Source organism: Lactuca virosa, chromosome 6, assembly GCF_052849685.1.
Source record: "Lactuca virosa cultivar CGN04683 chromosome 6, Lactuca_virosa_CGN04683_v6, whole genome shotgun sequence".
In the NCBI taxonomy this organism is placed as follows: domain Eukaryota; kingdom Viridiplantae; phylum Streptophyta; class Magnoliopsida; order Asterales; family Asteraceae; genus Lactuca; species Lactuca virosa.
The window spans coordinates 192,890,975-192,963,063 of record NC_136431.1 but is presented as its reverse complement, the minus strand read 5'-3'; the positions used below and the strand labels follow the sequence as shown (position 1 = coordinate 192,963,063).

The following is a 72,089-nucleotide window of genomic DNA, read 5'->3' as shown; positions in this document are numbered from 1 at the left end:
CTCATGGTGGATTTTCAGTGCTTCGAAAGCATGCAAATGAATGCCTACCTCCCTTGGTAATTCCACACACACACACACACACCACAAAATCCATATATTTATCTTTTGATTTTGATGTTTAAATCCATTGAATTTGTTTAGGACATGACTCAACCAACACCAACACAAGAGTTAGTAGCCAAGGATCTTCATGGCACAGAGTGGCGATTTAAACATATCTTTAGAGGTCACTATAAACCCTAAAACCACAAAATGATTTTATATAATGTGAATATGACATATGTTCTTGAGAAAAAAAAAAATTCTTTGATTTGACAGGTCAACCACGAAGGCATTTGCTAACAACAGGATGGAGTACTTTTGTAACTTGTAAAAGATTAGTGGCTGGGGATTCCTTTGTTTTCCTTAGGTAAAAACTTTGTCCTATTGTTGTTGTTTTCATACTTTCATGCACATATCTTATTATAAGTCCAAATTACAGAAAAAACCAAAATGTAATGGCTTTTCCTAATTTACCCTTTTCATAGGGGCGAAAATGGTGAATTACGGGTAGGTGTGAGACGATTTACACGCCAACAAAGTTCAATGCCCTCTTCAGTAATTTCAAGCCAAAGCATGCACCTTGGAGTACTTGCAACTGCATCACATGCTGTTTCAACACAAACCCGTTTTGTTGTTTACTATAAACCAAGGTATAAATATAAAATATCATTTTTGCATTTTAAAAATCGGATCTTGATCGAGTTTTCTTTAACATTTTCAAAAAAATTCAGTACAAGTCAGTTCATCATAGGCTTGAACAAGTATATGGAAGCTATAAACAACAAGTTTAATGTTGGGATGCGATTTAAGATGCCATTTGAGGGTGAGGATTCTCCTGAAAGAAGGTAAATTATAATATTTAGAGTTTGTGTTGTTTTGTTTTGAGATATGATTTTAATGGGTGGAATTTGTTTAAAAAATTTAGGTTTACAGGGACAATAGTTGGAGTTGAAGATATATCTCCCCAGTGGGAGCTTTCTAAATGGCGTTCATTGAAGGTTAATATTTTTGAGGTTAAATAATGAATTAATGGAAAAATATTTGTTTCTAAATGAAAAAATATATATCACAATTGACAGGTTGAATGGGATGAAGCTGCATCTATTACTAGACCTGAAAGGGTTTCTCCATGGGAGATCGAACCAATTTCAACTCCTCCTCCTCCTTCTATCCCCCCCACAACTTCACTCCAACCACCAAAAAGTAAAAGGCCTAGGCCTCCTGAAGGGCAGATGAGTAATTTCACGCCTCCTCAAATGGACACAGGGTGGCTATCATCTGTCCAATCGCATCAAGAAACCATGAAAAACACTAATAATAATGATTCAGTTGAGTTGAAGAAACCAGAAAGTATCTCGAGTTGTAGAATATTTGGTTTCGATTTAATGATCCCTATTATACCCGAGACACAACCACAACCACCACCAGCGTCAAATGTCTATTATACCCTTGCCCCAAGTCCATTGTCTGTTGGAACTTCTGATCTCACAAAGGAGTTGCAAGTATCACCAAAAGAAGTCCAAAGCAAACAAACCACGTGTACTCGTTCGCGAACTAAGGTAATAATAATAATAATAATATGATATTAGTTTTAGGGCAGGTAAAAAACGGGCAGGTTGGGTAACAGGTAAATTTTAGGCCAGGGTATGGTAAAATGGGCAGGTTGGGTAACATGCCAAAACATGTAAAGATGGGCAGGTTAGGGTATGACAAAATTGGTGGGGTAGGGTTGTTTTGGGTGTGGGCCATCAACACTTAACTCACATTTATAGTTAATAGAGTAAATTACAGAAATGGTCCCTCTGCTTTCTCTGATATTTTACTGTGTTTAGTCCAGAAGGTTATATTGGTCCCTGGAACATTAAAATAAGGACTGGAATCGATTTTTGTAGTTTACTCTTATTAGAATAAATTACAAAGTGGTCCCTCTGTTTTTTTTTTTTTTTTTTTTTTTTTTTTTTTTTTTTGTTTTGTTTTTACTGGTTTTAGTCCAAAATTGAAACTTTTTTCAGGTTTTGTCGTTATTTGAAGGTTTTATACCGATTTTGGTCACTGGAACCTTGGAATAAGGACCAAATTACAAAAATGGTCCTTGTGCTTTCTGTATTTAACCATGTTTGGTCCAAATTTTAGACTAACATGTTTTTTTTTTTTTTTTTTTTTTTTAAATTTAATTATATGTAATGATTGAAGGTTCAAATGCAAGGCATGGCAGTGGGTCGGGCAGTGGACTTAACTGTATTAAATGGGTATGATGAGCTTATAAATGAACTGGAAGAGATGTTTGAGATTAAAGGACAATTATACCCTCGTAACCAATGGGAGATTGTCTTCACTGATGATGAAGGAGACATGATGCTCATGGGCGACGATCCATGGCAGTATGTTTGTTACTTACTACACTACACTCTCCTCTTTTTTCTGTCTGGTCAAATGACCATTTTACCCTTTCTGCTATAAACTCATGCACATACAAATGTTAACCTACTTAATAATGACATCTGTCTGAACTCTGAATGAGAATAAATAATAAATGATGATTTTACCCTTTTTGTGATACTGACAGGGAATTCTGTGGCATGGTGAAACGGATATTAGTATGTTCAAGTCAAGATGTGAAGAAAATGAGAGTGGGGAGTAAGCTTCCGATTTCTTATACAGACAATGAAGTTTCAGGAGTTAGTTTGGAAGCTGCAGAAAACTGAAAAAAGGTTCAAAGTTGGTTCCCCTTTTAGCTACTTCCACTCTTTTTATCGCCTTTTTTTTTTGGTTGTGTCTGAGATTTATAATTAGGGTGTGGCTAATTTGGTGTTAGTTTCTAAGATCTTGTCTGCTTGAATCTGTGTATATAATTAGAGTGTGATTTAATTTATTGTGATTGTAAATATGCTGAATTGTTTTTCTATGGACAATGTAGTTTAATGGTATTATTGATTTTAGGTTTGCTTGTTCAAGCAAATTTTATAAATATCAGCATACTGGGTTATTTTATTCATATATATTTTGTTTGGAACAGCTTAATTTTCAAATATCATACTACCAAGAAGCTAGAAAAAAAAAACAATTATGAAAGCAGAGAATTAATTGGGTGCCCTTTCTCTACTTCACTTCTCAAAAAAATTGAGAATTTTGCAACTGCCAAAGAACCCATTACATAGTAAAAACTAGGTGTGAGACCCGTGTAGTATACGAGTTTATTAAAAATAAAAATTTAATATAAATAATTAAACATTAAATATTTTATAAAAATAATATTTTTACATAACATAATGTAATCTTTTGGAACATTTATAAAAGAAATCAAATATTCTTTAGAACATTTATGAGACTTTATTATCAAATTAATAGAATGATTCTCTTTTCTTATAAAACTTATTAGAATTTTGTGGAATTTTATTTTAAAAAAACGGAAATTCCAAAAAAATGACAAGTGAAAAATAATAGTTCTAAAACTCCCATAAAATTACATGTGTTTCCCTCATCCCCATCCAAAAATCAAAATGTCAGCCGGTCTGAGGGATGACCTTCCTTCTGTTGGGTCAGTCAAGAAATTAACAGGTGCTTCTTTCTTAGCGGAAACCCCGGCACGCTTAAATATGTCAAACAAAACATCCCTAACCATATCGTGCCAATATTTAAACCCCGGGAGTTCTTTACAGTGAACTGCATGCTCTCCAAAAGAGTCCAAACATGCCTTATGAAAAGAGATCCCAAACACCCATATGTCTTTTTAGATAGGGTTGAATAGGTTTTATGCCAACACTAAATATGACCAAGTTGCTTAAATTGTTGTGTAACGTCCAATTTTCACAAACAAAATTTTCATTTTTAGTTAAGGCAAACATACCACTTTCACAAAACCCCGATTAAGAAAACTCATTTGTTCCAAATTACAATTGTTTGAAAATCAGAGTAATGTAATAAATGCGGAATCTCCAATGCTACTGATGAGTGTGTACAATCACGTTTTCGCATTCCCACAATCACCACTGGTACTTGAAAAACATTTAATCCACAACTCTAAGCCAAAGCTTAGTGAGTTCCCCTAAAATACCATACACCACAATACACATACAATGCATGCACACACAAAAACCTCAAGTCTGATTGGACCGCCTTGCGAGGCCTACATTCTTGGTTTAAAAAAGTGAGCATCAGGCGCGATGCGCACCGAAGCGCAGCGATGCGCAGCCAAAACCGCTTCAATACTCTGTTGCGATGCGAAGTCCATGTTGCGAGGTGATGCGTGCGCATCCAAGCGCATCACGCTTCTGTGCATCCTAGTGCATCCTGGACAGGCCCATTTTATTTGATATATATATATATATATATATATATATATATATATATATATATATATATATATATAAACAATGCATGGGCTTTTTTAGTTGGATTATATATATATATATATATATATATATATATATATATATATAATCCAACTAAAAAAGCCCATGCATTGTTTAATTAAACTAATCGGCCCTACTTCTATACCCTAGATTATGAGATAATGTGTAGCCGTGTACAATACTCATAACCCATACCCATGCGTACGTGATGTGATTGGGCGACTGAATCTTCTTCTTCTCTCTTTCTTTATCACGTCTTACTTGTTTCTTGATCGACATCTTCTTCCCCACCACTTTCGTTTTTCTCTTAGATCATTAGTCATCACTCGTCAGTTCATCACTCACCCTTGTTTTATTCTACACTTCTACTCTTCTATAATGGATACTCGATCTAACATTGATCCGACAAGAAGATATGGTACCCAAGACCCTAAGATTAGAAACAAATTTACATGCACTTTCTGCACAAAAGTTGTTAAGGGAGGTGCATACCGGTTAAAACAGCACCTTGTTGGAGGTTATAGAAACGTCACTGATTGCCCAAGATGTCCGGAACATATCCGGAAAGAAGTAACAGATTTTATGAAAGAAAAACAACCATCAAAAGAAAGTATTCAAATGCTATCAAGGATGCAAGAAGTTGATGAGTATGACGAAGACGAAGAAGAAGATTGTGTTGAAATAAGATCAAAAAGGGGAAGTGAAGGAACTAGCAAACTACCTCCCAAAAAGAAGCCAAAACAAAGAGGACTTATAGATATGTATTACACTCCAAATCCTGAAGGTGCACTTAAAGGTAGAAAAGAAGGTAAAGGAGGGAAACAACAAACGATTAATGAGGTGTGTCGGAAAGAACTAAGGGGAAAAGCATGCAGTGAAATAGCAAAATGGTTTTATGATGCAGGTATTTTCTATTCCTTTCATATGCTTTTTTTTGAATAAAAATGTTGTTTTTTTTGAAGTTATATAGGCTGTTTTTTATGTTTAAACATGCTGTTTTTTGGTTTTTATGCAGTTTTTATGTTAAAACTTTGCTGGTTTTGTGTAGGTATTCCTTTTAATGCTGCTACATATGATAGTTTTAATATCATGGTAGAAGCAATTGGACAATTTGGTCCCGTAATGAAACCACCTAGCATGTATGAGCTAAGGGTGCCTTTGCTAAAGAAAGAAGTAGAAGCCATTAAAGGAAAAATGAAGGAACACGAGGAAGAATGGGCCCAAAAAGGGTGTTCGATCATGTCAGCCGGTTGGCGTGATTCGGTGGTGCAAAAAGATATTATAAACTTTTTAGTGAATTCTCCGCGGGGATCTGTTTTCAAGAAATCTATGGATGTCTCAGAAGTTTCAAAGGATGCAAACTTGTTGTTTGGTGTTCTTGATGACATAGTTAAAGAGGTTGGAGAGGTCAATGTTATCCAAGTTATCACGGATAATGCGTCCGCTTATGTTAAAGCGGGTAAGGAATAGATATTAAGTAAATTAGTTTTTTTTAATTTACATTATTTTGATTATTAATTTTACTTTGGTGTCAACTTTGTAGGGAAATTACTGGAAGCCAAAAGACCACACCTCTTTTGGACACCATGTGCGACACATTGTGTTGATCTTATGTTAGATGACATTGGCAAGCAAATTCCTAAAGTGAGAAGTGCTTTGAAGAAATGTATGCTGTCGAATGTGTTTATATATACCCATGTTGGTCTTGTGAGCATGATGCGCAAGTTTACTAATCAAAGAAACTTGCATAGACCTGCTATTAGCCGGTTTGTCTCTTAACAGTTAACACTTTATTAACCATTCATATTAATTATGGTCTTGCATTTTTATTGTATCTAATATAAAATTCACAATTTAAGAAAGATGAAACTTGCATAGACCTGCTATTATAGGTTTGCAACATCATTTATCACTTTATCACAAATTCACAAGCAAAAAGACAATTTAAGAAAGATGATCTTGTCCAAAGAGTGGGCAGAAAGCAAGTGAGGCAAGGATGATATTGGGAAAAAGATGAGATCATATTTTATGCAAGACTCGTTTTGGAGAAATATTGTCTATGCTCTAAAGTTGACGGGACCACTTGTTAAAGTCCTTAGAATGGTCGATGGGGAAACAAAGCCAGCGATGGGCTATATTGATGAGGTGATGGATAGAGCCAAGGAGGCTATTGCAAAAAGTTTTTGCAACAAAAAGGAGGAGTACAAGAAAGCTTTTGAGATCATTGATCAAAGGAGGGAATGCCAACTTCATCGGCCTTTGCATGCGGCTGGACATTACTTAAATCCAGAAACCTTTTATGATAACCAAGAAAGCGCATCTTGTGAAGAAGTTATGAAAGGATTATATGCATGCATCGAGCAATTAGTTCCAGATTCTAGCATCCAAGACAAGATTTCTGCAGAATTATCCGTGTATCAAAATGTTGAAGGTTTATTTGGTATACCAATGGCAATTAGGCAAAGAAAGACAAAACCACCAGGTTTCCTTTTATTAATAACTAAACTTCATATATGATTAATTATATATTATAATTATAAAGTTTATGTAATAGTGTAAGTGTCTAACTTTTTTTCAAATCTGGTTTTTGGCAGCTGAGTGGTGGATATCTTATGGATCTTCGACTCCCAACTTGAAAAACTTTGTTGTACGAGTCCTTAGTCTCACATGTAGTGCTACAAGTTGTGAGAGAAATTCGGGAGTCTTTCAACATGTAAGTTGTCATATTATATATATTGTATGACATATATTTTTATTGAATATCGACACATTCTGATATATGATATGTCTAATGTTATTGAAAGTTTTTTGGTAGCTTCACACACAAAAAAAGGAATAGATTGGCGCAAAGTAGACTAAATGATATGGTCTATGTGAAATTCAACCGTGCATTAGATCGTAGATACAAAAAAAGGGTACGGGTATCCTATCCTCCTACATGAAATAAATGAGAGCAATGAATGGTTGATGGGTCGAATGGAGGAAGATAAAGAAGATGATTTTGTGTTTGAAGGTGAAGATTTGACTTGGGATGTTGTAGAAGAAGCCTCCGGGGTAAATGAGCCTTATTATTCAACTAGAGCATCAAGAGATAGTAGAGGAAAAGAAACAATGGGATCCAGTAGGGCCCCTCCTAGAGATGTGTTGGTTGATGAAAATGAGATGGAAGAGGATATTGGCTTGTCTAGTGATGAGTATGGAGATATGGTGCTTGAGGTTGATGGTTATGATGATGATGAGTGATGGAAATGATATTAGGGTCAATTAGTTTCATTTTGCACTATTATTAGATTATTAGTTATTTAGTTATTAATATTTGCTATTATGTAGTATGCACTACTATTAGGGTATGTTAGTTTCATTTTGCATTACTATTAGACTACTAGTTATTTAGCTATTAATATTTGCTTACTATGCACTACTATTTATATATATTTATGGTGTTTTAGTATACTGGTAATCATGCATAACACATTTTGGTTCACTAATGACTACTTGTGCGCCTCGTCTACGTGATGCACGCGCATTCGCATCGCGCTTCGGGACCCTTATCGCATCGGAGTGCATCTCGCTTTTTAAAACCAAGCCTACAATACACCTGGACTGCTCACCTGGGCCTCCTGTGCCTACATCATACAGTTGGTCCGCACCTGGCCTACAACACACCATTGGCCCGCTCGGGTATCTTGTCCTACCGCACAAAGTAGGACCGCCTCAGCCTACCACCCGATATGTCGACATATAAACCAAACAAGCTGTGACATCCCCATTTTCAAGGCCAGAAAAGACCGATTTTGTTTATGCTTTGTTTGAAAATCAGAGTAACATTTTAAATAAAAGTGTTGCGGAATTTGTCCCCAGAAAACATGATAAATACGTTATCAAAGCATTTCCGAAGAAATGTATTTTTATCCATTTTAAAACATTTGGGATTTCATCGTCAATACATAAACATAAGCATAAACATAACTTACATTCATAATCACTAGTGATTTATATCTCCTTAATCTCTCAGTGTAATGTAACTTCATATCGACACCTGTGATTCAAATAAACTGAGTGGGTCAGGTTGGGAAACCTGGTGAGCACATAGGATTTTCAACCCACAATAAATAAGGTTATTATTTTCATCAACCAAACAAACACGATTACCCGTTCCCGTTATCCTCACTTTACGTCCCTAAAACATCTAACATAAGGGACCTAGCCTAAGGATTTTCTGATGGGTTTTATACAAACAATCCTATGTGTGCATGCAACCCTAGATACGGATCTATGTTTTCACTATTAGTTATACAACATTATGAACACAAAAGAAACCTAACATGCTCCTAGGTAATTTCGAAAATCATAAAGGAGAATGGAATACATACCTCTTGTTGTTATGTCGTAATAACAACTTGTATCTTGAATCTTCTTGTCTTTGAAAGCAAGTACCACAAGTGTAGTACCTCTAATGGCTCACAAACACCAAGAGCAAATGGAGAGGCAAGAGAGAGAGAGGGGGAGGTATGAAATTCGGCTCTAGGAACCCTAGGTATCAAGTGGCCGAATTTCTTATGCCAATGGGTCTTTATATATGTGTAGGAATTAGGGTTTCAGTCCTTATCCTTATCTGGTTGCTTAGCCACCAAGCAGCCTAAAGGATAACCCTAGAAACCTTATCATGGACGAATTCTAAGGCCTTATCCCCTTGAATTCGTCCACCCTATCATATAGGGCATCCTTTGCCCTACTTTGCAACTATCACATAATTACAGTTCAGTCCCCCTAGTTCAATTAACTTCTTTTGATCACAAAATTAATTCTTAATTAATTCTTGACCAGTGTTAACTAAATAAATATGATTTCTCTTTTAATATATTATTCATATAATATATTAATAAACCATAATAACCTCTTTCTCTATTATTTCTCCAGTCAAGTTGCTTTGGCGAAGGCAACCCAAAAGGACCATGCACAACCGGGTCAAGTACTTACCAAATATGGTTACGGGCTTAGACACTAATCCAACAGTCTCCCACTTGGATAAGTCTAGTAACTATAAATGCAAGTACAATCTTATTAGCAATCGTAGCTCTCAAAGACACTGTCGAACTCTAATCTTATTAGTAACCTGTCCTTTAGATAAGGGATCATATATTCATCCATTCTAGATATCGTATGAACTAAGACATGGATTTTAATCATACTCTCTGTTCACGTGTTGTTTCCCGATTTCCGATTTATGACGACTGACAACAGACTACAGTTGAACACATCAACTTAGTCCCGGCTTGGCCAAGCGCTTAGGGTGTCATCACTAAATCATCGAGGGGCCCACATATATCGATTTTATTCCACTTTGGGTAAAATGAACAGATAAAATTCGAATCAATGGTCGCTTGTACTCACTCACCGAATCACACACAACAATACGTTTTATAACACCAAGTTACTGGTGCGTTTACATATTGTCAATGTGTAACCGACTCGCAAGATACAACTCACACATCTCGGTTTCAAGAATATAAGATATTACCATCTCACCAATCACTCGTGATAAAATCCATGAAGCGATCCAAGTGAGCATGGGTTTAATCCAATACTCTAATCTTATAGCAGCACTCATGAACTCTGCAGCAAACTTGTGCTATGTCTAAACGCTTTAGTCAATCTACAGACGGATTCATGACAGTCTTCTTTCATACTTACTTCCAAAGTATGAGCGACTGTGGAGGGTTTGAATAATCTTATTATTCGGGAAGTCAAAACATGCAAAGTGAAACACAAGAATAATACTAATCCCATATGGCCCCAAACTTTTGAGTATAAATAAAACACCTTTTATTTAATCACCATATTGATTACTCATTATTTGTTGTTTCGATTAATCAACTTCTTACTTGAATCACAACAACAGTTGTCCCATGCTCTTAGCATGCACACTATGTTTTCCTATGGTCCTAACTTCGTAAAATAGATCAAATGAACACATTTCCAATGATGCTCATTTCACAGTTCCTAATCCTAATTAATTAGTGTAAGAATACAAATTCTCGCCACTACTAGAATATGTTAGATTCTAACATTTTATGCAACGATCCTTTCGTAATATCACAACGCTAAAGTCACCAAGACTTTGCCAATAAAATTACAAAGTGCTCTATTGGAGATTGTTACAAGACAATTCCATAGTCATGAAGTCTCACATTCAAAGTACATTCCTTTGATCATCCTTCTTGCATAAAAGTTTCTAATCTACATAGAGATTCTTAAAGTCCAACTCCCAATATGGAAACAATTCCATATTTACCAAATGACAACTCATTCTAAATAGAATCTTATCTATTCATAATAATGCCAATATGGTCGATCTATGACTATACTTCCAATGGATAAATGCTTTTTCCCTTTAATTGCCCTAGGCATTTGGAAAAAAAAAATTTAGAACGGTCGAATATTACAGCATATGCAATTGATCCTATACCCAAAGCGTATGGGATACGATTAATAATGAAAAACGTGATACTTTATCAGCTTCTTGCTATAATATTGTCATAATGTTCCTATTTGTCGTGTTCTCAAAATTCGAACAATGAAGAGGGATGTTGTAATCATAATTGAACTTTGAGAATGCAATAAATATATCCTTGATTAAATTCAATTAAAATTTCTCGATCTAAGTTTTTAGATTGGAAACGAAGTATAACATTCTCTCCCTTAATTATAGCAAAAACAACTTTTCAACCCCTGCAACTTTGCAAAGTGAAACTTTTGTTTTTCTATAATTAATATTGCCAACTTGCAATACTTAAAATATAATCATGCTCCCACTAACATGATGATTTTATCCATTCCAACATAACATTTATGCTCCCACTAGCTTTGACACGTATTAGAAAACAGTCGGACTTCTGGAAGACAATACTTATTAACTTCTAAAGTTCATATTCCTAAGCTTCTCAAACTCATACACCTTTCATTAGACAGCTCACATGTATGTCTAAACTAATTCAAAACTTATATTACTAATCGCCAAATCTCACAATTCGAACTATGAAGAGGGATGTCGTAATCATAATCGAATTCGAGAATGCAATTTACATAATCGCTATCTCCTTAAAATCTCTCTTAGTGAAAGCGTTTCCTCACAATCATTTTCATGAAGGAGAGAAACCTTATGATACTTATATTTTATGGTGCATGTGTTCCTATCCATGCGAATTTGTCATAACCATAATCATAAGATAATGTTTGTGACAAATCCAAACTCTTATGGACAGAACTTGTTCATACTTGATTTCTTGCCATCAAGGGTCCCACAATTGCTACAAATTTATTTAGCAGCTCACCTATGTCAGTCAATGTACTTTCATCGAACAAGGTGCTTGCCTTATGCAGTCTATTGAGAACTCGTAGAACTCATATGCATAGTTGACCAAACTGGAATGGCACAGAAACAAGAATATGTCAACACGATAGGTTACAATCCTCAAGTCGTGTGCTAGTGTTTAATAGGTTTACTCTCGATTAGTTCTTGAAACTTTTCAAGATCTTTATACTCCCACTGACCTCTTGACATATTAGATTCTCTTATCAAGAAACATTTATTGACAAAACAAATATTCAAGAGTTAGTGTGTGTCTATATCAAAACAAAACCTACACGCAATTTGGTACTAGTTGGCCTTTGTCTTATTCAAGACATCACAACTTACCAAAATGTGCAAGTGTAAGAACATTCCTACTTAAGATTATGTCACTCAAGTCACAATCTTGGAGTATAACTCTAAGACTTGATTTTGGAACGAAGTACAATACATCTTACTGACTTAACCACTACAACAATTCTCGATTCCTCTTCTTAGCCAAACTAGTGCACTAAGGTGTCCTTAGAGGATGAATTGTAATATGGTTCCTATGATTACCAAGACGATCATAAAACACGATAAAAAAAGTACTCTCCCTTCTTCTTAGATTGGAGAAACCTTTTATCTTTCTGCCTTCATTGATTCTACTTATTCGTTCTGCCATTCATTGAAACTTTTCAATGATTCAGAATTACACTTAATCTTGTAAGTATAATCACCTTTACTAGACTTTTAGTAAATCATGACGAATAATGTTATTGTTCTTTGTGGTGGATTTGACTAGTTCACAAAATTATGTACTAGTTCTCCTAGTCCTTCACTTGACTCTTTGTCAAGGAATTATTCTTAATTTTCCAAATATGAAGGTTCTCATTCATCATACAATACAGGTTGTACGATTCCAAGTTTCTGTCCAATTGAAACTCGGGTGACAAGAATCTTTCCTTATTTGGTAAATTCTCGACATTACCACAAATAATATAACTAAGAATCATATCCATTTCAACATTGCTAAAACTAGAAATATACAAACGTCAATTTTTCATACATGCCATTGTAAGGAAATATATAAATAAGACAAAACCAAAATTTATTTTATTTATAAAAGGTGCGGAAAAACTTGTCCTTACAATTCAATTCAAATGAAAAACTACACTATTACATATTCCTAAGCAATCTATCATAACTCTAAAAGTAGCAGCTTAAAAATCCGATCTTCGAATCCATGCGATCGAAATCCATTTCTTCGCGATCAGACTCAGCTCACTTCTTCCTTTAAGCTTCCTTTCTTTTCTTAGATTCTACAAAACATCAAAAATGTAATCTTATCACATAATGTATCAAGAATCAAAAATAGGAACTTATAGAGTTAGTTAATGGATTTTACCTGAAGTAGAGCCATACGTCTTGACTCTCCCATCTCTTAGATCTCTCAGGTAGACAGGGCAGCTTCGTCTCCAATGCCCCTTCTCTTGGCAATAAAAGAAAATTGACTCTTTTGGAACAGCACACGAAACTACCTCAGACTTTGCCTTTCTCTTATGATCAAACTTTTCGACCATGGCATGCCTTTTGTTGCCATTGCCTATGTCCATGGAGGTTTGGAAGGCAGATTCACCAATCAACTTTGCTTCTCTAGTGCGCCAAATCATTGCTGATTCAGCAGCAACAAGCAAATAGGTGAGATCGATGAGGGTCACGTCGTGGTCCATCATATAGTACTCTCTTACGAAATCACTATATGATTCAGGAAGCGATTGAAGAACCCAGTCAACAGCTAGCTTCTCACAGACAACGACTCCCAACATTCTTAACCTATCAATGTGTGACTTCATCTCTAAGACGTGTGCACACACTGACTTTCCTTCTTCATGTTTACTTCCTAAAAGGGCTTGAGTGAGCTTGAACTTTTCAAGCCTTTCAACTTGTGGGTTAGGGAGAACAATAGGAGGAGGTGGAGGAAGTGAAGCATGATCTCTTGTTCCTCGATAGAATCGTGGAATATCATATTCATGTGGAAAGCTTGTTCCAAGGGATTTGGGAAGACCATAGTTAGAATCAGACATCTACAAAACGGGAGAAAATTCAAGTCAGTTGATTGAGTCCTTAATAAAACATCCAAACGAGATATTAAGGCTAGGACCCAACACAATACTCTACAACTTGGAGAGGGATGCCGTAACCCAAATTGCAGAACACTTGAAGGTAAGTGAATGACGATTCACTAATTTTCCACCATGAAAAACGAAAAAGAGATTAAGTTTTAAATGTATTGAAAACTCCTAGATCCTTTGAGATTCATTGAACTTTTCAATGACATGTTTAAATCTCGATATGCCCCTCGATTTGTGACTGGGATGCCGAGGATCACAAAACAGGGTGTGAATAACCATGCAAATATACATGGTGTCCCCAATGTTACAGTCACCTATTCGATGTGCCGGTTAACCACACACGCTCCACCGAACTATGACAAACATCGAGTCACCCTTCGCTACCTTTGCTTAGAACCCATTTAGTGTGCCGGTTAACCACACACGCTCCAGTAACGTCTTAGCAAGGGTACAAAGTGTAATTTCATGGAATTGCATCAAATTCACTTTTGCCTAAAGTAACTAAGATTTGAGAATTTTATAAAACATTTAGTTACTTTATAATTCATTATACTTTTAATGGAAAGGGTTTGCCCTATCCTACCCGTTCGGCTAACGACCCTCCACTAGCCAAGAGTGCGGTGGGTAAGAGTGGATACCCAATGACGGTCATTTTACAGGCCGCTTCCTTAAACACCCCTTATAGACCAGCTTCGTGAATGAGGCCTACTAACGGTAAGACTGACATTTAAGTTATACATATATAATATTAGACTTTTAATTTTATATATAGTATAAGGGTGTATTTTACACTTTTAAAATACTATGTAGTCTAATTTTACACTTTTAATTTAATTAAATGTAAACCATATCATTATGGATTGATTAACTCTCTTTTAGTTATACACTTAATTAATTTAATAAAACCATAATGGTACAATTTGAACTTTTTCAAAAATTAGGGTTTTAGAATTTAACATTTTAAAATTAAACTTTTAATCAAAATTTAAATTCCAAAACTTGAGGCCAAGTTTTGAAACATTTCAAATCATTAAGGTTTTAATCAAATTTAAAATTTCTGAAAATTAAAATCTTTTAATTTGAAATTTTAAATATTAAAAAATTGATTTAATAATAATCCCAATTTAAATAATTAATTTGAATTATCAAATCTTGAAGGATTATCTATTAAATTAACAATTAATTTAACCTAATCCCTTAAATCCCCTAAAATTCGAAAATCGGGATGGGATAATTCAAAATCTTTAATTACCATATTAAACAATTAAAGGGATAATTACAAGATATGGCATTATCCAAATCCCTAAAATTTAGGAATCTTATCTTGGGGAGGAGGCAATTTCGAAAACCCTAGGTTGGATAACCCTAAAATTCGAAATCTTGGAGGCTAAGGAAAGGGTATGGGAAACCCTATCAAAATTTCGAAATCTAGGGTTTAGGAACCCTAATTTCGAAAATCATGCCCTAAGGGTTTATTTGCTATAAACCCTAATATGTCAAAATCATACTTTTGTATAAAATCTAATTGAAAACAAAACCAAAAAGCTCTGATACCACTGATGGGTTTTATACAAACAATCCTATGTGTGCATGCAACCCTAGATACGGATCTATGTTTTCACTATTAGTTATACAACATTATGAACACAAAAGAAACCTAACATGCTCCTAGGTAATTTCGAAAATCATAAAGGAGAATGGAATACATACCTCTTGTTGTTATGTCGTAATAACAACTTGTATCTTGAATCTTCTTGTCTTTGAAAGCAAGTACCACAAGTGTAGTACCTCTAATGGCTCACAAACACCAAGAGAAAATGGAGAGGCAAGAGAGAGAGAGAGAGAGAGAGAGAGAGAGGAGGAGGTATGAAATTCGGCTCTAGGAACCCTAGGTATCAAGTGGCCGAATTTCTTATGCCAATGCCCAATGGGTCTTTATATAGGTGTAGGAATTAGGGTTTCAGTCCTTATCATTATCTGGTTGCTTAGCCACCAAGCAGCCCAAAGGATAACCCTAGAAACCTTATCATGGATGAATTCTAAGGCCTTATCCCCTTTAATTCGTCCACCCTATCATATAGGGCATCCTTTGCCCTACTTTGCAACTATCACATAATTACAGTTCAGTCCCCCTAGTTCAATTAACTTCTTTTGATCACAAAATTAATTCTTGACCAATGTTAACTAAATAAATATGATTTCTCTATTAATATATTATTCATATAATATATTAATAAACCATAATAACCTCTTTCTCTATTATTTCTCCAGTCAGGTTGCTTTGGCGAAGGCAACCCAAAAGGACCATGCACAACCGGGTCAAGTACTTACCAAATATGGTTACGGGTTTAGACACTAATCCAACATTTTCATCAGGGCGACAACACATGCTTCGGGGGTTCCTCATCAATTCATGTCAAATAAGGCAACCATGTGGGGGATGGAGTACTGCTGGTGAGCACACAGTTCAAATAAACACCTACATGTTGCGAGCCTGCTAGCGTTCCACTGGACTGTCTAGAATAGTCCGTGGTCGTCATCTATACTCCGCTAGATGACTGGATCATCAATAACATCTATAATGAGGCCTCTCATTATTTTATTTTGTCACACAGCAACTATTACATCTACCCATGTTTTACCCGACACATTTTGTAGATATAAAATACATATACAGTTTAAATTATTTAAAACATGTATAAAAATCTTTCATCCAGCATAGACAGCAAGTATTCAGACAATATGCACACATAACACGTAATTTATATAAAATACTTCATATCTATGTGTAAGATGAAATGAACTATGCACTCACTTGAAAAGGTGGTGACTCGGTACTCGGACAACACTTCGTTATCTTAAAACAATTTTCCCTTGACAAAACCTAGTATCAATACCACTAGGGTTTAGTCTAACGTTAACCGCGACTAATTAATAGTCTAGCTATTATTACTATTATATAAGTGTTAAGCAACACTCTTATCTAACTCATAATAATAGCCCAAATAATTATTTTAAGGTCCTAATAATGTTACTATAATTAATTAGAAGCTATATTAAAAATAGCGTAGGCGTAGCTCACTTACAGCGGGTTTTCTTGAAAACCGGGTTTCGCTTGGAGCAGCGTTTCCAAACCGAAAGACCCTTTTTCTCGGGGATCCGGGAGCCTCGGGGATTCCTTCGGGTGCTAGGGGGTTTACCTAGGCTTAGGGGGGGGTTAGGGACCTTAGAGAGAGAAAGAAGTTAGAGAGAAGGGGAAAATGTGTGATTTCTTCGGCAGCTCTCGCAGCCTATTTATAGGCGCGACCGTGCGAGCCTTCGGTTGTACGTTGGGCGTACAGCAGCACTACGCAGGGCGTAGTTCGGATAGGGACACCAGCTGGCTTCGTACGAGGCACATGGCAGGGTTTCGATGGTGCAACGTGGGTGAAGCTGGACCGAGGAAGGGTAAGGCGTACGCGGCGCGTTCCGATATCGGACGCTGGGCATACCGAGATGTGACATGTCTTCATCCGAAGCGAGTTCTAAGACCATCATCGAACGGCTGTGGTTCGGCCACGTCACCATCTTCGCAACAGGTATTGCAAATTTACTTTCCGACTTCTAAAAACATAACTTTCGCATACGAGCTCCGTTTTCGACGTTCTTTATATGCACGCGTAAAGGGGAATGTACTCTACAACTTTCGTTTAGACTCCGTCGGCTAATTTTGAATTTATTTTAAAAGTTATATTTTCAACAGGCCGGGACAGGGTTAGTCCGTTAAAAATTCATAACTCCTTCATCCGACGTCCGTTCTCGTCTGTCTTTTTATCGTTACGCTACTATTAACGAGATATTCGATTCTCATTTAGGTTGTGTCGGCTATAAACCGCTCGATCTAATATTCGAACTTCGGGTTGTACACTGTTAAGTCGAAACTTCGAAAAATCATAACTTCCTCATACGAAGTCAGATTTGGGCGTTCTTTTTATGGACGCTCTCGGTTTAACGTATTCTACGACTTTCATTTAGATTGCTAAGGCTAAGAGTCGCTCTATTATAAATTCACTATTTACGCTTCCCGGTGCAGTGTCGGTTTTGCCGTAAAACTTCGACGGGCCATAACTTCTTCGTTATAACTCGGATTTCGGCGTTCTTTATATGTACGGAACCCTTGTAACATATACTACCACTTGGTTAAGATTATTCCTTCTAAATATCTTCCATCAAAACTCATTTTTGATGCTCATTGTCTCTAAATTGACTAGCCCGGATCTACGGGCGTTACAATTATCTCCCCCTTAGGATGATTACGTCCAGGAATCATCAACGAAACAGGGATCACATGATGACTCCATACGTTATCTCTTCATCCTAAGTAATAACCGTAACTTTGATGTTTCTTCGAACGAGTATCTAACTCTAAGACTTCCTGACTGCAGGCGGTGCCCGATCTTGGACCCGCTCTCTATCTCACGTTAGACTTCCAATCATGTTCTTCATGTCACAATCTCGATCTTTATTGGAGACTCCTTCTTTAACAAACTTGAGATAAGTTTCTTCCTCCGATTATCATAATAGACCGATGGATCATGTTCTAATGACCTCTCATCGTACGATGCATTGCTTGGACTCAGGTCTTTTAGAGTCAAATTCCAGAACAGACTATACCTTCCTTCATGTTCTAATCATATCCTAAATGATAGCATTTCTAGCTACAAGCAACTATCGCGATACCTCTACCGATCGCTTTGATTATCTTTTATTTCAATCTTCCGGCTTAAGCCAGATGTTACATCAAACTTGGTTCTCCGAACCACGTAACATACTCCTCGTAGTCGGACTCAATTCGATATGACCGCTAGGGTCGGAATAACAACAATCTTCTTAGTCATTACCGAAACAATGGTAACGACATACTTGAATAAAATGGTATCAATTACTAGCTTCTTTGTAACCTTGTGACTTTCCCTGATCCAAGTGCGATTCCTGTGCTTCTGGTAGTATAGGCCTCTACTACCTTTCACACCTACTCATACTCATCCCAAGTATTGTATCGCAGTTCACCCAAGTCACCATACAAGAAAATCACATAACAACTTGACACATCAGATAACAAAAAGAAGGTTTTATATTATTCCCTGAAACGATTACATAGGTGTTCAAGTTCAACCTATACTATGCCTCTAATAGGCTACACCACGTGGTAATATCTACACGACTACTTCATAGATCCTTATTCCTGATCCCTTTCATTGCCATCTGCTTTTGTCAAGGATCATATGCAACGCTCTTGCCTTCGGTTTCGGTGGAATGTTTGGTCTTGCCGCCTTTTTCTTCTTCGGGCAATCCTTAACAACGTGCCCTTCTTCACGACATTCATAACACACCCTTTTGTTGGCGGTGCACTCGTTGGCGTAATGCCCGGTCTTCCCACACATGTAGCAGGTCACTTCCTCGCTAAATTTCCCGAAGTGCTTCTTCTTGCACTTCTTGCACCATTTCGCTTCGTTTCCTACTCCACTAAACTCTTTTGAACCAGACTTGATCTTCTTATTGTTGGGCTTTACAGACCCCTCGAACTTCCTCTTCTTGCCAACCTCAACCTTGTTGGCAGCTCTTCCCTTGATCATATCCTCCATAGACTTGGCAGCCCAGATAGCTGCCTCCAGAGTAGGTGCCTGACACACTGGCACCACGTACTCCCATGGAAGTTCCTTTGTGTACTTGTCGATTTTCGTCAGCTCATCCGGAACAAGACGCAAGGCGAACTCCATCTTCTCTGTGAAGTTGTTGGTGTATTCATCAATTGACATGCTTCCTTTCTTCAAGGTCAGGAACTGGTTCTCTAGCTCGAGCAGGTTTTTGGCCGAGCAGTACTTGCGTTTGAACCGCACCAAAACCTCTTCCCATGTCAGTTGTAGGGGCTCATTGGGGCTTAGAGTCTTCCCCAGGGTATTCCACCTACGCACAGCGCTTCCTCGGAATTAACGTACTGCAAAGGTGGTCTGTAACTTGCCTCTGCAACCACACATCATAAAAGCTAACTCCATCTCCGAGGTCCAATCCATGACTCCGATCGGATCTTCCTTTCCAGTGAAAGTCGATGGCTTGCAAGTCAGAAAATCCTTGTACTTGCATCCATTCCTCTCGACTTCGTCATCCTGGTTGTTTTGTCGAACTATTGGTGGGTTGGCTTGACCAACGGTTCCACTGTAGTTCCCTCCTTCTGACTGCCTATCGTTTAATTCGGGCTGCTCAACTGGCATTGTAGGTTTGTCCCTATTTTCATGCAAAATCTGCCTCATCTCTTCTCGTTGTTCAGCCAACATGGCCCGTATCATGGCTTGTACTCCGGCCATTGTAATTGGCTCAGGAGCATCTGCTATAACAAGTATTTTTTCAATCACTGGTGGTTGATTCCTGTTCCCATTTGCATTCCCGGCTCCACTGCGGGTTCTAGTCATTTTGATCTTTACACCGAATAGGGTGAATTTAGATCTAGACGTTTAATTTATCCTTATCTCTCTGAAACGTTTACATGTTAGTTCTAATATCGTAGTCGTACGTTTAGAATCCTAAACACATAAGGTTTCCAGATCCGGTTGGCAACAGACCATAGATCCGAACAAATAACATCATATCAGGCACAAAGCATTTAACACATAAAAGCATTTTAGGCACAATTCCTAAAATAAGCTAGTGCTCACACCTCACAATCATCGATTAACATTCTAAGTTTAAGTCTAGAAATCCTACAAATTCCTAGTTCGCTTAAACTAATGCTATGATACCAACTGTGACATCCCCATTTTCACGGCCAGAAAATACCGATTTTGTTTATGCTTTGTTTGAAAATCAGAGTAACATGTTAAATAAAAGTGTTGCGGAATTTGTCCCCAGAAAACATGATAAATACGTTATCAAAGCATTTCCGAAGAAATGTATTTTTATCCATTTTAAAACATTTGGGATGTCATCGTCAATACAAAAACATAAGTATAAACAGAACTTACATTCATAATCACTAGTGATTTATATCTCCTTAATCTCTCAGTTTAATGTAACTTCATATCGACACCTGTGATTCAAATAAACCGAGTGGGTCAGGTTGGGAAACCTGGTGAGCACATAGGGTTTTCAACCCACAATAAATAAGTTTATTATTTTCATCAACCAAACAAACTCGATTCCTCACTTTACGTCCCTAAAACATCTAACATAAGGGACCTAGCCTAAGGATTTTCATCGGGGCGACAACATATGCTTTGGGGGTTCCTCAGCAATTTATGTCAAATAAGGCAACCATGTGGGGGATGGAGTACTGCTGGTGAGCACACAGTTCAAATAAACACCTACAGGTTGCGAGCCTGCTAGCGTTCCACAGGACTGTCTAGAATAGTCCGTGGTCGTCATCTATACTCCGCTAGATGACTAGATCATCAATAACATCTATAACGAGGCCTCTCATTATTTTATTTTGTCACACATCAACTATTACATCTATCCATGTTTTACCCGACACATTTTGTAGATATAAAATACATATACAGTTTAAATTATTTAAAACATGTATAAAAATCTTTCATCCAGCATAGACAGCAACTATTCAGACAATATGCACACATAACACGTAATTTATATAAAATACTTCATATCTATGTGTAAGATGAAATGAACTATGCACTCACTTGAAAAGGTGGTGACTCGGTACTCGGACAACACTTCGTTATCTTAAAACAATTTTCCCTTGACAAAACCTAGTATCAATACCATTAGGGTTTAGTCTAACGTTAACCGCGACTAATTAATAGTCTAGCTACTATTACTATTATATAAGCGTTAAGCAACAATCTTATATAACTCATAATAATAGCCCAAATAATTATTTTAAGGTCCTAATAATGTTACTATAATTAATTAGAAGCTATATTAAAAATAGCGTAGGCGTAGCTCACTTACAGCGGGTTTTCTGGAAAACCGGGTTTCGCTTGGAGCAGCGTTTCCGAACCGAAAGACCCTTTTTCTCGGGGCTCCGGGAGCCTCGGGGCTTCCTTCGGGTGCTAGGGGTTTACCTAGGCTTAGGGGGGGGGGGGTTAGGGACCTTAGAGAGAGAAAGAAGTTAGAGAGAGAAATGGAAAATGTGTGATTTCTTCGGCAGCCCTCGCAGCCTATTTATAGGCGCGACCGCGCGAGCCTTCGGTTGTACGCTAGGCTTACAACAGCACTACGCGGGGCGTAGTTCGGATAGGGACACCAACTGGCTTCGTACGAGGCACGTGGCAGGGTTTCGATGGTGCGACGTGGGCGAAGCTGGACCGAGGAAGGGTAAGGCGTACGCGGCGCGTTCCGAGATTAGACGATGGGCGTACCTAGATGCGACGTGTCTTCATCCGAAGCGAGTTCTGAGACCATCATTGAACGGCTGTGGTTCGGCCACGTCACCATCTTCGCAACAGGTCTCGCAAATTTACTTTCCGACTTCTAAAAATCATAACTTTCGCATACAAGCTCCGTTTTCGACGTTCTTTATATCCACGCGTAGGCGGGAACGTACTCTACAACTTTCATTTATACTCCGTCGGCTAATTTTGACTTTATTTTAAAAGTTATATTTTTAACAGGCCGGGACAGGGTTGGTCCGTTAAAAATTCATAACTCCTTCATCCGACGTCCGTTCTCGTCTGTCTTTTTATCGTTACGCTACTATTAACGAGATCTTCGATTCTCGTTTAGGTTGTGTCGGCTATAAACCGCTCGATCTAATATTCGAACTTCGGGTTGTACACTGCTAAGTCGAAACTTTGAAAAATCATAACTTCCTCATACGAAGTCAGATTTGGGCGTTCTTTTTATGGACGCTCTCGGTTTAACGTATTCTACGACTTTTGTTTAGATTTCTAAGGCTAAGAGTCGCTCTATCGTAAATTCACTATTTATGCTTTCGGTGCCGTGTCGATTTCGGCGTTCTTTATATGTACGAAACCCTTGTAACATATACTACCACTTGGTTAGGATTATTCCTTCTAAATAATCTTCCATCAAAAACTCATTTTTGATGCTCATTGTCTCTAAATTGACTAGCCCGGATCTACGGGCGTTACACAAGCAATCAAGCAAGAATATAACACATACAACTTCCTACACTAGTCTACTTGTTTAACAGCTCACTACAATATACCGAGCCTCATACAATACTCTACGTCACTACTGGCAGATCACTAATGAATGCAGAGCTATATGTAATCATAGGTGAGATAGATAGTCAAACAGGTGATCTTACTCTAGAGACACAACCAAACAAGGAACATGAAAGAAAACCTAGATCAAGAGTTCTCAGGCTATCCTACATGACTGCATACAACCCCTACGACACTCAGCTAGACGACCACCGACCCCTAGTACTCTAACCAACATACCACTACTCCTATATCCTAACATACAAGCATATATATTATAACACATAGTATAGTGAGGAAACTCACCTAAATCGAAGACCCAATGAAATACCGCAACACCCTCACTCCCTGCACTGATCACTCCCGAGAACCGAATGACATCAAATACATATATATCCTTAATCAATAACCCAAATCCTTCAAGTTTGACCCAAAGTCAAACTGGTCAGAAGTCAACGATCAACAGTTAACAAAAGTCAACGATCAACAATTAACAAAAGTCAATGGTCAACTAAGTCAACACTCACCATGATGTGGAGACCTCTTGGCCACGTCATGAGGATACCAAGACAAAATAGTCGCGAAATAGAGAACCACCACGTCGTGGGAACTGATAGATTGCCATATTTTTCATTAAGATCTCAATCATTACAGAGCAAAGACCATAACTTCCGATCTACTTCTTTTCAATGACTTAATGGATAAAGTTTTCAAAATTATCCATTAGGACTCCATTCAAAGGCTAGATCTACAATCTTATGTCCATTAAGTCCTTAATGGGGCCAAAACTTGTGCATGGACACAAGGTGGCTCTAACATGGCTCCTTTTTCTCATTCTACAGAATATACTAATCATAAAGGAGCCCTACCAAGCCCTGGAGTTCCTCAAACTCCACAGTATCCATGGAAGGGACCAAAACCACCTAATCATGACCTCAAACTTGAATCTAGAAGAAAAAATGCCAAGATATGGACTTTTTACCTCCAACAACTCATAAATCTGAAGGGAATGTTGGATCTAAGCTTACTCCTTCTTCCTTTGCACCAAGATGAACCTCTCATTTCCCCAAGCTTCACCAAAATCCAAAGATTAAACTCTAAATCAAGAAATCAAACCTTCAATCATGCATGGATGCTAGGGTTTCGTATGGAAGGGTTGGAGGCTGAAGAGGATGCCCTAATCCTTGAGATTGGGTGCTTAAATATGGAATAAACCCTAAAAATCATGGGTTTGGGTTGCAGTTGCTGCCACGTCGATGTGGCAGCCATCGAGACATGCGTTTCCGGCATTTGGCTTGTCACGTCGTGAAGGCCCATTCACCACGTCGTGGCACAAGGTTTTTCCCAAAAACCTCACATTTGATCATTCTAAGCCATCAAATTATCCATCATGAAAAACGAGTGTTACATGTTGTACAAAATAACAATTTTTGGGAAAAGCTAAGGCCTAGGAGGTGCAATTCCTCTTGCTGTCATCAAAATTTGTAATTAATGAAGATTTTCAATTTCTTGACTAGAAAATAATTACATAAATAAATTTAACTTTCAAATAAAACGTAGAATCAGCAAAACCTTTTGCAAGTTTTAAGATATACCTTACTACGCTCGTGACATATATAATAATTCTTTGGTGGGGGTACACACAAGATATATCCACATGATGATAAAGGCAAGTTGTACAATGGGGATTCCCTATTCCACATAGAAAATGGAGCAACGGAGAGTGGAGACATCACATTTGACCTTATATAATTTTATTCATTTGTTTTTAGTGTCTTCTCACTAGTTTATTTAAGTGGATAAATTTTTGGTTTACGGAAAAATACGATAATTGATTTCATATCCAACTTAGAAACAAACATTTTAAAAAAACATGATGTAAATCGTAAAACTTTGCTTTAATCCAAATTTTAAAAGGTTGAATCACGAATTCATTAACAGGCACATATCGAACAAACCACATACCAATTGTGTGAAAATTAAATTAGTTAATTCAATGTTCTATTAGAATTGAAAAACTGGTAGATTAGCAAGAAACTTTTAGTGTGGAAGGAGTCATGTGAGTTGAGAGTTTTGGCAAGAAGGTAGCGGACTACCGACCGTACCACATTGCACACCATCCCGCCTCTTTTGGTACTGTAAAAAATGTTCCTTTCTTCTACTCTAATTTGTAATCCATGCATAAAAGCATGTATCTAAATGTGTTTTGAGTTGAAAATGATAAAATGAATGAATTTTCATGTGTTGTGAGTTTAGAGATCAAAATGAAAAGAGAGAAAAAAAATTGATATGACGCCTAGATGACATGTGGTTCAGAGGGATGAAAATGAAAGGAGAGAACAAATTTTATATGACGCCTAAGACGAGTTCATAGTGAATAAAAAACATCTTAATGAAAAAGGTCAAAATTAATTCTCAAAATTTCCTTAAAACGAGTTCATATTTTGGTATAAAGTTAAGAGTTTTGTGAAATGGATGAGATTAATGTAGTATGATGCTTATGTGCTCCATTCGTGAAGAAGTTTGTTTTGGATAATAATTTGCCAAGATTTCCATTTGTATAATCCAATTGTTGGCTTAGAAATTTTCATAATAAAAGTATTTTAATAAACTTGAAATTAAGTGTTAGTATATCTTATATTTGTGCGACATGGTATTATAAGTAATTAGATATGTTGGAGTTTTCTTTCTCTCCAAAATGACTCTTTTAGAGCGTGAATATGAGACTCCATATATATAGTAATACTCAAGTTTTGATAAGTTTCTATTTTAGCATTTGTATGCAAAATTCTTTCATTTTGGTCCTTGGCTAGTACGCGAGACGTACTCTATGAGTACGCTTACCGTACTAGCTGTAAGTTGGTTGCGAACATCACCCACGTACGCTGGTTTTTTGAGCTACAAATATGAATAAAAATATATGTTCAGTTATGTTTTTTGAACTACAAATATGAATTTAATGATTTTTTTATTGAACAGATAAATAGATACACCTCAATAACCTGTCAAAATAGTGTTTTCTAAACAATAAATATAAATTTAAATATAAATTGTATAAAAAATAAAAAATATGTAAAAAAATAATACTTTATTAATTTAAAAAGTTATTTTCCCTATTAAATAGTAAAGTTGCATTGAATTTGTACACATTTTGTTAACCATCGATATACCCTGCTATTTCTCACGTAGTTATCTTGGGAGTTGGATTCGATTGAAGTCACGGAGATCGTTATCCTTTTCATATTTTAAAACTTTTTTTGTTAGATTAATATAAATATAAAATTATAACTAAAAATATCAAAATGTAATAAACAAAACAACAAATTTTAACAAATAAACTTTCTTAACGTTTTCCAACCTTCTAGGCTATTTAAACTCCTAAAGATTGTAAAAAGCTTGTCAAATTATGTAACAATATTCTACTGTATCCTTATTGGTCAGATCATTTCAGTGCATTTATAATGTCGCTCACTCCTCACCCGGCCACCGCCGCCACTCCACCGCTTCACACCTCCCACCTCCTCCGCCGCACCACCATTAACCGCGCATTCGCCATAATCTACGCTTCCGCCATCTTGGCTTTGCTCTACTACCACCTCCTCACCCTCCGCCATTCCACCACATTCATCTCCTCCGCCACCACCGTCATTCTCTTGGTCGCCGACATCGTCCTTGCCTTCATGTGGACAACCACCACCTCCTTCAGACTCTTCCCCACCGGCCGGAAAGTTTTTCCCGAGAATCTTGGGAAGTTTATTGAGAAAAAAGATTTTCCGGCGTTAGACATATTCATCTGCACGGCAGATCCCTACAAGGAGCCGCCAATGAATGTGGTGAATACGGCGTTGTCTTTGATGGCTTATGATTATCCGCCGGAGAAGATCTCTGTGTATGTTTCCGATGACGGTGGCTCGGAGCTTACACTTTTTGCTTTCTTTGAAGCTGCAAAGTTTGCAAAGATTTGGTTGCCGTTTTGTAGGGATAATAACATCACCGACAGATGCCCGGAGGCTTTTTTCCGATCAAATGGCATTACATTTTCCGACGGCGCCAAGATCAAGGTATATGACAATAATTCTACATTACACATTTAAAGTTGTACTATAGTTATTGAATTATTCATTAGGAGAAATTGGAAAGGTATTGAATTTTTTAAAACAGAATATAATATTTGGCCTTAAAATTTATGACTATCACAAATATTATCTCAAACTCGTTAAATTTAATGTCATACTGAAGGTAGGTGTTGTTTGATAGTTGACAAATAAAATGAGAATAAAACACAGATTTTTTTTAATAGACATACATATCAAACGTGTAGTTACGAATTTATGAAATTGAAAGTAACAGACGAGTATATATGAGTATGACTAGACGCAGACAGCCTTATCCTGTCATCATGTGTCATTTGCTGAGTTTTTTATTTTAAAATTTGTCCACCAAACAATTCGATTTGGGGTCTCTATAAAATATATTTTATTCTATTTTGAATAAGTATTTATTACGTTAATAAATGATCATTAGTTTACGTATATATATATATTGATTTGCTTGTTTTGTCGATAATTTTGCCTTTTCAATATCAAGTAGGTATATAAAGACAAAAAACCAGCGAATCTGGTCATGATTTGTAAAGAAAAATGCGGAATAGTCCCTAAGACTATGATTTTATTGCGGAAGTATCCTTGTTACTTAATTTGTTTATTTTACTCATTTCCACTTGTTAAAGACAAAATATAACCAAATTGACTTATCTAGTGCACATTGCTTTCATAACCGACTTGAATTCTTATGTGTTTTGTGGGTTACATCTCAATCCTATTTGCCTTATATAATTTTGTCTCATTTTTTCAAAATTCTTATTATAAATCAGTCAATGTATGAGAAAATGAGAATAAAAGTCGAAAGCGTAGTCGAAAGAGGAAACATAAATCCTGAGTATATCACAAATGAAGACGAACAAATAGTTTTCAACAAATGGAGCAAAGGGTTCAGTCGTCATGAACATCCAGCAGTTATTCAGGTTGGTTTTATAAAATCTGTAAAATTTACTACAACTTATGCTACACTTTATAAAAACTTACTAAAATTTATAAAGATAACTGAAACAGGTTTTGTTAGAAAGTAGACAAGATAGAGACATTGAAGAGCATCCAATGCCAAATCTTATATATGTTTCAAGGGAAAAAAATAAGGCCTCACCACACAACTTTAAGGCTGGTGCCCTTAATACCTTGGTAAGTATTTATCGTGTACATGGATTTTTTTTTAGGATTTTTTTCAAGGTTAATAACATATATGGGTAGCAAACTATTTGTTTTTTTTTTTTTTTTTGTGGTTTTGTAGCTTCGTGTATCGGCTATAATGACAAATGCACCTATAGTCCTAACTCAAGATTGTGACATGTACTCAAATGATCCAAAAACGCCTCAACAAATGTTATGTTTTTATGCCGATGAATCAATCCGACACAATTTAGGGTATATTCAATTCCCACAACGGTTTCATGGTATAAATAAAGCGGACATTTACAGTAGCGAATATAAACGTCTTTATGTGATAAATCCCGGGGGTATGGATGGTCTTAAAGGCCCGTGCTATGTTGGGAGTGGTTGCTTTTTTGTTCGCCGTGTGTTTTTCGGCGGGCCATCATCACCCGAATTGCCCGAAGTACGTGAACTTTGGCCCGATCATGTCGTTAAAAAGCCCATTAAAAGCCAAGAAATTCTTGATTTGGCCCATGGAGTTGCAGGCTCAAATTACGAAAATAATTCCTCTTGGGGTTCGAAGGTTAGCCAAATCGGGCTTGTTAATATTCATTCGTGTGTTATTAACTCGTTAAATACTAACTTTTTTATTGTTTTTTAGATGGGTTTTAGATATGGGTCATTATCTGAAGATTTTTTTACGGGTCTTCATCAGCATTGTAGAGGATGGAAGTCATTATTCTTCCATCCCAGAAGGCCCGCCTTTTTAGGTGATCTACCAATCACACTATTCGATGCACTAACTCAAAACAGAAGGTGGTGCATCGGTCTGCTAGAGGTTGTATTTTCAAAATACAATCCGTTAACGTTCGGTAGTCGCTTCATGGGCCCTTTAATGGGCCTTGCTTATGCACACAATGCGTTTTGGCCTATTTGGTCAATTCCAATCTATATATACTCTTTCCTCCCTCAACTAGCACTCCTTAATCGTGTATCTGTCTTCCCAAAGGTATGCATATACCTAAATTTACACTCCTTGCAATACTAATTCATATCCTAATTAAACATTTGCAATGATTGAAATACAGGTTACAGATTACTGGTTTCTTTTGTATGTTTTTTTGTTTCTTGGGGCCAACATTCAAGACTCTCTTGATTTTATGTTGGCCCAGGGTACATTCCAACAATGGTGGAATGACCAACGAATGTGGTTCATACGAGGTCTCTCATCGTATATATTTGGGTTCATTGAATTCTCCATTAAACGTTTGGGTATTGCTTCAAAAGGGTTTCATGTGACAAACAAAGTGGTTGACAATGAACAAAGCAAGAGATACGACAATGGGGTTTTTGAATTTAGTGTCCCCTCACCAATGTTTGTGCCTTTAGCAACGGTTGCAATCGTAAATTTGGTTGCGTTTGTGTTTGGCATTTTGCAAATTTTAAAAGGAGGAAACGTTAATGGACTTTTTGGGCAAATGTTTCTAGCTTGTTTTGGGCTTGTGAATTCTTGGCCCATTTATAAAGCTATGGTATGGAGGACTGATAATGGGAGAATGCATAGAAGTATAAACGTAACTTCTACATTGTTTGGACTCACATTGTATATGCTGGTTAGGCTTGTACCAAATGCGTAACACGCATTAGTCACTTGTACTTTTAATGTTCTTGTGCAATTCAGATGTATACTTCATGTATTAGGACAACAGGACTTATTACATGTGATGAGTTTTTTTATAGTATATGAATTGTTGTTGTGTACGTATGATTTTTTATTGGTTATAATTGAAACGCGAAAACGATATATCCTACTTCATAGGAAAAGGACATGTGAGAAGGTTGATAAGAATGCCAAAAATGGTGATTTCCACACTAGTATGAGATTCCTTGGACATAATACTAAGAAAGAAAAAGTTATTCTTAAAAATGCAACCATAAAAGTTGCTTCTGAATTTAAAGATAAGAGTATAGATAAAAGTCATTTATAAAGAATTGGGTTATAGCTCGTGGGAACTACGGTTATAAAAATAATTAAATTTTTATAGTAAAACTTATAATTATTAATTAATTATTTTCAATGAATATTTAATTAAACATGATTTTGTAGGATTTTCAATATAGAAATACAATTATTTATCCACAATCATAAACGAAACTTATTCAATGCGAATTTAAATTTATCCTAAAAATCAGGAATCAAATAAATAACTGATGAGAAAATGTCGGGTGTAATTTTTATAGAACATTTGAAAAGAAAACGTAAATCATGAGAAAATGACAAGTGACATTAATAACTATTCTTTTATTAGTATAAAGAAGAATATGAAGATATTGTTGCGAAGTTTGAATTATCTTGCACACATATCAAAGACGTAAGTAATGCAAGTTACTCACCTTGATGACTCTGTATCTAATGGTGTTCGCTTCTTTGAGATTTCTTGCCTCGAAGAGCATCCAAACTTGTGTAGTACAAGCTTAAGGTGTGAATGATTAATATTAAGCTTTAGATAGCACGTAACAAAGTGACCATTAACCAACTACCTAACTTTTATACTTATCTTGTGTGCTAATATGATACGATCATAGCATCAATAGCTCTAATTAACAACTTTGATGATAAAAAATTCATTCCACAAGATCCAACCATTATTTATTCAACCTAGGGTCTTAAGTCCCATATGTGTTACCAAAAATTTGGTACATTCATAGAGTTCAAAAGCTTAATTATACTTCAACACATCATAAAACAGTTATTAGACCCATTTATAAACAAATCTTGATCATTATTTTCATCCTCTTCATCCAAGTCCAGACCCTAGTTTCCAATTCTCACCATCATTTCTATATTTATTTTAAATGTTCATAAACAAATAGTAGCAACAAAACATGGAAAGAATGGTACACAAGGTTATAACTTTTGTTTTGAACATCGAGATATTTTGCTAGACAAAAATACTACAATTACAAATTTTTAATAACATCACATGGACTTTTAAGCCAATCTATCCATACTAAGTTTCCTACACGATTCTAATTGGAAATCCAACCATAGGAACTAGCAACAACCAAGTCATATATAGATGACCTCTTTCTTCGGTTTGTCATAGGTTAAAATGATCATGTTTAAAAGTGTATGTCTATGATATCTCGACACCTGTCGCTAATTATCATATAAATCGCACCACATGTTGTCGGTCGCTAATATATCTTATATGTTTGTTAACACAATTTTTTTTAGGTAATTTGTATTTGATAATTTTTATTTTTAATATTAAATTAGTTTGATTACATGTATTATAAACAAATAAGGATTACATTTTCAAAACTAGAATTTTGTTCTAATTTAGATGTTGAGTTAAATATATACTTTAACTAATTTTCCATTGAAAACTCCAAACTTTAACGTCACCATTCATGAGCTTACTATAAAATTTAAAGTATAACTAATAGTTTTTTTAGATCGGATAAAGAGACACCTTATTTGGCTATTTGACTATTTAGACAACCTAAGATAATGAAGTAAATAGCACAAAAAACGCTAAGTTTACATCAAAATTTTAATTTGACATTGTGTTTTTTTTTCTCAAGTTTGACACTGTGTTTCCCAATTTTTCACAATTCTAACCACTTGACTGGTCAACCCAGTTACATGCTGACGTGACATAATGGCGTGTTAGTTTTGATGACGTAGCATGCTGACGTGTCAAAATTGATTTTTTTCCATAAAAGACATTAAATTTTTATTTTTTTTTCGACTTTGACACTAAGTTTAATTTTTTTTTTCAGTTTTGACATTTTGGTTTTTGTTCCAAACTGAACATCATTTTTTCTGATTTTATTCAATGTTAATTATTTTCAATTTGAAACCATATAAATATTTATTTAATACATTTTAAATCGTATAAGTACATTTTTTTCATTTAAAAACCATATTTTTATATAAATACAAGGTTTTTTTACATTCAAACCATAATTTTATGTATAAATATGTATTAGTTATATAAAAACCGTATTTTATATTAATCACACAACTTTAAAATGAGTTTGGAAGTTTGGAGACGTGTAGTCGATCAAGGCCCAGAGGTCAAGTTTGCAACCCGTGAAATTTTTACATTTTATCCGCAGCTTATTGTTAGTTTGATTCTCATGATTGTAACAAATGCATATTTATGCATAACCTTATGCTTTGAATGTAAAAAGAAAAAAAAACCTTGTATTTATATAAAAATGTGGTTTTTAAACGAAAAAAATGTATTTATACGATTTAAAATGTAATAAAAAAATATATTTATACGGTTTCAAATGGAAAATATGCAACATTGAACAAAATTGGAAAAAATGATGTTCGATTTTGAACAAAAAAATAGAGTGTCAAAATTGAAAGAAAAAAAAAATTAAACTTAGGTGGTGTTTGTTTTTTTGTCTGCAGATCTGCGTGACCCCTTCTGTCTGCGCCGCGCAGACCACGCGCAGAAATTAGCTTTCGCAGACTGTTTGTTTTTTTGAAGACTGCAGACCTAAAAATGTATGCGCGTCCTCTTCTTGGCGCAGATGTGGACCAGAGTCTTCTAACATCTTCAGACATCTTCTAGCCTAAAAAAACACATATATCTTTATTTTTTTTTAAGTTTTTTTTTTTAATTTTTAATTTTTCCAACTTTATTAATGATAAAAAATTAAAAAAAAATTACAAAGCTTAAAAAAAACGTTCGACAATACAAACATGATATTTTTGACAAATTTATAAATAAATATTTATTATAATAATAGTCGTTGAAGTTGTTTATATGAATATGAAAAAAAAATCATAATATATATTCTTATATTTTTTTGCCAAATTTTTTAAAACATTATTTAATACAGTATCGTCAATTTCTCGAGAAAATATTTATGGTACGTTTTAATGGATTTAATTGAAAAAATCGAAATTTATTTCCATCCATTTATGTATCAAATTCTTTGATCCCTAATTATAATGTTTAGTTTATAACTTTGCAACCAAAGTTGTTGGTTTTTTTATCAAATATATACGTTAATTCATACCATTTTTATTTTAATTTTTTATACAATAATACATAAAAGTTGATCTAGATTTGTTGATTATTTATAACAAAGTCATAAAATATTAAAATATCACTTTGAAGTTTAAAAAAATCAGTTTATTTAGATTTTAGTTTGATTTAGTAGCCCGCAGATGTTAAAAAAACAAACAGTCTTCTTTTTTCAGACTGCAGACGTTTGGTCCACATCTTCTACTGCAGAGGCCTACAGATGTGGTCCGCAGACTGCAGACATATTGCCTCAGAAAAAACAAACAACACCTTAGTGTCAAAATCGAAAAAAATGAAAACTTAATGTCTTTTGTGGGAAAATATTCAAATTTTGCCACGTCAGCATGCCACGTCATCAAAATTGACATGTCATCATGTCACGTCATCAAAATTGACATGTTATCATGTCACGTCAACAGGTAACCTGGTTGACCGGTTAAGTGGTCAAAATTGTAAAAAATTGAAAAACACAATATCAAATTTGAAACAGAAAAAAACTCAGTGTCAAATTAGAATTTTGGTGTAAACTTCGTGTCAAATTAGTGTCTTTTGTGCTGTTTACCCCCAAGATAACGTCTAATAACTTTTATGATGATTATCTACTTTTTACAATTTTTTAATTTATAATCTGATTATATAATTATTATTTATTATTTCCAACTAATTATTTTTATTTTAAATGATATTTTATAATAAAAATTAACAAACATACTATACTTTTTTTTATCTTATCTACGTCATCTTTTTTCTTTTTACAATAATATTTCTTTTGTTTTTTAATTTAAGTGTCTCACATACATTAATTCAAAAAAAAATTTCTAACAACGACAATCCCAATAAGTATAACTTTCTAAAAACAAATTGTCAATTTTTTAAATAAGTTATAATTAACAACCAATATATAACGTATTTAAATTGTCTAAAATTTACAAAATTCTCTTATTTCTAGTCATTTATTAAAATATTAGATATTAGAAATATTATTACAAAAAATTTACATGAACTTCATTTATTGATAAGATACACATAATAAAATATTATAGTTTAGAAAAATTACAAAAAGAAAGGATCATCAGCGTCTTTTTTTTTTCAAAATAGAATGCAATACCTTTTTTTTAAGAGAGGTTAAAATATTATAGTATAGAAAAATTACAAATTGCACTGTAATAAAGTTGTCTTGAGGATCTAAAATCAATGTGTTTTTTATATAATAAAACAGAAAAAAATTTAGAACAAAATTTAAAAAACTATAACCGTACACCATAAAAGAAGACTAAAAAAATGTTTATTACGTTAAAAGATGGTAATATAATAATATATATAACTTAATTAAGTGATGATACATTCTTCTATTTTTAATATTTATTTGAAAATTAACATGTAGAATAAATATATCTTAATTATTTTATTATTTGTTTATAAAAAATTTTGCTTTTAATTGAAAAGTAAATATATTAATCACTGTTGTAAAAATCGATCTAGACGGTCAATTAATCGGACCAAACAACTATAAAGGACTCACCCGTTTAAAGGAGACAGTTGGCCCAATACATAGTTGTAACTGGTTTTTAATAGTCTTCTGCCCTTTTTTATAGAAAGTTTTGCCATTGACTTTTTTGTCCCACCAGCGATGTGGGATACTCAACATTTTAACTTCTCACAAATAGGTAGAGAACCCTCTTAAAATCGATCAACTCCAACAAAATTGCACACCCTCCTCTTGCAATAGATTGATTTCTATTCTTTCTTCTTTCTTATCGATTGCAGATCCCCTATTCTTTCCGCTCTTTTGTGTTTGTGATGTGTGAAAGCTGATGGTGGTTGTCGTCTGTTAATACGGGGATGAAGTGGGATGTGTTGCAGCCAGTGGCGGAGCCAAGATAGAAACCAACTGGGGTCCTATCAAAAATTAAAAATTAGATACTAACAGTTAGATACTGTAACAAAAAACCTCTTGAAATTTCTTTTTAAAAAAAATCAAATATATGGAAGAAAATCAAAATGTTTGAAAAGATGAAGTACCAAAGTGAGACATTAGAGAAACTAGAACATGGAATACTGGGTGCCACGCGGTCAAAAGAAGAACACCTATAAACAAAAATAATAATTTAATATACATATACATGGTGGATCTACATTCAAGTGGGGGCCATGGACCCCACTAGTTATACACTAGCTCCGACACTAGTTGCAGCGTTGACAGATGTAGGGAATGGTTAACAATCTTAGCATTATGCCCCATAAGATTTTTTTAGTTTTTTTTATGCTGCATAAACTTAGTATGTCTATGTAATGAGTAGAAGTGTGACAATTTAATAGGTTTAATTTTGAAGAAAAAAATTAAAATATATAAAAAATACAAATCAATCAATCACAACACTCTTTCATATTTTCTCTCTCCTCTCTCTGCTACACCCATATTAACTCCTTGTGGAATTGGTGTAGCATCAGTAGCACCTCCCTTATCACCTTTCATAACACCTCCCACTCCATATAACCTAAAGAAATTGACTTTGATTAGATGTTTTTTTTAGCAGAACCGAACTCTTTTTTTATTATCTCGAAAAACGTTACAAGGAAAACCTTTTAAAAGATCAATGCATATATCGATAAGGAGACTATCTCCTGAAAATAAACTACTTTAAATTTAAATAAAAGATAAACATATGAATTGATAAGCCTTAATCGGATAAGCCCCAATCTCAATACTTATAAATACTAACGGCCATGAACATCTCCAAACACACTGGAAAACACCGAGATGGAAAACATGGGATTAGGACCACCTCTTCACACATACAAGCACATGCCATGCACGGTCTTCAACCGTCTATTTGCAATTATTTACATTTGTGCCATCGTCGCCCTTATCTATCACCATTTCCTCACCCTCAGCCACTCCACCACCTTCATCTCCGTCGCCATCACCACCTCCCTCTTGATCTCCGACCTCATCCTCGCCTTCATGTGGGCCAGCACCACTTCCTTCCGCCTCCGCCCCATTATCCGGCAAGTCTTCCCTGAAAACCTAGAGAAAGTCCTCGACAGAAAAGATTTTCCGGCCATGGACATATTCATATGCACGGCGGATCCCTACAAGGAACCACCCATTAACGTAATCAACACTGCGCTGTCTCTTATGGCTTACGACTATCCACCGGAGAAGATTTCTGTGTATGTTTCAGACGATGGTGGGTCGGAGCTTACTCTTTTTGCGTTCATGGAGGCTGTAAATTTTGCAAAGATTTGGCTGCCGTTTTGTCGGGATAATAATATCATGGATAGATGCCCGGAAGCATATTTCAGCTCTGAACGCCATGGAAGGGCTGAGCTAGAGAGTGAGGAGATTAAGGTAATTAGAACTAAGATTATAAAAACTATTTTGTTATCTCTATATATGTTCTTCTTGCATGATTTTTTTTATTAGCTACTTCACTCGCACTAACACTCACATACATTCATATATCAGAATGAGCACAAATTAATTTGTCCAATCAAACTTACCAACCCAATTAAAATCGATTGATTAGTATCACGTGTCGAATTGTAATTGGATTCGATTTAATTAAAGATTTTCAATATCCAAATTAGAGATTGACATAGTCATGATTTGCTCAAACTTAGATATGATTTTTTATAGCCTTTTTGAGTTTTGTGTTTGGCTTTTTGCTAGATTTTTTTGATGTAAATTATTGTCATTCTCTAAAAGAATATATTGAACACGTTCCATGTAGAGAATCATTTTTATTTTTCCAAAGGTGTTATTATATGCGCGCATTGATGTTAATGCCACGTAATTCTTTCTACAACGTGTTTGTTGTACGGACTCATAGATTTTCCCTCTAAACGATAATCGACGATGTTCATGAGTTTTTACATTAGGCGATTTACGAGAGCATGAAGATGAAAGTGGAGAATGTGGTTGAAAGAGGTGAAGTATGCCACGACTACATCATGAACGAACTACAACGTCAAACATTTAACAAATATCGAACCCCAGGGTTTGCTTGTTCACATCACCCTCCTATTATTCAGGTATATTCTTTCTTTAACTTTATATGTATAGGTTAAAATGATATCCGACTACCATATAAGACAAAATAAAACATTATGAACTTGAGCCATTGATTCAAGTAGTCATCCTAGTGAGAAGCGTAAGAAACAATCACAGATTCAGTCATTGGAAAAAATTCATACGACCACTGTGATTTGTAGGGTTGTCAACTGTTTTGTAACCACCATCCCACCACCCATTTATGTGGTCTTCGATTTTATTATCCATAGGTCAAATCACCATATTTATGAATGGTCCTATACTTGTTTTATCTCATGTATTGATGCTAAGTTTTCATATAAAAAGGACATTAAACATTCAATAGTTTTAATCATTTCTTTGTCGATAGGTATTGATAGATGGTGCAACAGAAAAGGACAAGAAAGGGGACTCCATGCCAAATCTTGTGTATGTATCAAGAGGAAAAAACATCAACTTCCCACACCATTTCAAGGCGGGTGCTCTCAATACATTGGTAAGATTCCAAAACTTGTTTTCATTCTTTTTGGTCCAAAAAGACGTCTTTAGTTTTGTTGGACCATATTCTTAATAAATAGATATAAAGCTCGTAGCGTTAAATGTTTGGACACATGATTAATAATGTGATTAATATCGAAAAACATGACATTTTCAATTTAAAAAATGGTAAACCAAAACATCTTAGTGGTCTACGTAAGCCCAATCAATTAATACTAGCACTATCTTAGTGGTCTACGTAAGCCCAATCAATTAATACTAGCAATATTTTAAGGTGTGTCAAAATGACGAAATTATATTTCTCAACCATTAGACTCCTATTAAAGCTATTAAAGAGTAACAGTTTCAATCTAATTATGATAGATGCATGATATAGGGGTTGTGTGTTATATCTAAAATACAGTAGTGTTTTCCTTAAAATAGTTAACAAGAAACCATAAAAATATAGAAAAATTAAGGTTGTTTTGACCCGGCCCCGCCCATTCCATTTATCTTGTAGAAAAAAATATTCAACTCATCTATTTTGTCACTCTACCTTTGGTAAATTTAAAGTACCAAATGACGGAAAATGATGTTTAGAAAGTATTATAATATTCTATATCCTTACCTAATAAATGAAAATAATTTTGTCACATGTCATTCTCTCATGCATTATGTCACATGTCATTTGTCATAATTTTAAGATATTTATTTTCCACTTGTCATTTAATTCATTTTTCATTTTTGAATATATCATTAATTTAGTTTCTAAAAATCAAACATACCATAATAACTATATTAATTTCAAATTTTAAATTTCAAAATTAAAACTTCAATTTCAATTTTAAATAAATTTACAACTGAAACCTTCGTATTTAACATTTTGTTATAATTAACACATGTAATACACAGGTCTGACAACTAAACACATAATTTTAATTTAATTTTTTAATGTTTTTTTTTCATAATTTTAATTATTACAAATTTCAAATTCAAATAAACTTACCGTTTAATCATTTGTATTTAACATTTTCTTTTAATCAACCCGTGTAATATACGGGTATCACGACTAGTTATATCTATATTAAAAACTAAAATCGGTGGAATTTTCCATCAGTTTTTCCAGCCTCTCTGTTTTGTATCTATCATATTTTCCATTGTTTTTTTTCTTTTTTTTTAAATTACATTTTCTATTCTTATATTTTGTAAAAATATTATTTTTACCCTTTCAAGTTTGAAAATTTTAGAAAGTTACTTTAACCCCCTTTATTTCCACCTATATGTTTTTTAAAATTTTGCTTTTACCCCTCAAGTTTGAGTTTTTTAAAATGTCGCTTTCACCCCCCCCTCCATGTTCTAAATTTTTGTGTTTACCCTGCTTAGTATACATAATCTGATTTTCTTATAGTTGCTGCCCTTTGGTTTTGTAAAATGTCGTTGACCCATCGGCTTTAAACTTTGTAAAATTCGTTAAGTTAAAATAAAAATAATAAAAACCTAATTTATTATATATTTATTTTTATGTATGTTTCGGTATAAATTCGAGGTGTCAATGTTTACACGTAAATTTAGAATATTCGTTCGTTAATTTTTTTTTTAAAAAAAAAACTTATCTGCTTTTTTTTTATGTATATGTGATTTTTGTGCTTTGGCAACTTAAGTTCTCCTAAGTTTCTATTAATGATTTTGGTCCATCACTTTTATTATTTGGACGGGAGTTCTCCTTTAAGAAAAATACTTTTTAAACAAATATATAAACACACTTTAATAGTTTATAAAATTATAACAAGGTTAAAAAGTCAGAAATTTTGTATTTTTGTTGGGTATGGCAATAAAGTTAAATAAAATATTATTTTACTCATTCTCCAATGGCAAATGCCTTTTGATAAATTAAAGAGATAAAGAAAATATTGCATTAATATATTGTATTCCACAGATCTTTGAATAATGTGCATGTTTAAAAATATATCAGTTCATGGTATTTCTTTTTAATATATTGTTTATGTTATATTTATCTAATTTAACTAAACTATTTAAAATAAATCATTAATAATCCTATCATACACAGATCCAGCAGCATATTGTTGTCGAATTGGAACCGATTAGTGATATTTAGTTGGTTCCTGATCCTGTCAATCCATTATTTTCGGTTTACGGTTTATTTCGGTTTCGATAGGAACACCTTATTAGATAACACACTTCTTAATAGAAACAAAATAGGAACCGGTTAGTGGTGTTCGATCCGATTCTCGATTCCATGTTCACTCTTTAATTAGTCTTCGGTTATTCTAGTTTCGGTCTAGTTCCCAAACCGATTACATCCATATCAATTTTAATACAGAATACTAATCCCAATTAAATTTAAAAATATCTAAAGTACATTGCTAATCATAATTTAATTACCGACTGTGTTTCAAATAGTAAATAAAATAATTAATATTTTAAGGGTCATGTATTACCCATCACAATTATTGATGACAATAAGAATAATCATAATAATAATTGTTATTATTAGTATTTTTTTAGAGAATGGATTACGGATTATATATACATAGTGTTTCTCTTAAATTTACATCTTGAGGCTGGTGGGTGTGATATCTGATCTTTTTCCCCTCATTCTTCTCTCATCCCACAAAACTGATTGGAAACGGATATATATATATATATATATATATATATATATATATATATATATATATATATATGATTTAATAATGAATTATAAGTATTTAAAAAGAAAACATAGGAAAAAGATATGGCAAGATGGTCTTGTGCAGGGTGGACACCACACCACCACACATCTGGTCGGTGTGGTGTTTACCGCAGTACTACACTGCCATGTCACCATACTGCAGTGTGTGGTGGTAATCTTACATTAAAACTTTTATATATATATTATGTTTTGTCTATTTTTACATAATCAAGGCTTAATTGTTGTAAATGGTAATGTAGTAATCTTACATTAAAACTTTTTTTTACATACTAATTGAGTTTAGTTTTCTAAGCTGATCTTAATTATTATGTGTTTTTGAAGCTTCGAGTATCGGCTGTACTGACCAATGCACCTATAGTTCTTACTCAAGATTGTGACATGTACTCTAATGATCCACATACGCCTAAAAGAGCATTGTGTTATATTTCCAATCCATCGGTTCGACCCCAATTAGGATACATCCAGTTTCCTCAACGTTACCATGGGCTCAACAAAGATGACATCTATGGTGGCGAGTTCTTGCGTTTATTTGTAGCAAACCCTGTTGGAATGGATGGTTTACAAGGTCCTTCTTATGTCGGAAGTGGATGCTTTTTCCGTCGTCGAGTTTTCTTTGGTGGCCCCACGTCAATGGTGCTACCAGAAATACCAGACCTCCGACCAGACTGTGTGGTGGAGAAACCCATTACGTCGGAAGCCATTATTGAATTGGCCCACCATGTTGCTGAATGCAACTACGAAAACAACACCAAATGGGGATTCGAAGTAAGTCATGTAAACTCGAAACTTGTTATTTGTAATAACTAATAACATAATATGAAAATATTTGACTTCTTTTTTACGTGTAGTTAGGCTTTCGTTATGGGTCACTTGTGGAGGACTATTTCACAGGATATCGATTGCAATGTGAAGGATGGGAGTCTATATTTTGCCACTCAAGTAGGTCGGCCTTTTTGGGTGATGTTCCAATCTCACTCATCGATGCAGTTAGTCAAACCAAAAGATGGGCTATCGGACTTCTTGAGGTTGGCTTCTCCAAGTATACACCAATGATTTTCGGGTCACGATACATGGGTCATGTCATGGGTTTATGTTACGCACACTATGCCTTTTGGCCCATTTGGTCAATTCCCATTGTTATATACTCATTTATCCCTCAAATCGCTCTTTTAAATGGATTATATATATTCCCAGAGGTACGTTTTTCAATTTTTGGTATTTGTAAACATATGTTGAGTCCATTTAATTACCTTTGAACATGTTCTTTTTAAATGTAGGTGACAAATCCATGGTTCTTGTTGTACGTTTTTGTATTTCTTGGAGCATATGCACAAGATTGTTATGACTTCATTTTATTTGGAAGCACGTTTAAGAGATGGTGGAATGATCAACGGATATGGCTAATTAAGGGATTATCGCCTTACTTGTTTGGACTTGTTGAGCACATTGCTAAATATTTAGGTATAGCTTCACAAGGGTTCAATGTGACAAGCAAAGTGCAAGATGATGAACAAAGCAAGAGATATGATCAGGGTCTTATGGAGTTTGGGGTCCATTCCGTAATGTTTTTACCCCTCACAACAGCATCAATTGTTAGTTTATTCTCGTTGGTAGTTGGAATAATGCAAATGGTGAGCATTTGGGAAGTGGAGAAGTTGTTTGGGCAATTGTTTATAGCTGGTTTTGGAGTATTGAATAGTTGGCCAATATATGAAGCCATGATACTAAGGAGTGATAAAGGAAGGATTCCTATCAAGACATCGATCAGTTCAATATGTTTGGCAATCTTTCTCTGTGGTGGAGCTTTCCTTGTACTATAAATCTTATGTTAGTAATTAGTTATGATAATAATGAAATATATTTGTAGCAGCTAGAGCTTTAGTAGTAACAATCTGTTTGGTATATTAGAAGACAGTTTTATTTAAGCATATATAATATCATGTATTAGACTATTCAATACCCCATAACCATTCACTAAGTCTTAGTTATCATATATTCTTGTTCATACATTTAGTGTAACAAATATCTTCTTTTTCTTGGCTATGATCTGAGAAAGCAAAAGTCCAAAACAAAGATAAAGGAAACATGATGTGTACGTATGTGTGTGTCTATTGTGCCATCAACAAAAACAGACAACAAGAAAGGGGAGCCACTCAACCTTTTGTTTAGCTAAACTGAACCATCACATGAGGTAAAATACAACTAATCTTTATAGATCAATTAGGGTTTATAGATCTATAATATTTTAAAATTATTAACGATTCAAATTGCAGGATGATAATCAATCAACCTTGGATTCACAGGTTTGACCTGGTTTACTTTTATATAAAGTCATAAATTGAGTAGTGGAATTGGGGATGCCTCTTCAAAATATTTATATTTATAACAATAAACATGTATTATTTAACAAGAAAATCATTATATCAAGGATAAAAGTACATTGTTATTTGTAATGAAAGTTGCAAGCAATAAAAATCAGAAATAGTGATGTTAATTGGTTTGGCGTGTGTTCAACAAAATTAGTTGGAAGTTGTAGCTTTTGGCTTTTAACTGTGTAAAGTTAGATAAAAAAAACAAAAGCTAAAAGCTCACAAAAGTTACTTGAAATAGTTTTTGGATATGAGTTTTTTGTTTAAAAGAAAAGTTAAAAGCTCCTACCGTCAAACATATTTTTTTTATTTTTCGGGTTTTTTTTTAAGCTTTCAAAATCTCTAACATATTGGGACTCTGTTCAAAAAATAAAATTTAGGACTAAAGTGAAACTTTTCCTAAAATATTGGGACTTTTCCGACAATTTCTCATGGAATTAAGAAGTAAAACTTTGATCAGAATTAGGTAGTAATGTCATAGCATGGGACATGATAGAAATATGTTCAGATCACACATGTCTATAGTATCAAGTTAGTATTAAAGAATAAGTAGGTATAACATATCGTTTGACATAAACGAAAACATCTACATTATTATAAAACATTGCATTTTATTATTATACGCTCATTTTAATTGGACTCCAATGCCAAAAGTAAACATATAGTTATGTTCGTATATATTGATCGCTCATAGGTTTATATAGACAAAACTATGCGATTGGTAATTGGTCCATGTGGTTTGCCAAAACAGACTGAATCACTATAACTATCGAAAACGCTACACGTTGGGTTTATTGGGTGTGTGTGTGTTATAGAAGGGTTTGAAGGAAAAAATCGTTTGAAGCTCATCACATATCTAGACATAAATTGGAAATCGTTTTGAAGGTTTTCCTAGTTTTGAATTTTTGAAGTCGTTTTAAAAAATCATTTTTAGTGGGAGCAGATGATGATGTTGGTGACTGACAGTGTTCGAATTTAGATATGTTTCTAGAACTAAAGTTGATTTCCAAGTGTGTATTAGTTTGTCGCTTACCAAATCTAGTGGTGGTGGCAGTTTGGTAGTGGAGGCGGCAAATGCCGGTGTTGGTGGTCAACGGTGGTGACAAAGGGTGGTTAGTGTTCTTGAGTGTGTGTTATATAAAGATGCTCATGAATATGTATGGGCACATGAAGATGTTTTTGAGAATGTGTATTCATGAAGGACAAACCCACATGAATATTCATGAAATGTTTTTTTTAATTTTTATTTTTTAATCAAAAAACAAACAAATAATGTAAAACAAATAAAAATGATAAAAAAAGTCATTTTATATGCAATAAAAACCAACCCACAGTAAATGAAATAACAAGGACCCAACCACGCTATCAGATGGAATTCGACATTCCAATTCCTTCCGGTTGACGGGAAACACCACATTCACCATTTTTTTTTCTTTTAATAAATTATCTATATGTTAAATATGATTAAAAAGGAGTTAACTAAATTAGCAATTAAAGTATTTCAAATACATAGATTTACTATATGGTATGTGTCTAGAGACATAATATGACTCAAAACTACCTACTTACCAAACATGTTGGCTAATTTTAGTTTATTTGATGTCTCGTACTTCAATTGTCGTTCCAAGGTGTTTCTGACTTTAGCTAATGATCTAAATGTATTTATTAAACCATTACATTGTGTTGTATATTGATTAGGTCATACAAAAGGATAAACAAAAAGGAGTGCAACCTGTGGAGATAAAAACTAAAAAGTTGAGTGTTCATTATTAGTGGAGTATTAATTTTGTTTTTCATTTATATGGGTGTGTAATTAAATTTTTACATTAAATAAATAAAGCCAGTAGGATCGATGAGGTGACATAGGTCCATAGAAGTCGATTTTTGTCTCCAATCTTAATGCTTATGATGAAAAAATAAATTCATAAAACCAAAAATGATTAGTTTTTAACTTTTTATGATAGAATTCCACACGGGTCAAAAAGATATAGGTCCACAAAGATTAAACACATCGATAATTCTAACAAATTTGATAGAGAAATCCCAACTAGAATGCAAACAGATTTAGCGTTTGTAATTTTGTATAATTGCTTATTGTGGACCATTTTTCACACTTGGATTCTTTTAAAATGGAAGCAGTTGTGGCAAATTGGTAATTACGCTTTCCTATATTCTAAAAATCTTCCACAACGATTCCCTCTTCTTCACGCACCCAATTATTGTTGACCCTACATGTCTTTTCTTGCATTCCCTCCACCTCACAAGTGTAATACTAGGTTTTAGAATGTCGACTAAAGAATTAATATTATAAATATGACCATAAAGATTAAATTTCATTTGGGTTAGGTCAAGTAAATGAACTAAAACAAGCATTAAGCCATTGATGTACAAGTTTGACAATAATATGTTGTTAGTTGAGAGTGATTTTTTAAAAGGACTCAATAACAGGTTTCTATACGTTACGTCTTTTATTTCCAGAGCTTAAATGACAAACTTGAGAGCAAACTACAACCTTCAATGCATGATGTACACGTTTTACATCATTATTGTCATTTCTTCCTTAAAATGGTTTTACCTTCTTTTAAATCAACATCATTGAAAAACTACCTTCATCAAGACGCAATAATCCAACAAACTCACCATTATGACACTAATCATGAAATTTGTTTGTGTAAGTGTGTGGGCTAAGTATATATATATATATATATATATATATATATATATATATATATATATATATATATATATATATATATATATATATATATATATATATGTGACCCACTCTCACTCACTTACTCACCCCTACAACAACAAGTGGTCTGTCTCTATTTAAACTTTAGCCACTATCAAAACTTTCAGGTGTCCTAATGGAGGGTAAAATTGTAATTGATCTTCTTCCACCTCCCAACTATGATGAAGGTCTCTTTGCCAATGGTCTCAAGGTCTCTTTTCACTTTCTAAAATGTCAAATACTTTTTTTCACCATGTTATACTACTAATATAAATTGGTTGTATTTCTATAGGACTTAAGAAATGTGAAAGAACAGTTGTATTCAGCTGCAGATCATTTTGAAGATTCGTATTACAAGAATGATCAGAAACAAATGTGAGTGGCATATTTTGTGATATTTTTATCTACTTCTGTTTTGTTTTTCTACTTGATTAGTTTCTGTATTTTGCTTAAGGTTGTTTGAAAGCTTAAAGAACTACATCTCCAAATCTCTCATTAAAACCATAGACCATTTGGGGTCTGTCATGTATAAACTCAACAACTTTCTAGATCACAATGTCAATGAAGCTTCCAGACTAAACCTTCGAGTCTTATGCATTGAACAGGTGATCTTTTTATAAAAATATATATTTTTTTATAGTTATAAACTTGTATTTTTTATATATTTTCTCGGAGATTATTGCTTACAGAGGTTACAAACATGTCAAGCATATGCTAACAAAGTTGGATTATATCAATACTTAGAGACTACACAGACACCCAAGTGTCCTAAGAAGTACACTCTCCCAGGTGGATTTTTTTTTTTTTTTTTTTTTAAATTTCTCATGAATCTTATTGAGATTTTTTTTAATTATTGCTACAGAGGGTTGTGTTTTTGAAGGAAAGGCTGAGTCATTTGGTGTAAGGTAACATATATACATATATATATAATAAGTAAATTATATGTAGGCATTGTCGTTATAAGAAGTTACCTTTGTCACAGCAGAAAGGGGCATTCTGGACAATTCCCACCAGGTTCGGTTGACTTTTCATTTAGAAAGGCTGCATTGAACAAAAGAATAGGTTAGCAGAAACAGAGTTCTTCCCACTTTCCAGTTTGACAATATTTTTTTTAGAGTGAATTACACGAATGGTACCTATGGTTTGGGTTAATTTGCACGTTTGGTCCCTAACTTATTTTTTTAACTCGGAAGGTCCCTACAGTTTGTTTTTGTTTACCTAAAAAGACTGTACCAAGTTAAAAAAATAAGTTAAGGACCAAACGTGCAAATTATCCCAAACCATAGGGACCATTCGTGTAATTCACTCTTTTTTTAAAATAATTTCTTTATTTACTAATTAAATTCGCCTGAAAAACCAGAAAAACGATCAAGATCAATTTCACCAAATCCATTCCGGATTAAGCGATCAGAGTCTGCATCTTGTGCTCATCGATCCATGAGTCCAAACATATCGAGAAGATCTTGTTCATCGTATCCACAAAGAGAAAGAACAAAAGATATGGAAGCCTACTCTAAGAAATCGAGAAATCTTTTCAAAGTGTTGCTAAACATGTACAAGTCAAAGAATAAGGCGTAAAAAGATCCTGAAAAGATTACAACTTAATTTGTTTCTATTGATGTTTTGCTAATCGTTAATAAAAAATAAAACAATTTATTTCTTTTCCTTGTTTTGTGAGAAAAATCAAAAACGGGTCTAGTCAAATCCAAGATCAAAACTTGGGAAGTCTGCATTTCTTGAGTTTGTATTCTTGAAATCATTCGGATCATTGTAATCTTTAGAAGAATCTGGTGATTTAGTCTCTAGTGAGATATCAGTATCATCAACTGGTTTGCAATTTTCCTCATTGCAAATTGCCACGTCAGATGTACTAGTATATGAGTCTTTTTGCTTCTCTGTATCACCACTTTCTTGAGTAGTAGGTCTTTTTAGAATGGACAAAATTGAACGTGCTGCTTAGAAAATAAAAGAGAGTAATGAAGAAAACCACCAAATTTTAGTGCAAATTCAAATACAATTTGATATAGGGAATTAGGGATCAATTACATACCATCACGTAAAGGCTTGTTGTTTATGATAGTTGTTGATACAGCTTTATCTGGCTCAAAAATTCTAGCTTTTGAGTCAGTATCTTCCAATTGCAAAGCTCTTTTTGGAGGTTTTTCTACAAATATAACATATAAATTTAGAAAGGATGACTTCATAACCACGTGATAAACCAAAAGTAAAAACAAGTTACAATTTGACCAAAAAAACAATCCCCTGAAATAAATGGAATCTTAATTCATATTACACAACATAATTGGTATCATGCATCAAGATAATGATTGGTATGCAGTAATCAGATATGTGGAATGGAATGGAGCATTATGATGGAAAGTGAAAATCATATTTGTTTGCCACATAGGAATGGAATGGAGCATTTATCATGCAATGTGATTCCCCCGGCTTATTTGCATTCCATGATGGAATGGAATGATATATCATGGTTATAGATTATTTTATTTACAAAATCTTTGATAACACCAATATCTTTAAAATTAAGTTCAATTACATTGTTTTTTTTTTATTATTTTAAGTCTACTTCAAGATTCCATGGTATTTAATTTAATTTATTTTTTTATTTTTGTAAACAATTTTTTTAAAACGACAATAAACTTTTTTTACTACGTGAAATATATATATATATATATATATATATATATATAGTCTACATTTGAAACGAACATGAAATACTTTTATATGTCATTAACTTAGCAATGCATCTTTATTTGATTAAAGTTTATTTTTATAAAATAACATTTTTTTTTCTTTATCAATCAATTTAAATTCATTTAGTTTTCTAAATGTACATAACAAACAAGATGTTTGAATGACTTATTCCATTCCTTCAAGGCAACCAAACATGATAATGGAATGTAATGATCCATTCCATTCCATTACTTTGTTGATTTTATTCCATCATACCAAACAGACTATTAAGTCTTACCATCAGATAGAGGTCTGCTAGTTGGGATTCTCTTAGATAATTTGATATTCTCTAAATCAAAGCTCCTAATCTTTGGGGTTTCATTTTCCAATGTAGAAGCTTTCCTTGAACTTTCCCCTACACATTTAAGCCAATAACAGAATAACAAATCATTATCCATAGTTTCATGTACTTTCAAAGAATTATAACATAACACTAAAGAAATATAAAAACCTACCTTCAGAACATTTCCTTTGTTCACCAATTTCCACCAAGTAATGTGACATGTTGAATAAACTTCCACTGTTGATGTCTTCAGATAGTTTAAGGTATCTATGGGACAAAACTGTTCCATCTTCTGCTAATAAAGTAGCCTCCTGTGATGATGTATAGATTAAGATATCCTCCCATTGGTAAACAAAATAGATAGAAACATGTTTGTATAATAAAAATGACAAATTTGACCTCTCTCCCTTGTGATCCACAACTTGCAAGTTTTAAGACACCATCATGGAACTTCTTGGCCTTTTGGGTTACTTGTGTAGTGTACATCACATTCCACTCTAATTGAAAAAGACAATGATAAATCATAAAGATCCAATAGACATAACAGAACAACTATTGTTTATAGCTTATATCACTATTTGAAATAACCCTTTGAATAGGTTAACCATTGTGGATGCTTTAAGTAAACAAAAATGTGCCTTGCAGAAGTCAAATAATGTATAGAACTGACCTTTTAAATCTGTCTTTGTGTATGACATGCTTGTTTCATGTTTATTGAACTCTGAATTTACATAATAATGACATAAGATAGATAACAATCACCAAAAATGCAACAAAATGAATAGATGAACAAACCAGCAAGATGCTCATTGTGATTCTTGGAAGGCATTGTATTCTGTTTATAGCAATTTCTTCCATCAACATTTGTATCATTGAGAGGTTTATGGTCTCTGAGTTCTATAATGTCAACTATATGACCATCAAATTTCATTGATTCGCCAGCTGTAATAGTTTCCTCCTTTTTAAGGAATCTGCTGTCTAATTGTGTCCTTGTTTCATCATACAGAATCACCTGAGAAAAAGAAAAAAGAATGCCATGAAAATGTGTATTAACTATTAAGTTTGATGGGTTTGCAAAAACGTGTTGAAATTTAACCTGCCTCCCCCATAACCCTGAAATTAAAACTTTTAAGATTCCATCGTGAAATTTCTTGGCTTTTTGTGTTAATTGAGTAGTGTATAAGACCTGCCATTCTAATTGGAAAAAGAAAATGGAATCAGCAATGTGAAAGCAATATGCAACTATTTCACAAAAAGTCTAAGGGGTTGCTTCATTGTTTTTTTCTTATCAAGTGATGTATAAACATGATTAATAATATGAAACGAAATTTTTCCACTTAAGTATTGATACCCAATATAAAGACCAACATCACAGATTCCTATGTAGTTTGTAAGAGAAATTGTTCATTTAGAAAACAAACCTGTTGAATCATCTTTAGATGTGTCTGGACAACTGGGTGGAGAACAATACTTCTTGACTTCACGTTTCTTGAACTCTGATATCATGAAGGTTAACATGAGTGCAATGGCACTTAACATTGTTACATTACATGATTATGAATGTAATATAACTAACCTCTGATAATTTTCTGTGATGGACTCAGATTGATTGATGATGTTTTACCAATTCGTGAGCTAATGTTGCTGATTTCTAAATGAGAAAATAGAAGCATGAAAATGTGTGATATTTAGTTATATACCAACTAAACATCATAAAAACAAGTGGAGTTATTATTTAACATACTACTGTTGGACATGTGAGCCTTATCAGTAGTAGATTTGTCTCTTTGAAGAATCAAGTTTGGAATGGGTTTACTATCTCCATGAGGGTCACCAATGTCAACAAGATAAGCACCAAGTGTTATTGTTTCACCCGATTTAACAGCATCATCAAGCTTCACAATTTTGCTATCCAAAAGTTTATCACAGTCGTCATATAGCTTAACCTGTTAGAAGATTGATAAAAATGAAAAAGTGGCAATGCTCTTTAGATATGAGGTAATTGATCAGTTGTTAATATCACCCATAGCAATCACTGTACTCTTTTTCTTTTAAGTGTTCCATATGAAAAGGTATTTAATCTCATAGGAACCAGAAGTCCAAAATATAATTATCTTATGGTGTTATAAGAAACTTGCAGATTCTTGCAGTGACACTAGCACTAGAAGTGGGCTATGCTGTTGTAGTGTTATGAACGAACCATCCTTTTTTATCATCTGGAAATGAATTTCTGAATAGTTTTTATATAGAATCTCTCGAAATCAATATACATAAATTATGTATCATGTGAAAGCATAGATAGATTTACTAATTCTGCATCTACACCACTGCTATCTGTAAACTGGCAACATATATGGATTTTTTGTGGTCTAACGAAGCACTCGAAGTATCAAAAACCATCATATGTTCACGTTAAATTCTAAAGAACAGTAGGTGTAGCTGTTGACTTGTTTCATAACATTTAACATATAGCACGTCATCAATTCAGCTGTTAAGGATAACTTATTTGACTATAAAAGCCAAAATCACTATTAGGAAGTCAAATTCAGGTCGATTTTTCCAGATGAGATGATAAAATGTAGACAAAACTTAAAAACAAAGTTCGAATCAAACAGACAGTAGAACGAATGAACGATCATCACAATGATTAACATTGTGTGTCCTCGCACGCAATTAACCGACGCAATAAACAAATTAAGAAGAGTATGATGCGAAAGCAACCTTATGACTAGATGATTGAACATCTAAGAATCCGTCTTGATAAACTTTACGCTTCTGCTTTATGTGCTTCGTGTAGGTCACCGACCATCTCGTTACATCATCCGCCATTTTTCCTCTTTCTTCACTGCTTGTTCTTGTCTGAATAACGATAATCCAAACTTTCAAAAGCTAGAATTCGATTGCATCAAATTGAAGCCAGATTTTCAGAATGAATGAACAATTCGACTTGAATTTGTATATTTTGTAATGGCGGGAATCTGATAAAAATGTTGGTGTGAAAGAGATTCGTCGTCTCCTTCATCATTCGGTAAATGGATTTTGGCCGGATAGGCAATGACCCATATCCGACTCTCGACCCGGCCTGATAATCTGGGTATCGGTTTTTCAACAAGTATCCAGTTTCTTTGCTTTTCATTCACTAAACCAAATCAAATTTATATTATCTACTTTTAAGTTATTCCGACGTGTACATCAAATAACGTCGGTATATGCAAAAACACCATCGTCTTTAGCCGTTATTAGGCGTTAAAATACCGGGCGTTTTCGTGGTAACGGGAAGAAACGGGATATTACTTATATATAACTCTGATGTATAAACTAAAGAATTATATAATTAATCATTAAAGGTTCTTTATGTTATACTAGTTTTGAGTAGGGGTGTGCGCGGTGCGGTTTGGTGCGGTTTAGAGTCAAAACCGCAAACCGCACCGCATGTGCGGTTTGAGATTTTTGGAAACCGCAAACCGCACCGTTAAGGTTCTAAACCGCATTATGCGGTGTGGTGCGGTTTGGCTTGGTGCGGGCGGTTTTGGTGCGGTTTAGTGAATAACAAATAACAAATAAACTATTGTGTATTCAAGTTTTATACGCATTAGTATGTAACTACGATTAAATGATTTTTTATCATATAACAAATAACGAATTGTATATAACTGTGGTAAACGATTGTATTAATATCCCTAACATCGTTATTAATTTGATATATATTAGTGCTACTTTTCCCACCAATTTTAATATCCTATTGTGAAAATGAAAGTTATGTGTCGGCTAAATCCAAAATAGAGTTTGCACTCAGATAGATATATTTTTCCATGATAAATTTTATTTTATTTTTTTTAAAGATATTGATTTAATATAATCAATATAGTTTGATACCTAATTTGTCAAGTATCTTTATAAATAGACAAAAATGTGTTAGAATTTGCTATAACTGAAACAATGGTTGTATACTGTCCCAATGTTTAGCGACCAATTTGCTATTTTGCACTTGTTAGAAGTTGTTGTACATAATAAATTAATAATGTTTTTTATAATTAATAATAATAGACATGTATCTTACCTTATATATATAATGCGGTGCGGTGCAGTTTGAACCGCGTTTGCGTAAGCATAAACCACAAACCGCACCACATATTGCGGTTTACAAAAACTACAAACCACGAACCGCACCGCGAACATTGAAAACCGCATTATGTGGTGCGGTGCGGTGCGGTGTGGGCGGTTTGTGCGGTTTTGTGCACACCCCTAGTTTTGAGAAAATGACTGATTTCGTTCCAGAAAATCCTATATGTTCTGCTTTACAACTGATAAGTAGTTTTAATCCCATAAAACCGTTCTATTTAAGTATTACTGTACTTATAATAAAGTTTAACATATTTTTAACCATCCATAAAATTATAAGAAGGATGTTTTCCTTTTTGTTGGTGAAAAGTGGTTTTAAATCCCCATAAAACCGTGCTGTAAAGTGGTTTTAAATCCCCATAAAACCATTCTGTTTTATTTGTGGAAAGTGATTAATACAGTAGTATTTCTTAAAAATAAACTACTGAAGAATAACTACCCTAATATTAACCTGGTTAATTAGGGTTTAAAATGTGATAAAGTTGTAACCATGTTGGACTAGAATGAACACGACGATCTACTGGTGTCGAAACTGAATATGTGACATTTGTCACCCCATGGTTGATCTGTCGGACTGTAGCTAACAGTCGGGATGTGGGATTGTCAGTCCCGTATAGATTTATACACACAATGCCCGCTCTCCCTCCAGGAGACTCTGGTTACAAGAATGTAACATAGCAAGTATTGCTATGTCCTGAATACGTACCATCACATTTTAGTTTGAGTAAAGATCGAATTATATCCTTTTCTCGATAAAGTAATTTAGACCTCGTATACTTATCTAGAAAATAGATTTCTTGTTTGTTTCATAAATTATAACTATTATAATTTATATGTTCTATCTGATTAACATGATCTATCCTGAATGTACCCCTTTGCTCAGCATGATACAAAGGTAATGATACCGACTGAAGTAACCTTTTATATTCTCATATGTATAATGTATATAATTAAGAAGGAAACGGCCTTCGGACAAATAACTCCACCTTAAACCCACATCCAAACAAGGAAAAGGAAATAAGGCAACTCGTTAGTCCTAAGCCCTTTAAGTCTTATTTATATATACTTATACATATATGAACATGATTTTGACAATTAAAAGATAAAAGAGTTTATGTGATTTTGAAAAGAGTTCATGTGACTTTAAGTCATTATGGAAGTATTGGGAAATCCTTTTGTTGGGTTTTGAGCATTCTAACACTCCTATGGTGTACATGCAACCCTATAAACCTTGGATCTATGTTTTCTCTATTATACATGCAAATATTAACTATTCCAAGGTTTCATCCTAACTAGCATATTATGAAGCACCTATACTACAAAGTTCTAGTTAGATGACATACATTTTGATGTAGCTTGATGTCTTCAAGCTTTAAGAGCTTAGCCCCAATAGCTTTGAGAGAATATATATGCACACTAAAATCGACCCACTCTTATTTTCACACACTTGTGCCAATTTTGTGAGCCAAGGACCCCTTTATATATTATGGAGGATTAGGGTTACATCCATGTAAACCCTAATACCCATGACCTTTCATTTACATAGGATCCATGGGTTAAAAGCTCCATGGACCATCCATGAAAGCTTAGCCCAACCTAAATGAACTTGGCCCATTCCATATATATAAGAGTCCATATTTAATTAGTTCTTTTTGATCACTTAATTAATTCTAAATTAATTCTTGATCAATACTAATTAAATAATATGATTCCATATTAATATATTAGAACTTATAATATATTAATATTAATCATAAATATACTATTCTCAAAAGACTATCCATATAAATTGTGCCGGTGAAGTGCAACCCAAATGGACCATGCCGGGTCGGGTCAAGTACATACCAAATATAGTTATGGACTTAGACATTAATCCAACAGTATCCCACTTGGATAAGTCTAAAACTATTATTGAGTATGACTTCAAAACCTAACTGGCAATCGTAGCTCTTAAAACCGTTGTCGAACCCTGACCTTGTCAATGACTTGTCCATTAGATAAGGGATCATATATTCCTCCATTCTAGATATCATATGGACTGAGACATGGATTATAATCATTCTCTCTGTCCATTTGTTGTTTCCCGATTTTCGATTTATGATGACTGACTGATTGAACAAATCAAATCAGTCCTGGCTTGGCCAAGCACTCACATGTGTCATCGCTAAATCATCGAGGGGCCCCACAGATATCGCTTTTATCCCGAAGGTAAAAGGAATGGATAAACTTCGACTCATATGGCTTGTTCTACTACTTGTTGAATCATACACAAAGGCACGTTTTATAACATCAAGTTACCAATGTGTTTTCGTGCAATCAATGTATAACCAACTCATAGTAACAACTCATATCTCTAGGTTTGAAGAATATAAGATATTATCGTCTCATGATCACTCGTGATAAAATCCATGAAGTGATTCAAATGAGCGTGGGTTGAATCCAATACTCAGAACTTATGAGCACTCATGAGTGTTGTAGCACCACTTTGTCCACCAACTTGGACCTCTACAAACCAACCCATGACAGTCTTGATTCATATCTACTTCCAACATATGACCGACTGTGGATGGTTTGAATAACTTAATCATTCAAGAAGAGCGACTTAGTTATTCTGGAAGTCAAAACATGCAAAGTCAAACACAAGAATAAATGAATCAAATATGGTATCAAACCCTATGAATATAAATAAACACTTTTATTTATCACCATACTGATTACTCATTATTCATTGTTTCGGTTTTATCAACTTTATACTTGAATTAAAAACACTAGTTGTCCCATGCTCCAAGCATGTACACTATGTTTTTGTTAAACAATAGTTTTGCCATACACCAAGTATGCACTCTATGTTTGTCTATGATCCTTACTTTGTGAAATAAACCAATTGAACATAATTTCAATGATTCTAATTTCACACTCCCAAATCCTTATCGAAAAATGTGAGAATTTCAAATTCCTATCATTTATCGAAATCTGTTTAGATTTTAAACTTATATGCACTGACCCTCCTGTAATGAATATGTACAAAGTCACAAAGACTTGTCAACAGTCATTATAAGGTATTCCAATGGAGATCAACTCCATGGAAACTAAGTCTCATATTCAAAGTACATTGCTTTGGACATGCTTCTTGCATTAAGTTTTCTAATCTTACACAGATAACTTCCACCTATGGAGACAACTCCATATTCTCATTTTGACTATCACTTCTGAATAAGAGATGCCTCTTTTCAGAATATGTCAATATGGTCCTTCCAAAATTAGAACTATACTTCCAACTGTCCCTGAGCAACCAATCTTTGGTAAACCTCATATTGTCCTCGATAATTGCTTAATCATTTTAGTCATATCCAATTCTAGACCTTTTCCCTTCTTAATGCCTCTGGGCATTTGGAAAAATTTAGAAATGACAAATATTATAGCAGATGCAATCGATCCTGTACCCAAAGCAAATGGTACACGATTCATGATGTCTCACATAAAGACATGATTCTAGAACAGTCTTTTGCTACAATATTTTTATTTGCCATGTTTTCCAAATTTGACTATGAAGAGGGATGTCGTAATCATAATCAAATTTTGAGAACGCAATATATAGAATTTCCTTAAGTTGAACCAATCCAACATGAAATTCATATATATATTCTTGACTAAAGATGATTAAGGTCTCAATCTAAGCCTTTAGAACTGAAATGAAGTATATCCTCTCCCTTAATTATAGCAAAACAACTTTTTCAATCCCTGCAGCCTCACGAATTGAAACTTTTGTTTTCTATGATTAACATTGCTAACTTGCAACACTAACAATAATTATCATGTTCCCACTTACATGATGATTATTAGCATAACACTTATGCTCCCACTAGCTTTGACATGTACTCAGAAATCAGCTGGACTTCTAGAAATCAATACTTTATTGACTTTCTTACCAAAGTTCAGATTTCTGATATGAGATGCTTTGATAAAACTTTATCAAAATCATACACCTTTCCTTAGATAGCATGCATGTGTGTCTAAACAATTTCAGAACTATGAAAAGGGATGCCGTAATCATAGTCTCAATTGTTTAGACCTTTTGTCATCTGCTTCAAATCTACTTGGTGGAAGTGTTTCCTCACCATCATTTTCATGAATCGGAGAGAAACCTTATGACCCTTAGATTTTATGGTGTATGTGTTCTTATCCATGTGAATCGTCAAAACCATAGTCACAAGACAAGGATAATGACAAATCCAAACTCATATGGACTGAACTTATGCAATCTTAACTTCTTGCCACCTGGCAGTATAGGACTGTCATTGCTTCCAAGTTGTTATGCAACCAATTGAGAACTTTCAGAACTCCTATGCAAAGCCAACTTTAACTGGAATGGGCACAGAATATGTCAACACGATAGGTTAAAAACCTCAAGTCGTGTGCTAGTGAAGAACCTCAGGTTTTATTCTTGATTAGTTCTTGAAATTCTTTTTAGGATCTTTAAGACTCCCACTATCCTCTTGACATATAAGACTATCTTGCCAAATATTCAAGAGATAGTGCAGATTCTTTATCAAGACAAACACTTCACACAATTGGCCTTAGTTGGTCTTTGTTTTATCCAAAACACACAACTTACCAATTTCAAATGTACAAGAGTAGGACACTTTTACTCTTACATTTGACAAGTGTTTTAAACCTTTCTTTAAGATATGTCACTCAAGTTACAATCTTGGAGTATGACTCTAAGAATTGTTTTGGAACGAAGTATGACTCATCTTCCTGATCTAACCATTTCAACAATTCATGACTCCTCTTCTTAGTCATAAGAATGCACTAAGATGACCTTTAGAGGACTAATTGTGATATGATTTCTAAATCATTAAGACGATCACAAACATGATACTAAAGTACTCTCCCATTTTTTCAGATTTGAGAAACTTTTATCTTTCTGCCTAATTTGATTCTTCCCATTCGTTCTGCCATACATTGAGACTTTTCCAATGTTTCAGAATTATACTTAAACTTGTAAGTATAACCATATTTACTAAAATTTAGTAAATCAAATAGTCTTAACGAGCTTTGTGGTGGACATGACCAGTGCACAAGAATGTGTACTCGATCCCTTTAGTCCTTCACTTGACTCACACATCCATGTGAACAAGTAATTAGTCTTGATTTTCCAATGCTTGAAAGTTCTCATTCATCATACTATTCAACTTGCATGATTCCAAGTTTCGGTCCAATTGAAACTTGGGCGATGAGAAACTTTCCTGATTTGGTAAATTTAGACACTACCACAAATGAAAGAATCAAATCCATTTTCCAATATTGCTGTCAGTGGAATCATATAAGCAACAATTTTCCACAAATGTCATTGTAAGGATACTTCAAATAAATAAAATTAAACAATTTTCTTTTATTTTAAAACTTTGCGGAAAAACTTATCCTTACAATCCACATGGAAAATTGTTGTTATCTATTCCTTAGCAATATATCATAACTTCTTAAGCAACTGCTTAAAATTCTGATACGATCGAAATCCACCTTCGTGATCAGAATCAGCATATACTTCCTTTAAGATTTCTCTCTATTCTTTGATTCTTAAAACATCAACATGTGACCCAGTCACATCATGTAATGAGGATCTCAGAATAGAACTTAACAGAGTTAGATAATGGGCTCTACCTGATGTAGAGTCAAACTTATTGACTTTAACATCCTTAGGTAAATTTGGCAGCTTTGCAATCAACGCCCCTTCCTTTGGCAAAATAAACATATGGACCCTTTGGTAATGGGACTATCTCAGACTTAGCCTTTCTCTTTACTATTTGGTCAACCGGGTTGACTATGGCCAATCCCTTTCCATTGGGAAGAGAATGCTTTTTCTGGATTTCCAGTGTCACCATTGTCACTGTCCATAAAGTTTTTGGGAAGTTGATCTTCTAATCAAATTTGCTTTACTATCGTTCCAAATCATTGCTGATTCAGCAGCACCAAGCAAATAGATATGATCATTAAGGTTCATGTCATAGTCTGTTTCATAGTAGTCCCAAAGGAACTCACTATGTGACTTAGAAAGTGATTGAACATCCAACTTTCTCAAGACTTTGACACCCAACTCTCCCGGCTTGTCAATATATGACTTCATCTCTAAGATGTGATCACACATAGACCTTGCTTGCCATTAGGGCTTGAGTGACCTTGAACTTGTGGGTTAGGGAGAATAATTGGAGGAGGTGGAGGAAGAGAAGTATGACTTCCATGAGCCAAACTCAGGAAGTCATATTCATTAGGAAAGCTTGGTTTGGGAAGATCATTGTTGTCTAAACCAGACATCAACAATGGGAGAAATTCACGTAAAGTTGATTTAAGTCCTTAATATAACACCCAATATGATATATTAAGGCTAGGACCCAACAAACTATTTTATAACTTGGAAGAGGGATGACGTAATCCAAGCTATAAAATATTTGATGGTAGGTGAATGACGATTCACCAATTTCCACCAAGATAAACGAAATGTATTATTAGGTTTTAATTGGTTTTGAAACTCCTAGATTCTTTTGAGATTCATTGAACTTTTCAATGGCATGTTTCAATCTCGAGTGTGCCCTTCAGGTTTTGTGACTGGGATGCCGAGGATCACAAAACAAGGTGTGAAGTAACCATACAAATATATTTGATACCCTTAATATTTACCCCTCAATCGATGTGCCGGTTAACCACACACACTCCAACGATACTATGATAAACATTAAGTTACCCTTTGCCTACCTTGTTAAGTCCAGGTTAGTGTGCCGGTTAACCACACACGCTCCACTAACAGCTTAAACAAAGTGCAAAGTGTAATTTCATGGATTAGCACCTTATTCACATTTTCCTAAGTAACTAAGATTGGGAATTTATAAAAAGTTTAGTTACTTAGTATTTATCATTAATACTTTTAATGAAGGGAGAATTATAGTCCTTGTCCTACCTGTTCGGCTAACGACCCTCCACCAGTCAAGGAAACGGTGGGTGAGAGTGGACACCCATTAAACTGCCATTTTATAGGCAGTAACCTTATACCCCCCTTATAGACCGGCTTTGTGAATGAGGTCTACTAATGGTAAGACGACTTGCTCTTATACATATAATATATTAAACTTTTAATATTATAATAGTATAAGGGTGTATTTTAGACATTTAAAATACTTGGTGGTTTAATCTATTAATTAAACTATACTCTTAATTTAATTAAATTTAAACCATGTCATTATGGAATTATTAATTCTCTTTTAATTAAACACTTTAATTATCTATTAATAAAGTCCATAAGAGTTAATTGAATTATTCAATAAAAACATCATAATTCCAATTATTAAATTCAAAATTAAAACCATTTAATTAATTGTTTAAGTTATGAACCCAAGAGTTTTAGAATTCAATTCTTTTTTTTATCATAAAAAAAAACTTTTTCCAAATTCCAAAACTTGAGGGCAAGTTTTGTAACTCTTGAAAACTTTTGGATTCCATAACTTATGGAGTTAAATACTTGTTTTATGATGAAACTTTTCATGTTCCATAACTTAAGAACAAGTTATGGAATTCTTTAAAACATTAAGACCAAGTTTTGTAACTCCATAAAAAACTTTGAATCAATTTTTTTAAAAACCTTTTCATATCCATAACTTATGGAGGTTTCAAAAAACTCTTTAGATCAAACTTTTAAAACTAATAAAATAATCATATCATTTTATCTTTTACTAAATTTGACCTAATTCAACTCATATAGCAAATGATTCAAATTTTACAAATAATTAGTTTTTCACAAAAACAAGTAATTATCTTAAAATTTGACAAACGTCATGTTTTTTTTTCTTTTTTTTTCAACTATGCAAATAAAACATTTGCATCAATATAACAGAAAACAACCCATGGCTCTGATACCACTGTTGGGTTTTGAGCATTCTAACACTCTTATGGTGTACATGCAACCCTATAAACCTTGGATCTATGTTTCTCTATTATACATGCAAATATTAACTATTCCAATGTTTCATCCTAACTAGCATATTATGAAGCACCTATACTACAAAGTTCTAGTTAGATGATATACCTTTTGATGTAGCTTGATGTCTTCAAGCTTTAAGAGCTTAGCCCCAATAGTGTGGAAGCCTCAAATGGAATCACAAATCACCAAAACACCTTGGAAAAACTTGAGAGAATATGTATGCACACTAAAATCGGCCCACTCTTATTTTCACACACTTGTGCCAATTTTGTGAGCCAATGACCCCTTTATATATTATGGAGGATTAGGGTTACATCCATGTAAACCCTAATACCCATGACCTTTCATTTACATAGGATCCATGGGTTAAAAGCTCCATGGACCATCAATGAAAGCTTAGCCCAACCTAAATGAACTTGTCCCATTCCATATATATAAGAGTCCATATTTAATTAGTTCTTTTTGATCACTTAATTAATTCTAAATTAATTCTTGATCAATACTAATTAAATAATATGATTCCATATTAATATATTAGAACTTATAATATATTAATATAAATCATAAATATACTATTCTCAAAAGACTATCCATATAAATTGTGCCGGTGAAGTGCAACCCAAATGGACCATGTCGGGTCGGGTCAAGTACATACCAAATATAGTTATGGACTTAGACATTAATCCAACACCTTTATCGTAAGAATAACAATTGTAAGTCCCCAAAATACTTGTGTATCAATCAGATCCGTTTGATGGTGCGGAATCCCAATCAAACGGATGATGTCAGATCAGAATAGAAGAGAAGGAGAAGAAGAAGATGATGAATCTTGTATGTATTGATATGAATGAAGATCCGGATACAAGATTCACACACACTTACACACACACTCTTTACTCTCTCTCTCTCTAGAACACCTTCAAATACACACACATAAGCTCCTCTCTTCTATTCATCAAAATATTCCTCACACCCCTCACCCCTATATATACTCGACTGGGCCGCAAACTGGGTTTACGGCCGTAAATGGGTTTACGGTCGTAAACACCCATTGGACCGTAAACAGGGTTTACGGTCGTAAACCTGTTTACGGCCGTAAACACTACCTGGCCGTAAACCTGACCGTAAACACTGAGCTGTTTACGGTCCTAGACATAAAAATACATTTTCCTAGAAAAGCAAAGTATAAACCATATTTTTGACCCAACAATATCCCCCTTGGTTTATAGCTTTCTTTTCTTCATTGACCCAACAAGCTCCCCCTAAAAAGTAGCTGGCTCTTCTTGTTAATCTTCATTAGGAGCTTTGGCTTCAGCTTTAATCTTCGATATCTTCATGACTTCAAGATGAACATATGAATCTTCAATGAATGACTTCATCTTGAGCAGTTGGGCTTTTCTTCAAGATTCGACACTGAACGCACATTGGGTGAGGAGGCTTCTTGTACTGATTCTTGAAAGATAGCGCTTTCAGCTTGAGAATCTTCAGAGAGAATATCAGAGAGAACTAATCTTTTGGATCACTTCAGCAGGTTCAAGATAGAAACAGATTGTTTGAGGAGGCTTCAATGCAATCTGTCACCTAATCTTCAAGTGCAGCTTCACCTTGCTTCTGGGGTTGAAAGATTGAATGTCGAAAGAATAATCTTCATTTCTTGCTCCTTCGAATGAGAATTCTTCGATGCTCACGGATGAAGCCTTGGCTCAGAAATCTTTGACACAAACTCCATGAGTTTCATCTTCACTTGAATTCACTTTTCAAGACAAAACAAAAAACTAAAAGAAAACTTAGCACACAATATTTTTGGAGTTTTCATATTTTCTGAAAAAGAAATAAAACGGAAATAACACTATTTTTGGATTTTTTTAATTTTCTGATTTTTGTTTGGTTTTTAAAATTTTTAATTCTCCCCTAATATTTAAATTAGAAGAAACTATGAACAAATTTAACAAAAATAAAATGATATCTAACTTTAAGAGTGATTTGGGATCAAAGTTTTTAGACAGCCTTTATACGTTTATCAGTACCTCTCATTTCATGAATAGATCTGGTCAATCGCCGGTATTGTGGTCCACTTAAACACGAGAGATTGTGACAAAATTAGGGCATACTATAAGTGACAAAACAATGTGATCCTAAGTTCCTAGATAATATTCCTTAAGGACCATTCAGCTGACGACGACCAAAGATATTGTTGTCCACTTAAATTGAGCAGCGAGATCTACAGACAACCTAGTGATTGTTCAATTTTAACTGTACTAGAACATGTTTCCCGCTTCCTGACATACCCCAATAATCAGGAACTTCCAAAGTACTCCTTACTTTAGGTGAACAGACAATTATTAAGAGAGAAGATAGATTTAGAATGCATATGCTATACACCCAGGTCGGATCTCTTCCAATCACGCAGAGGGTGAAACATATGACTAACTGAAGTTTTAGAGGGATTGAGAAAAAGAATGGTGCATATGCTGTGTACCAGGTCGGATGTATTTCAATCACGCAAAGGAGACAACATATGACTAACAGACAGGAAGAATTGCATAGATAGAAGATGCAGAGAAATAGAATTGCATATGTTACAGTCCAGGACGGATGTATTTCAATCACGCAGAGGAGGCAATATATGACTAACAGAAAGAAAGCAATAAAATAATTTCCTACAGACCTACTTTATCGGAATTCCCCAGCCGCCCCATCAATACCGTAATTAAGGACAAAGTCCGTACATCGAGGAAGAGTTAAACCACGGTTCTAGATACAAATTATTTTAATGTGACCGGTGGATTATCATGTATATCTCCCTGCTCAACCTATCCGAGCGTCGTATTGTCAGGCTAAACGGATTTAACTAGGTCAAGATTTTTCAAGTCTCTAGATTTCTTAAGTTCAACTCTGCCTAGTCATGTCCATTTAGAATCTTTCGTGCCTACCAACGCATCAAACCCAGAGCATAGACCCTTCAACTTTGGGTACGTTACGCAGACTCAGATTGCCTGTTATCACTTGATAATATCACTTCCCATCACATCACCTGCAAGCACATTCCATAACCAACATATTTTTGGATTTTCTGATTTTCTAATGTTTTTGGATTTTTTGAAATTTTGAAAATTTTGTTTTGTTTTTATTTCTCCCCTAAATTTGTGCATAGGAGAGAAACAAAAGTAAATGCGCAAATTTAAACTATCCTAAAACAAAAATTAGTCTTTAAAGCGAATCAGCTTAAGAAAAACTCAGGAGTATAGAGAAGAAAACTCAAACCGTAAGTCACCGATTGAATTTGCATCCAGAAGGTCTGAGAACAGCACGCGTAATCTCAGAACAGATCCGAAAATTCTTCATGTCGTTAAGCACTAACCCCGTTTGTGATCTCTTCCTTTCTTCCTTTCCCGCAAAAGGACACATACTCTCAAACAAAGGTCTGAATGTTGTACAGTTGAGAGATGTCCCCTATCATGTGCCTGGAACAGCCACTACCAACAAACCGAAGTATGATGATATGCCTCCATAGCTGCTCCGACACAGAGCGGGATTAGTTGGTCTTTGGAACCCATTCCATTTTGAAACTGGGTTGACCTTTGTCATTCTTGCACTGTACTCTCTCCCATGACATGTCCTGCTTATCACAAACAGAAGATGTAGAAATATTAGAGTCATTAGTTGATTTGGGAGATTGAGCTTTCGGAACCCATTTTGTAGTTGGGTTTGACCTATTTCTTTTTCGATCTGATGGGTGGCTCAGCACTTGATTTTGAACTTGATGTCGGCCGTTGAGATGACTTTGATTTTGGCTTCACGGGAGCATCTCTTGGATTGGACTTCTTGGCCGACAATCCCTTCTTGCCCTTGGGAGTTGGATTCTTGGCCTTCTGCGCGTTCCAGTCACCATTGTCTGAACGTGACCTTGAGGGGTTTCTTTTGGAGTATCTCCCTCTTGGCGCGTTCTGCCACCCTTATGCATAGTAGGGAACGTATGCGCGATTTGGACAATGTCTGGCAATGTGTCCAGGTGTTCCACAGTGAAAACAAGTCCTTTTCTTCACTGGGAAATTGTTTCTTCCTGCGCCTGGTGGCGTAACCTTGCCTTGTCTCTTATTGTTCCCACAAGCACAATCACAACAGGCACTCTGTTTCACTGGAATTGGTGGCCTGTATTTCTGAACAGCAGGTTGATCAGAAGCAGCTGAGTTCGAAGCAACAGATTCAGAGCTCAAGGAGATGTTGGTTTGTTCAGTGGTGTTCTCCTTGTTCTCATCCTCTGCTACTTTACCTGCACATGAAGTAGATGTGTTAGAAACAGGAACATCAGTATTTTCAAACAAATAATCAAATATGTCAAAAAAAATTAACTCAACATGATCCGATGCAAAAGCATCAAAGGCATCACAAGATGTATCATCAACTTTAATATCAGAAACAGAAGGTTTTTCATTGGAAACAGAAACATCAGGTTCATGCTCAGTTTTGTTATCAGAAACAAATCCTTCAACTTTGTGCTTTGACTGATCTAAGGATTGATCTGCAGGGGAAGTAGAAACGTTAGTATTTTCAACATTAATAAATCCTCCTGAAACAAAACCAAATGGTTTGCCATAAACCATGAATGGTTCGTTGGCAATCTCCTCTTTAGACAAAGGTTGATACTGATATGTATGATTAAAAGGAGGAGGTACATTATCGTATCCTAAACCCTTTGACTGATTATGTTTAAATTGCATGCAATGGTCTATCATGTTGGCAACTACTTCGCTTGATACATCAAACTTTTTAAAATCAAAATTTGCAGTTTCAAATTGCCCTTTTAATGTATCAAGCTTAGTAATTAACTCAACATTCTGTCTCTTGATATAATCATAATGTTCACATTTTTCACTGTAGTCTTGCTGAATTCTCTTAAAGTCCTTTATTTTTGTTTCTAATTCAACCTTCAGGGGTTTCTGTCCTTTCCTGAGTTGATATCTTTCATATCTCAGGTCCTCAACTTCTCTTTTTAATAAATCAATTTGTTCCCGAAGAAATTTAATCGTATCTTCACTAGATAGTGTACATGAAAGTTCACATGATTGAGAACATGAAACTTCATTGACCGGAAGGTTTGCGGAACTCATTGTTTTTCCACACTTCAAAGCGTCAAGTTCTTCAATTATATCAGCAAGACTAAGACGATTGAGATCTTTTGTCTTCTTGATGACAACCACGTTCATATCCCACGATTTCGGAAGTGCATTCAGCAGCTTTTTATTTTTCTCAGATTTAGTCAAGAAAATCCCAGCTATATTCATCTCAGTAGTAAGTGTAGTAAATCGCTGCAACTGAGCTTCCAGGGTTTCTCCAGGGATATAATTGAACATGTTGAAGTTTTATCTTAACATCTCCTGACGACTCTCTTTCATGTCTTCAATTCCCTCGTAGACCTCAAAAACCATTAAAAGTCAAATTTAAAGAGTCAAGCTTAAAAGTCAAACTTAAAAAATCAAACTTAAAAGTCAAACCGAAAAGCTAAATTTGAAAATTTAAAAGTCAAACGAGAAAATCAAAGTTTAAAGTCAAAGGTCAAATTTTAAAAGTCAAAGTCAAAATTTAAGGTCAAAAGTCAAAATTAAAATTCAAAAATTAAAAACTAAAATTTTTGGTTGAAAATGGAATTTGAAAATAAAAGAAATTGAATGTTTGGGCTAAAAGTGTCAATTTGCGAAATTTGGAACCGAAGGGGAGTCTTTTTGAATTAAAAACGGAAGGGAAGTATCAACATGTAGCCTAGCTGAGTTGGTTAAGGCGTTGGTCGATGAATCAGAGGTCCCGAGTTCGATCCTTCGCAGCCCCCAAACTCGTTTCCTATTTTTGATAAGCGAAGCAAAGATGCTGCTGCGAAGCGAGGACGAGATGCGAACTTCGGATCTTATGCGACGACGAGGCGCGATGCGATGCGAGGTGCGAGGACGAGGTGCGAGGATGCTGCTGACCGTAAACGAGACCGAACACGTGCGAGCCGTAAACTCCGGACCGTAAGCTCCGGAGCCGTAAACTCCAAGGCCTCGGACCGTAAACCGTTTCCGGCCGTAAACTCCGACTCCGGCCGTAAACTCTTCGGAAACCCTAGCTGCTGGCCGCCACCCCCTCGCTGGTTACGACCAAAAACAACGATTTTTGTCACTTTTTGCTCCAAAACTCGATCAAAAACTCGTTTTTATGAAAAGCGCGAAGAACAAACCCCCCTAATTTTTAGAGATCTATCCAAAAACGCAAGAATATTTCAAAAATAAGATCAAATATGCTCCAGATCTGACGAAATTGACTGATACAATCCAAGTTTTGATACCAATTGTAATTCCCCAAAATACTTGTGTATCAATCAGATCCGTTTGATGGTGCGGAATCCCAATCAAACGGATGATGTCAGATCAGAATAGAAGAGAAGGAGAAGAAAAAGATGATGAATCTTGTATGTATTGATATGAATGAAGATCCGGATACAAGATTCACACACACTTACACACACACTCTTTACTCTCTCTCTCTCTAGAACACCTTCAAATACACACACATAAGCTCCTCTCTTCTATTCATCAAAATATTCCTCACACCCCTCACCCCTATATATACTCGACTGGGCCGCAAACTGGGTTTACAGCCGTAAATGGGTTTACGGTCGTAAACACCCATTGGGCCGTAAACAGGGTTTACGGTCGTAAACCTGTTTACGGCCGTAAACATTACCTGGCCGTAAACCTGACCGTAAACACATATATGACCGTAAACACTGAGCTGTTTACGGTCCTAGACATAAAAATACATTTTCCTAGAAAAGCAAAGTATAAACCATATTTTTGACCCAACAACAATTCAAAACATAAGGAAATCTTTTATGTGATTGATATCACATGTATTTACTAACACAATTAGTTTGTGTTCAACTTGTATTCCCCCCCCCCTAAAAAGCATTTAAAATCATTTAAAAGGTAGATTATAGGGGTATGAACTCACCTTATGTCGGTGATTCGATTGAAGATATGGTATAGGATGATAAGTTTCACGAGTGAAATCCCGAGCACAAACGGATCAATGAACTGTTAGAACTAAAAACGAGAGGCTGAATGATGATCATGACCAAGAGTGAAGGGTTCACGGCCCTATGAGTGGTTCATGACCCAAGAACATGAAGAACACCTGAAGTGTTCACGTCCAAGATGATGTGTTCACGACCCTGGGATGGTTCACGGCCCAAGAACACCTGATGATCTTGAAGAAAAGGTGATGAATCAAAGATGGAATCAAAGGGTTTCACATGAACAACAAGAAAAGGCAAGTGTTTCTTACACTTTTGAGGAGAAAGGAGGGTTCATGGTTGATGATACTTGAGAGAGAATAGGGTGGTTCACAACTGGAAGTTGAGAAAATGAAGAGAAAATGGCAATACCCTATTATATATACGAGGGTTCACGGTCCGAAGGGTTCACGACCGTGAACCTCGTTTACGGTCCAAAGGCGGTGCTGGCCGAGAAGCATTCACGGTCCAAGGTGTTCACGGCCGAAGCCTCATTCACGGTCCGAAGGTTTTGGCCTCGCATGGGTTTCTCGGTCCAACTTGTTTCACTTCATTAAGCATACAACACCTTTAATACAAGGTGTAAACACTTATATAAAATATTAATCTAACCCTTCCAAGATAAAATAAGATTTAAGTTGATTTTATTTTACCCAAGTTTGACTTTGACTGACTCGGGTTGACTTTTCAAGAAGAAAATAACGGGTTGTTACATTATCCCCCCGTTAGAGAGAATTTCGTCCCGAAATTAAGTCTAAAGAATATACATGGAAGAAGGTGAAAGGTACTGACACTCATGTTCCATTTGATATTCTCGTTCTTAAGTGAAATCCGGTCTTCGCTATGCATCTCAGCGGACCTTCACTAATGGGGTAAGGATCTGATTAGTCCTAACGGCTTCGGTGTTTAGGATTTCTACGGATTCTTCCACGAAGTTGAGACTCTCGCTTACTTCGATCTAATCGAGTGGGATAACAAGAGTCTCGCCGGACAAACAGGTTGAAAGATAAGGACGTGGAAGGTAGGGTGTATGCTATCTCATATACTTTGGATTTAGTATTCCACGCTTTCCGAAGCGTATCATGCCCTTCTGGGGTGAGACCTTCACATGACAAGGTCACCAACCTGGAATTCCAAGGGTTTTATCTTATCGAAGGCGTAGCATTTCTACCTGACTCTGGGAGCTTCACGTCGCTCCTTGTCACAACTGGCATTTTTAGCCAGGAAATTCTGCGATCATGTAAACATCATCTATGATAATACTTGTAACCCTAACTTGACACAATGCACTATGTTCATTCAAAAACACCAAGTAAAGATCAAAACTCTATACAAAACACTTCAAATAGTCAATTAAGGATTGAAAACCCAAAGAATCCCGGTCCAAGTTTATCATGGGCTAGGGTTTTCTTTATAGTCTAATGGACCAATAAGCATCCAATCAGACTATCTTGGGCTTAGAAACCCTATTTGGATTCTGAATGGACCCAATACATTAACCTATAACATTTTGGGCCATTTGGGTCTAGAATGATTCATTCTAACCCTAATGGGCCTTATTGGACCATAATTGAACCAATTAACCCTAATGGACCATAAAACCCATTCTTTTATGCCATTTGGGCCGTGAACTACCCTAAAAGCCCAATGGGTCGAAAATTTTCTCTATGGGCCTCATGATTTCGAACAAGCCAAGAGATTGAGCCCAATGCTATTTTCTTTCACTTCATTTGGCCCATTTTCGGCCCATGTGTGTAAAAAAAGAGAGAAAATGGATAACTAACTTAAACCATGCCACCTCATTTTTGTTTAGAGGATAACTAGGCATTTATTCATCATGTAACCAAGCACTCTCATGTTTACATGCACTCCTATCCCCTCTCTCTTTATCTCTCGGCCGAGAAAAGCACACACACACACACACACTTCACTTGCAAAGTTTCTCTCAAATAAACTCTCAAACACTCTCAAGAACAACTCCTCCTTCCTCTCAAATTTTCGAGATTGTGAGCCTTTCCAAGAAGGTTTTCCCACCACAATCACCATCCTTGGTAAGTTTTTGCTTAGATACATGGTTTAACTCCTTAATTTCTTCAAAAATTTCCTCCCAACTCATACCATTTCGTGAATCATGCATCTTAGAGCCATCTAAGTTCCAAAGTTCTTCAAGAAGCTTGCTAGGACCAAAAATCTCTACATTCCTTCTTCAAAACCGAAACATCAAAGCAAATGTGAGTTCATACCCCCTTGTTTTCGGTTTTTACATGATTTTTGGGGGAGAATACAAGTAAAATGTGTAGATCTATGTGTTTTATGCATGTCATGTGTGATTTCTTAGTTTATTTTGTAAAAATGTGTTAGATCTTAACACATCTCGACATCTTAAGCAACATTGAGTAAAAATCCATGAACTAAGACACCTTATACATCATATTATCAAGTTAAAAGTGTTTATTTGTTTAAGATATGAAAATTTAAAGCAAAAATCTTGTTAAGGGTCATATTTGTCAAGAAAACAAAAGATAAGGGCAAAAAGTGACATTTACGGTTTTATAAGGATCAAACATGTCATACTTATATAAAAATGGGTTTTTATGATAACCCTACATTTCAAAGAGCCAAAAGTGTAAATTTTAGCCTAATGGGCTTAATATTTGGGCCTCACGGTTTTGGGCCCAAATTTGCAAAAATTAAGAGTTTTGGAGTTGAAAATGTCATTTGATCAAAGTTTGAGCCATAAATGTAAATAAACCGAATTTAGGGGTGAAAATAACATTTATTTCTAAATTGGGCTAAAAATGCAAAGTTTTTGGAATTTGGGCCGAAAATGTAAAATTCACGGAAAATGTGCCAAAAATGTAATTTTCTGCAAAAATGGGCTGAAAACGCCAATACATGTATTTTTGGGTCAAATCTGTCAATTATTAAACATTTGGGCCGAAAATATAGAATTTTTATAAATTAATGGGCTAAAATGTTATTTTTAGCTAAAATAGACCAAAAATGACATTTTTGCGAAATAAGCCTTTAAATGTCTCAAATTAGTTCTTAAGAGGTTTAAGGCGCAAATTTTATTAAAAACAAACTCAAATTATAGAATTACGACATAACAAATTATACTAAAACGAACAAACGAAATACAACAATGGTGCGATTATTGGGCCTAGTAATTGCTATACATGTTTATTGGGCCTTTGTGGTCCAGTTACATGTTTATTGGGCCCAATGTATTCATCACATGTCTATTGGGCCTAAGTGACCCAGTTACATGCTAAATGGGCCTAATTTAGCATTTACATGTTAGTGGGCCTTAGTGACCCATTTACATGCTAATTTAGCCTGGAAATAACTTACACGTTTAATGGACTATAGTTGCCTTTTCTTCACGTTTGTTGGGCCTTATCTTATCATTTCATACATTATCTAGTGACCGAACTTCTAAATACATATAACATTATACAAATTCGTGTGAATACAAATGAGATCTAGTGAGACGTGTCGGTTGACACCACTGAGTGTATGGCCGTAGCTTGTAGTTATAATCAGAGTCTCCTGGAGGGAGAGCGAGAGTTTGTGTATAGATATATACGGGGGTGACTCCCCCACACCTAAGTTGTTCGCTACAGTTAGACTAGGCCAGTCTAGGGTGACAAAACCTTGAACGAAAATCTGGCATTTGGAAAAATGCCAAGACAGGCAAATCAGTCACTATCATGTATAGTTATAACGACACATAGAAATCCATTCCCATTAAGACATTACGGAAAATTAAAAACTCGTAAGTCATAATTATACAAAACATTTCTACAGTGCAAGGATCGCGACATTTTTTTTATAAATCAAAAAATATCGGATTTTCTGGGGAAATACTATTACTCAATTACCACTTACTTACAGCAGAAAGAATACAAAGAAATTTAACTGCATTCCTATATGACACTACTATGAAATTCACACATGCATTTATACTCGATTTTCACATCATTTTTCAGACATTTTACAGAAAATATCGGATTTTCTGGGTTTACAAAAGATACAAAGACTTTTATTCAAACATACTTATGAACTCACCAACATTATATATGTTGACCGTTTTCAAAATAACTTGTATTCTCAGGTAATCGTTAAGCAGGAGGATTTTCAAGTGTGTATGGATTTATTTTGTGTAACATCACTCATCATACTATTAATACTTTGGATTTATGTAACCTATGACAATGTACTTGATGTGAACAATATCAGATGTAATATGCAATGTTTGGTGATGAATGTGTTATGTTTCATGTATATTCATTATGATGATATTTCA

General features: G+C 34.7%; 6 protein-coding genes and 1 pseudogene across 11 annotated transcripts in view; 6 read left to right on the top strand and 1 right to left on the bottom strand.

The window, feature by feature from the left end:
* Positions 1-3,010, top strand: part of LOC145122751 (auxin response factor 9-like) — a 4,341-nt gene extending 1,331 nt beyond the window's left edge. For both annotated transcript variants that reach the window (XM_079058321.1, XM_079058322.1), the window contains exons 5-13: positions 1-56; positions 142-226; positions 319-409; positions 528-692; positions 774-887; positions 968-1,040; positions 1,122-1,601; positions 2,236-2,423; positions 2,609-3,010. The exon at positions 1-56 is cut by the window's left edge and continues 103 nt beyond it. In XM_079058321.1, the coding sequence (XP_078914447.1) occupies positions 1-56; positions 142-226; positions 319-409; positions 528-692; positions 774-887; positions 968-1,040; positions 1,122-1,601; positions 2,236-2,423; positions 2,609-2,747 (1,391 nt within the window). In that variant the 3' untranslated portion in view covers positions 2,748-3,010. The remainder of the gene's footprint in view (positions 57-141; positions 227-318; positions 410-527; positions 693-773; positions 888-967; positions 1,041-1,121; positions 1,602-2,235; positions 2,424-2,608) is intronic.
* A 1,762-nt stretch (positions 3,011-4,772) lies between these two features.
* On the top strand, positions 4,773-5,864 carry LOC145122186 (uncharacterized). Its single transcript, XM_079057832.1, has 2 exons — positions 4,773-5,298; positions 5,410-5,864. The coding sequence occupies exons 1-2, from the start codon at positions 4,773-4,775 to the stop codon at positions 5,862-5,864; spliced, it is 981 nt and encodes a 326-aa protein (XP_078913958.1).
* A 243-nt stretch (positions 5,865-6,107) lies between these two features.
* On the top strand, positions 6,108-7,637 carry LOC145122185 (uncharacterized; annotated as a pseudogene).
* Positions 7,638-26,410: 18,773 nt separating this feature from the next.
* On the top strand, positions 26,411-29,988 carry LOC145119755 (cellulose synthase-like protein G2). 2 transcript variants are annotated; one of them, XM_079055469.1, is made up of 6 exons: positions 26,411-27,081; positions 27,894-28,043; positions 28,132-28,257; positions 28,367-28,810; positions 28,889-29,236; positions 29,316-29,988. In XM_079055469.1, exons 1-6 carry the CDS (start codon positions 26,482-26,484, stop codon positions 29,862-29,864), a joined length of 2,217 nt encoding a protein of 738 aa, XP_078911595.1. In that variant the 5' UTR covers positions 26,411-26,481; the 3' UTR covers positions 29,865-29,988. The 2 variants fall into 2 exon arrangements, with proteins under 2 accessions (XP_078911595.1, XP_078911596.1); XM_079055470.1 differs by lacking the exon at positions 26,411-27,081 and having other exon boundaries at positions 27,932-28,043; positions 28,119-28,257.
* Positions 29,989-36,009: 6,021 nt separating this feature from the next.
* Positions 36,010-42,494, top strand: LOC145119537 (cellulose synthase-like protein G3). 3 transcript variants are annotated; one of them, XM_079055203.1, is made up of 6 exons: positions 36,010-36,630; positions 37,161-37,313; positions 37,682-37,807; positions 40,823-41,266; positions 41,350-41,697; positions 41,779-42,494. In XM_079055203.1, the coding sequence occupies exons 1-6, from the start codon at positions 36,040-36,042 to the stop codon at positions 42,319-42,321; spliced, it is 2,205 nt and encodes a 734-aa protein (XP_078911329.1). In that variant the 5' UTR covers positions 36,010-36,039; the 3' UTR covers positions 42,322-42,494. The 3 variants fall into 3 exon arrangements, with proteins under 3 accessions (XP_078911329.1, XP_078911331.1, XP_078911330.1); XM_079055204.1 differs by having other exon boundaries at positions 36,512-36,630; positions 37,112-37,313; XM_079055205.1 differs by lacking the exon at positions 41,779-42,494 and having other exon boundaries at positions 41,354-41,691.
* Positions 42,495-45,660: 3,166 nt separating this feature from the next.
* On the top strand, positions 45,661-47,269 carry LOC145122842 (protein ABIL2-like). Of its 2 annotated transcripts, none has more exons than XM_079058412.1 (7): positions 45,661-45,815; positions 45,897-45,979; positions 46,059-46,209; positions 46,294-46,393; positions 46,467-46,509; positions 46,590-46,666; positions 46,965-47,269. In XM_079058412.1, the coding sequence occupies exons 1-7, from the start codon at positions 45,741-45,743 to the stop codon at positions 47,180-47,182; spliced, it is 747 nt and encodes a 248-aa protein (XP_078914538.1). In that variant the 5' UTR covers positions 45,661-45,740; the 3' UTR covers positions 47,183-47,269. The 2 variants fall into 2 exon arrangements, with proteins under 2 accessions (XP_078914538.1, XP_078914537.1); XM_079058411.1 differs by having other exon boundaries at positions 46,587-46,666.
* A 30-nt stretch (positions 47,270-47,299) lies between these two features.
* Positions 47,300-51,746, bottom strand: LOC145122841 (uncharacterized). The gene is made up of 12 exons (XM_079058410.1): positions 51,360-51,746; positions 50,383-50,584; positions 50,215-50,289; positions 50,060-50,134; positions 49,735-49,832; positions 49,434-49,650; positions 49,309-49,359; positions 49,038-49,135; positions 48,811-48,949; positions 48,594-48,710; positions 47,655-47,768; positions 47,300-47,556 (listed from the first exon to the last, which is right to left on the bottom strand). Exons 1-12 carry the CDS (start codon positions 51,465-51,467, stop codon positions 47,300-47,302), a joined length of 1,551 nt encoding a protein of 516 aa, XP_078914536.1. The 5' UTR covers positions 51,468-51,746.
* Between the last annotated feature and the right edge of the window lie 20,343 nt (positions 51,747-72,089).

Excerpts from the sequence above, each read along its gene's own strand:
- LOC145122186 (XM_079057832.1), top strand. The coding sequence starts at position 4,773 with ATGGATACTCGATCTAACATTGATCCGACAAGAAGATATGGTACCCAA. Across the intron at positions 5,299-5,409 it reads AAAATGGTTTTATGATGCAG|TTTTTATGTTAAAACTTTGC; the intron begins GTATTTTCTATT and ends GTTTTTATGCAG.
- LOC145119755 (XM_079055469.1), top strand. The coding sequence starts at position 26,482 with ATGTCGCTCACTCCTCACCCGGCCACCGCCGCCACTCCACCGCTTCAC. Across the intron at positions 28,044-28,131 it reads AACATCCAGCAGTTATTCAG|GTTTTGTTAGAAAGTAGACA; the intron begins GTTGGTTTTATA and ends TAACTGAAACAG. Across the intron at positions 29,237-29,315 it reads GTGTATCTGTCTTCCCAAAG|GTTACAGATTACTGGTTTCT; the intron begins GTATGCATATAC and ends ATTGAAATACAG.
- LOC145119537 (XM_079055203.1), top strand. The coding sequence starts at position 36,040 with ATGGAAAACATGGGATTAGGACCACCTCTTCACACATACAAGCACATG. Across the intron at positions 41,267-41,349 it reads ACACCAAATGGGGATTCGAA|TTAGGCTTTCGTTATGGGTC; the intron begins GTAAGTCATGTA and ends TTTTACGTGTAG. Across the intron at positions 41,698-41,778 it reads GATTATATATATTCCCAGAG|GTGACAAATCCATGGTTCTT; the intron begins GTACGTTTTTCA and ends TTTTAAATGTAG.
- LOC145122842 (XM_079058411.1), top strand. The coding sequence starts at position 45,741 with ATGGAGGGTAAAATTGTAATTGATCTTCTTCCACCTCCCAACTATGAT. Across the intron at positions 45,816-45,896 it reads TCTTTGCCAATGGTCTCAAG|GACTTAAGAAATGTGAAAGA; the intron begins GTCTCTTTTCAC and ends GTATTTCTATAG. Across the intron at positions 46,394-46,466 it reads TAAGAAGTACACTCTCCCAG|AGGGTTGTGTTTTTGAAGGA; the intron begins GTGGATTTTTTT and ends TTATTGCTACAG.
- LOC145122841 (XM_079058410.1), bottom strand. The coding sequence starts at position 51,467 with ATGGCGGATGATGTAACGAGATGGTCGGTGACCTACACGAAGCACATA. Across the intron at positions 50,290-50,382 it reads GGCTCACATGTCCAACAGTA|AAATCAGCAACATTAGCTCA; the intron begins GTATGTTAAATA and ends TTTCTCATTTAG. Across the intron at positions 47,557-47,654 it reads CAACAAGCCTTTACGTGATG|CACGTTCAATTTTGTCCATT; the intron begins GTATGTAATTGA and ends TTTTCTAAGCAG.